This window comes from Bombus huntii, chromosome 5, assembly GCF_024542735.1.
Source record: "Bombus huntii isolate Logan2020A chromosome 5, iyBomHunt1.1, whole genome shotgun sequence".
Taxonomy (NCBI): Eukaryota; Metazoa; Arthropoda; class Insecta; order Hymenoptera; family Apidae; genus Bombus; species Bombus huntii.
The window spans coordinates 13,924,947-13,993,888 of record NC_066242.1 but is presented as its reverse complement, the minus strand read 5'-3'; the positions used below and the strand labels follow the sequence as shown (position 1 = coordinate 13,993,888).

The following is a 68,942-nucleotide window of genomic DNA, read 5'->3' as shown; positions in this document are numbered from 1 at the left end:
TTCTCGTTCGTTTTTGGTACGTTGTTGTGTCTATGATTTTGAGTTACACCTGGTTCACGCAGCTAGAATCAAGCTCACCGTTTTTCTTGTCACCTGAAATTGTCTTTGGAGAGGAAAAAAGAAAACCGCTCATTCCATATGATTTAGAACTACCAAGAAATTCAATTAGGGGAAATGTAAAGAGTAACGAGTCAGGGAAGATGGAAGAGCGGGTAGATTTATTACTCAGACGCGCGCGTACGTGTGTTTAAACGGAGAAATGTCAACACCATCGCCCATTGAAATCTGTATAGAATACGATTGTGGAGAGCGTGGAGTAAGAGTTAACGATTCTATGTAGCCTTCAACGTTTACCGGAATGTGTGATAAATTTTATTGCTTGGCGACGGCTGTATTCATCGTTTTGGAACGCTCACTAAAGTAGGCGAGTAATACTCCGTTGTAGTAAATACGCAATTTCGAGTGCTGGCTTGTTAGTAGCGAAACATAATATAGCTTTTCGATATATTTTCGCGCCGTGCTATCGGAAAACGCAAATTCCGATAAAAAGGAAACACGAAAAGTCAGTACAGTTTTCTAAAAGTTTAATAGGCTACCACGGTTACAAACTTATACCACACGGCAGACTCATCGATTATCGTACTGTGTAATTTTATTCCAACGGCAGGACTGCACGGATAACGTAACCAGCAGAAGGTACGGCTAAGCGCCTTCATGCATATGTACCTTTCGTCAGCTCTCCGAATTGCACCAGCCACGGCGATGCACTTTAAAGACGATACACGCGCGCCTCGAGAGACGAACATCCGCAGAATATGCAGAGAAGAGTTTACCATTCATTATTCGAGCATGGTTCCGTAATATCCGTGGAATCCTGACAGTGATTACGCTAGCGTGCAACTTCCTGTTGTACCGTGTACCGGATGCGCCGGTTTATCGTGTTTTCGGATCGGCCAGAAGAAACGTATTCCAGAGATTGCTTTTTACATGATACGATATTGTAAAATCCATACGATATCTTGCCACGAGATTGTTCTACTAAGCATTTCGGAAAATTACAATGCGTTCCTTTCTAGTTTTCTTCGAGGAAAACGCTTCGCCTTACGAAAGATAAATTCGAAGCAATTAAGTACTAACCGCGCAAACAGGGTAACGATGAAAGTAAGTACAAGCGCGAGTGTTTCTTCCAAAACGAAAACCGAACTCCTGGCTCCTTCTGCGGCGTATCGTGGCGAGACCACTGTTTACAACCCGCGATAATCCGAGCCGGGTATTCGTAACTTCAGCGTTGCCATGAAAACCAATTAACCCGGCGACACCAGTGTGACCCAAGCGCCAGCTATCAGCCTGTAATCGGAACGCTTGGAAAATTAGCAAGGACCCGGAAAATGCTTCGGCTCGTTAGCGAAACCGACGCCGTGAGAGGTGTAAACCGAAATGTCCGAACCATACTCACCGGCAAAGATTCGCGTGAGAACGGAACGCTGGAACGCATCCAATTTGTTCCATTACACCTAAAGTACTAGTGGAATCTTTCACGATTCTTTTTACTCTCTCGTATCAGCCAGTTTCTCTTCGTTCAATTTCCTAATCGTTTATTCGACAGAAAGAGATTTGTACTTCGATTTTCCAGAAGAATTAATAACATTGATAAAAGAGAAAAGTATTGCTATCATTTTCTGAAACTATGAATATTATATTGAGAAACAAGTTCCTTCGGATTTCCCTAAAATCATCCGAAATCAGATGCATTCGTGCAAACACGGTGTATCAAAGTATTCTATGATCGTTGCATCAGAAGTCAGGACCGGTTTATCGAACGTCGTCGAAGCAGTAGCAGGCAGCAGGAGAATGGGATGCACGGTATCTTCGTTGTTTTGGAATTTCAAAGCGCAGATGGAGGTCAAGGAGGAATTCTGGATACCGCGTCCGTCTCAAAGGTACGGAATAGATCGTGACCTATAAACGAATAGAGGTTGTCGACGCCTTGGCAAGCGAGATGACGGTGAGGGTGCCGCGTTCCTGATTTCCCGTGAAACCAAAAGAAACAGAGGCAAGAACGTCGACGGAACGAAGAAAGAAAAGGAACGACGAAGAGGTTAGTGCACCTTGAAATTCGCGAGCAAACAGAACTATTCGTCTTTCTCTACCTAGAACTATCTGCTTGGAATTTGTTCCGAGGATACTCGAAACGTAGTCATCATCTCGTGGAGGGTTCGTTACGATCAACTCTTATGTATGCGACTGGGGATGAAAGAGCGTATCCACCGCGTTATGTAGACAACAGCCACGACGTTAATCTCGGGATTTACCCCTCGGCTTTCAGCCTCCTTCACTACTATCTGTTCTCGTATCGCGATATTACCTGGTAATAATCATTGGTCTTGTATATAGAAGAGAACATCCGCTCGCATACAACACTGCTAGGCTTCTACTTTCGATTCTCCCTCGTTTCGTTTCCGTCTCTTTCTTCACGATGTGCACATTTTACCGTGCAACTGCATGGCATGGTGCGCTCACAAGACAAAGGGTTCGTGCATCTGGAAGATGGTTAGGAACTTGCGCTTTCCAGCGCAGTGCTGATCGCGTGACTTCACGTTGAGGCAGAGAATCACGGACTGCTTTACGACAGGAGCTTTTTACATTGTTTGGCGATCGATCGATTTCGAATATTAATTAATATTGACTTTCCCGTGGAAGATAGGGATCGAGAACCATCGATGAGTACACGCTTGAAGAAAATTGAGCCTTTAGATAGACCTCGTTTAATTAAAATAGATCGGCTATATATGAAAAGTTTTAAGTGGAGGGTCGGGAAAGTCATCGAGCCTTCTGATCTCGATAAATTCTTTAATAGAATTCTCCCCTGATAAATAAGTAAAGAAAACCTGCGCGCAATACGCATGAGCATCGTTGAAGCTGGAAATAAATAAGGCGGAAGTAAGGAGTATCTGGAAATATACCTATCGCTCATAGAACGCTGTGATTTATTGTGTTAGCTGTGCCAATTTCTCGTTTGAGAACATAGGCAGGGAGCTGTATTCCAAGAGCTCGTCTCGTGGGATTGAAATATGAATACGATTCTAGCATCACGTGTTTGCGCGTGTAGTAGGAATTCAGAGGCACGTATGCGTCGTATGTAGCATAAGACACGAACCAATGAAATTGACAGCTAAGCATCGTGTTTCGCCAATAAAAAAGATTCTACGAGTTGCAACATACCGGCGAAATAAACGAAAGTGGGTGATTAACCATCTTATGTAGCGTAGGTCGAGTCGAAACTTGTCATCAAAGTTACCTCAAAATTTAATATTTCCTCAATTATCGAAAATAGTCGAATATGGTCAAAGGGTATGATACCTTGTTAAACGTGATAGTTCTGTTAAATTGCAAACTGAAAAATAATAATCAAGGGAAAGAAAATTACCGTGTCGACGAAGCGATATCGAAGCAAAGTAAACCGTTGCTGCCTCTTGAGTCGATTCGTTCGTTTTATTTCGCTAGAGTGTCGTCGGCAAATCTTATTTAAGGCAGATTTATCGCTGGCCCAACCCTGAGATCGAGCTATGATATTACGCTGGACTCGGATGCGCTATTCACATCGCGACTCTTCGGCTCAAAAAGTGTCATAACTCAAAAGCCGAGCGCCTCTTCGAGCACTTCCGCCGCTCCAGCACATCGTGTGCCAAAATCCATCCTCTTCTCATCTCTCTGTCCCGTTTCTCCGTCGACGAGAATCGTCTCACTCCACGACAGACCAGATAGAATTCTGTAGTTTTTGTTAATAACGTAAGGATCGCTTACGGAAATAAAAAAATTCCCCTGCTTCCTGTGAACGTTATTTCTTCGAACTCTAATGCATTGACCGCGAGTTTTTTACATAACGATATAACCCGTCGAACGTGAGAATGGTAACTTTTTTGTTCGTGAATTTCGACGTTAGTCTTCGAGATTCGTAGAAGCTGTATCTTGGAACTTACTCCGCAGATAGTTCGCCATACGAAGAATCTTGATTAACTCGAAGCTTCTTTATCCTGGTATACATTAAGAATAGAGATTTACCTGTATCTTTGCTGTAGTAAACGGAACTTGATTTGTGGTTCTATGTTGACGATTACGTTGAAACGTGTCGCGAACAGAGCCATGCTAGTGCGCGTATTTAAGAGGATGCATAATACGAAAGCACACGGAACCGATGGAGAAGCAGTTTCCGCAGCGCGACGTTGAGTTACGATATAATCGCATTTCTATACAATCTCGATGTAAGATGGAGTTTCAGCCGAAATGGAGCATGCGATCGCGGCAGAGAGCTGTTTCCACGAAGAAAGTCGTAAGGCAAATTCGTAATGCAATCTGTAGGATCTATCGTGCATGACGAGAAGGCGATGCCATGATCGATACGCGTGTGTCGCCTGATTGAAGAAACAAATGCCTTTTGCCGGAGTTTCATTTTTTCGTACTCTTTCCCAACGAATTCCATTAGTACGACCGGATTGGCTAATGTGCGCTCGAGCGAGCATCGAGCGACGCTTTTTGCGGCCACGGCCCGCTTGAATAATTGTGTTTTGCAACGTCTGCAGCGACAAAGTTCCGGGCATGGATCCAAAGAAGAATTAAGCTGAGGGAAACTTTTAAAGTGGACCTATAAAAGGAACAATATCATCGGGCCGACCTATTCAGTTTTCGAACGATCGCGGAGGAATCGTATCGATCGTTCGATCTATTCTATCTGTTTACCGAAATATAGCACGACCATTCGACAGTGATATGGCTTTTAAAGTGAGTGTGCATCGCGTGATTGACCATTCTTCATTTTTTGTCTAATCGTGATAGGCAAACCCAGAATTGTGAAGTGGCGCGACCGATCAATCGTTTCGTACCATTTAATTATAGGTCGGGACGCTGGTACGCTAACAGAATTGTCCTGTCCTAGCCTACCGAAACTTCTATCGATTCCTCGTGACATTGGTTAATCACTTTGTAAATTGGAAATTCTTTCCAATATGGGAACGTTTCGTTCTTTCCGAGCATTTTCAAAATAATTCCTTTTCCAGGCTTTGTTGAAATAGAACATGAACAGTATAGTACCTTCACTCGATTTTCAATAAGAGAAAAAACAAATATTTTTGCATATAACTGATGCAAAATTAATTGTTTTCCAACAGATTTCTTTAACGGCAATTCTGCTGCTGTTGGTTTTATTTCACGAGAAAGCCGACGCTGGCGGTCACGCGCACTCTTTTCAACATTTCCACGGACCCGTGATAGGCGATGCTCGAGAGGTGACTTGGAAAGACAAGCACGGTCACCACGATCATGATTACGTGGCACATCCGCACTACGAGTTCTCATACGGCGTCGAGGACCATCATACTGGCGATTATCATGGCCAAAAGGAGCATAGAGACGGTACGTCAAGCATAATCTGGAAGAAAATTAATCTCTTTCGCTGTTGAAAGAACACTTGCGACTTGTACGCACGGTGAACGCAAAAAATAGTAATATAATCAAGTTATACCTGTTACGCAGCGATAAATTGCGATGCAACGGCGAGAGGCAAGTCGACGAACGTATAACAAGCGGTAGAACGAATAGAAAAGCAAAAATAAAAGTGGTAACGCGATCTTTGACCGCGCGAAGGAAATATCGAAAGAGACGTTTCGAAGCATCGCATTTTGTTTCCAAGCTGAAGTTTTCCCTCCGGTGTTCGTCCATGGAAAATTCTAGAATCCTTAGGTCGCGTATTTTAATTAGTTTACTGCGATTCGAAAAGCGTCCCGAGCTCATAGAACGCTTTGGAAAGTCGTCTTCGTTTGCACACTCTTTTGAACTCGAGAGTTTGTCAAGTTTTCTAACATCCACGACTTCTTCCACTTTCGTTTCTACGTAATCGGCCTAATTAAAGCCAGACGGTGGCCTACATTAATGACCCTCGAATGTCAAAAAGTCGAGGAGCTTGTTTCCAGCAGATAGTTTAATAGGTACCGAGCAGAGACACTGTCGAGTGACTTCGAGTGATTTTTAAATTCGGTGCGACGAGAAATTGATGAGAATATTTCCAACGTACATATATTCTGATACGTAGAAAATCGAAATATTTGTTTAACGATACGCACGCGATACGCATAAGAAAGCGACAAGTTTCCTCTTTCAGCGTATCTTCTTGGCACGACATGTCTTTAAAGTTCCTATAGTTTACGAATCTGTCATTAAGTAAACGCGGCCCTCTAATAGAGTTAACAAGATGGTAACATTATACGGGAGAAGTAATTACTTATCACGGATCTTGATTCTCAAGGCAACGTCTCTTAGTTTAATCATACTTGATTGCAGTACCACGTAAGGATTCATTCAGAGAGCTTTCAGAATCACTCGGCTGGAACGTTCAAAGAAGAATATCAATATCGCGAGTTTGACGCTCCCGACCTCATCGCGACGTGAAGCACACGTGGCTTCATTAATTATTTGCAGAGAAGGAAATTTACGTTGAAAATAATCCGCGATACGATGTTACTGCTAACGAACCTATTCCGTTTTCACTTTGCCATATTAATACGCTAACTAGCTATACCTCAACTACGAATGGTATCTCTGCGCGAGTTTGACATCTTTGTACTCTAGATATGCGCCTTAATGTTTCACAGGCAAATTTAAAGACAATACAACGAAACGAATGCGTCGAGGCGAAGTACTTCCAGCAACAGAAGATATTCGATAACTGTGATAACTGTTAAGTAAAACGATAATTCTCTCGTACTCAGCGTGTTACTTCTTGCCATGGTTCTCGAGGAGCATTAAAATATTCACATTCCCTCGAGAAAATCGATTTTTCTTCTCGCTGGTGTCTTGTGTTTACATAAATTGTAATTAACCTTCTTGAAAGAATTAATTCTTCAGCTACTTTTAGTCGAGAATAAATGAAAACTAATTTTCCATTTACTCGCTTTGGCAGTAGAGAGAACAGGCCGCCGGCGGTTGAGCGTAAAATTATTTATCGACTCTCACTACATGATATCTACTCGTTTGCATCCGATAATCATATTTTTTTGCTGGTGCTTTACAGGCAAAGAAGTAGTCGGCGAATACACAATAAAAGAGCCCGGCGGAAATATTAGAACGGTGAAATATCGCGCTGGAAAGGATGGATTTTTCGCTCACGTTCTTAACAGCAACGGTAACGACCATGACGTAGGACACCACCATTAAACGAAACGTTGTTTCATTCATTACCAAAGATTTCTTGTTACGTTGCGATTGTTGTTGTTATGCAACGTTGATTGTTTCGTTTTTTTTTTTTTGTTGCACTGATTAAAAAAGAGAGAGAGAAAAAAAAGGTAAATCGAAACAGTTGCTAGTTTAATTTGTTCCAAATCACTTCCCCAATTAGCACCGGGAGGGTCCGATCGCAGAAATTCGGAGGCCGAATCGAAAACCGATGTGTGTGGAAACCAGTGAACGGTACTGTGATTCCACGGCGACCGATGTTTTTAACGGAAGTGACGTTTACTGATTGACAATCCGATCGTCACGGACATATGGATCTCCCCTGTGATTACGTATCTAGGCTTACCAGAAACAACGATCTGTTGCGATGGTTTCGCGTGCAAATCGATCGGACGCTTTTGGAAATTAATGAGTCTCTTGACTTCAGACACCATTACATCGTTACGATATACGATCGTTTAACCAATTTAAAATTGAAAGAAAACGTTATTTTTTTTTCATATAAGCTTCGTGTAAAATATATTTTTGTAGAAATCTGAATGGTGTTTCTGAAAGGACAAAATAGCTAAAATAACATCTAATTGCGGTTAAAGTCGTAGAACGGATTGACTTAGTTTGAAATACCACACATTAGCGACACGCGAAGTTAAATGTAGCAAATCGATTCGCAAGCAGCTGAATGAAACGCACTTAATTGCGTTTAAACACAATGCCTTTCGACAACAATGTGTTTCGACTACATGCATATGTTTGCGTACACGATGTCACTGGCGGTGCACTAATTTCGTTCGTGAAAAACGATTGTGCCGTCCATCACGTTAGGATGAAATACGCGGCAAAAGAATTGCCGGAAGCTCTTACTATCGAACGAGTTCTCTCAATTTTTGTATTCAATGTTTTCCGACACAGAGGACGGCTATATATCCTCGTAAAAGAACCGGTTATGATGACTGCAACATGCGTTTTTCATAGTTTTCACGGCTGCTGTGTGTCGTGTGCGTTCTCGTACTTAACATTTCCCGTACAGCGTTAACTAGATTACGTTTTGTGTAAATCCATCAGGCGGAACAACAATGATCTAGAATACAGCAATAAAAATGTTTCTGTATAAATTGGCAATGGTCGATCGACGAAGGAACAATCTACGACGTAACTACACTGTGATATTCCTGATACATGAAAGGTATCGCTAAAAGGTTACTATTAAGCAGTGTAAGAATATTATCAACGTATTATTTTCTTGTTATTAACAAGTATTTTGCTCTATTTAGATCTTCTAATGATGAGAGACGATGATACAAATGTAATGGACGTTTCCGAAATAGTTAAACATTTTCTTCTAATTATAAAGAGGAGAAGAGATCATGCAAATTCAATGTCGTCCGTTCTTTGAAGAGACAAAGTTACGAACAACTACGACGCTCATTGTGCTTCTGACTTTAGTTCCCGACTCTTGTTCTTCGTTTCAAAGTAACAAACAACTTTGTTATAATCTTTAAGATTCCAATTGCAATTGCAGTGTACGTTGGCTTCCGGAATCCTTAAATTATATCTTCGTTAATGAAAGGGAAGATGGTAGAAATTGATATATACCTCCAAAACTGCTGTGCCATTGAACAATTTCTTTGGCGCAATTAACAGAAAGCTTACCGTTGCAATTAGTACGGGATTGGCGAAACGTTTGAGGAATACTCTGTATTTCTCGCAAACATACGCGTTTCGTTGATGCAACTCCCATCCTCTTTCGGTAGACAATGATATTATATCCCGCGAACGTGGTTATACTATAGAATACTAAAGGGGACGGATAATCTTACACCGGCATGGAGAAAGTCAGGAATTAACAAACTAAAAAATGTACGATTCGTGTTATTCAGCAAATTAAGAAACATGGATATAATAATCGTGGATGAAACCACTCGAGCTAATAAACGAATAATATTAATTTAATGATAAATCGCGTCGACAAAGTAACAATGAGATAATAGCGTTGTGACGATATTGTGGTGAAACAGTGATTCGTCGAATTAATTATTCATGCTGACTTAAACGTTATCCGATGTTATATTGTAATTACGTCAAATGTCTCGTTTTCTCGTCACAAAGAATCCACGTTATAAAAGCAAAGAATATAAATTATGATTAAAAGGACGGGAATATTTTTGTGGCAATTTTTAATTGAAATTTCTCTATTTGTTCGCTGGAATCGCGTCGAAATATTCCTATGATTTCAATAAACGTCCGACAAGATTAATGGACAATTGTTATCGGTAATTAATAGTGTTCATCCGTATTTGACGGTCTATTGAAATTAGTTATCATTGTTCCCCTGTTCTTTGTTTTATCGCTCCTTCGTGCACGGAATTTTCTTTGTTAAGGTATTCCGGAAAGCAAAGTTACCGAACAATTTTCAGTGTACTTTCTCGGACGAAGTAGAAAACCAATGAGATGGAAAACAGAAGAGAATGAATAGAATAAATATTCCTTGCATGTTGCGTTCTTACGAATCATTGTAATTGGTTATCAGAGAAATCAATTTCTTTTGCCTCGGCAGAAACGTAGCTGATATGAGCGTCAGTGTTTGTTCGAATTTTATTTAATTGTACATTTTAGCACTTTGCTTGTACAATTCAAATATCGTAGTGTAAAAACAGTTTTCTCAATTTAATTTTATCTTAAAACTTAGTTACACTAGTTTGTCGAAGCGAACTCAACATGTTCTCGGAAAAAAGGAGGAAAAGAACACTTGTTCTTTCGTCAAGATACCAGCCGCCTCGAGCTTCCCAAGAGGCAGTGAAACATTCGATATCAGAAAATGATGCAACCGATCAAGAATCTTTCACGACATGCCCTCGTATACTTCGCGTAACCTGTAAATCTTGCGTTTTACATACGGATGAGCATTCACTTGAGAAGCGGAATACAAATTACCATAAAAACGGATGTTAGGAATTCATTGCACACATTCGTAATTTATATTTTGCACCGGCTGATTCGAATCTTCGTTGAAAACTGGCTGATGACGGTAGCGCTTTACCCGTTGTTTCGTCTAACAAAAGGAAAAATTAAAATCAAAATATTCAGCTAGGCAAATTTATTCAGAAATACACCGTTCTCTCATTTAAATTACGAGATAATTCGTAGGGCAAGGTATTGTGTTCTTCTCTTTCATACGAGTCGCCGTAAAATTCGAACTTCATTCCAAGTTATTGTGTCGTGGTTTCTTCCAAGTTTAAAGCCCTCTTGATTTAGCGATTCTTTAGTTTTTCGAGCACGGCCGAGAAACAGCGGAATGAAGATTTGTTTGTAAAGGAATGAAACGCTTTACTGTTCTCGCTTCACGCGGTATGTTCGTACTATGAATCTTACACAAGTAAGCTGCCCCTTCGTTGTCCATAATTCCCCTTCATCTCACCCTAACTTCTTTACTAATTCCGTTTCTTCCATCTTAGATTTTCGATGTACGTCGCGTTTTATAAAGTGCAACGAAAGGAGATAAGGAAGAAAAAGATATAAGAACGTCATACAACAGTGCGAAACAGCGCGCCGTAAAGTTTAGATGCGCGTTTCTCTCGTCAAATACCAGCATAGCTTTGAATGATCCAAGGAAGTACGACTTCCCCTCCAGCTTCCGCTTTGTGAAGTTTTTTAAATTGTATCTTCTTCACTTTTCGCCACCAACAACCCACATACGAAAGTTTGATCTGAAATTTCTAAACGTCTTATTGTGAACGGTATCCTACACAAATGGCAAGAGTATAAACTTCTCGAAATAAAAATAATAATGGAACAACAGAGATAACGTACAGAAGGAGAAAGAAAAGGGAGGAGGATGGAAGAGTTAACAACTCGAAGAAAAAACGTCCGGTCTATTTCATTTTTTAGGTGGAAACAAAATAGGATTTTACCGAGCTAATTAACCGACAATCACAGGCTCAAGTCGGGCACCGTCCTTAAATCCGTGCTTGGCTACGTGAAACTGATTAATTTTAGCATTTCATTAAAAACTTCGCGTCGTGCGAAGAAACGAAACAAAAGCTTCGTTTGCGAACATAAATATCGTCCTTCTAAACCTACGTAGTTCCGTGTGAGCAGAACAAATTTTCATATTTCAAAAATGGCTTGAAACATCACCTGCGTGAAACAGACGGCATAGTTGCATATTCATTTCTGTTTCGTCTACGTTTTTTACACGTTTTACACGTTTTATGGATGTTCTTTCATTCGACGTTTCAACAGCACTGGTAGTTAAAATTCAAACACAAAGATCCGAAGCTTTTATGATCTAACAATGTTGACCAATGTTGGCTAAGGTATTACATTACACGAGATAAAAGTACGGACAAGGTAGCAAAATATTCCCTACCATTCGGCAACTCCATTATTCCTGTATCGTATTCATCTCCGTTTACATGATTTCTGTTACTTCTACGTCGTAAAAATAAAAACGATAGAACCATTATAATTGCCAAAATTCCATTATCTCCAATGAAATTATGAAAACGAATTTATAGTTAATCGACATACTGTAATTACGATACAGCTAATGTGTAAAGTCTAATTAAACGTTTCGATGTATGCAATGTGTGTACGTCGATACCTGCGAATCGTTCGTATTTCATTCTCATACGTCAGTCATAATTATAGAAATGATGAAAGAAGAAGTCATTAAGATAAGTGGCGAGCTTAATGAGCGCCGGGGAAAGTTGAATTGATCGAATTGCTCGTGACAGGACGGGGCCCGTGATAACGAGCGCCACTAGAGATATCGCGTGGGATCGAATTTCCTAGGAATTCTATATATATAGTATATCAAGATCCAGCGCGCGAACCTCGAAATATCGTTCCCGCTAATTGTCGGTTACTCTTTAGTACAGGAACGGGTCAGTTCTAAATAAATTATGGCGGAACAGACGGAAAATCGATTCGGCTGGAGCGAAAGCTCATCGTCCGAATCCGTGCGTCGGCTTCAACCCTGTAACTTGTCGTTTGCCGATTGATGGCTGCTTCTTCTGTAGCGTTTCGACAGCCACGAGAAACGAAGGCGTCGCGAATAGACGGAATTGGATTCCGGTGTAGTGATTGCAAATGCGACTACACCCGCATCCTTGTGATTCTGTCGTGCTCCCCTGGTATTCACAGGGCACCTCGATTTTCAACTTATCGATCCGATTCGCTGGCGGGTTTAATTTTCTTCCAGCGTCATGCTTCTTCCGTCGCCTTGGCGTGCACCGCTGTCCAAGTACCCCATAAATATGTTACAGCTACACGGTCAAACACGTTTTTTCCCTGCTGACAGCAGTCCATTGATATTTCGGCGAGAAAGTCTAGTCTCCACGAGTACATTCACCGCTCGCGATAATCTTCGTGCAACTGTGTTTCCACAAATAGAACGAGAAAGAATTTCACAGCATACGATTCATGTTATTGCACTCGATTAGGATTGCTTAATTATTATCTTTTTTTTTCTCTCTTTTTTATACGTGGGGAAATCCTCATGGACATCCCGCCGCTCTTCTGGGAAGCGACGGGGTAGTGTCGGACTTCACCGACTAAGACCTCACGGTGGTCCGCCTGACGCTCAACAGGGGTGCCCCGGGACTAAGAAAAGGCAAGAAGAATAAACCAAAAAGACGGAGTTGATTAATTACGCTTGATTGTTATCTAGTCGCAGTTTGTTTCGACGATAGCGCCCCAAGAATAACCAAGGAACGCACTTACCGAAAGAATAACTCGATACTCTTGGTTAAATCGGAGAACCAGGTCGACAGAAATACATGTGTTACTTTCGAAATTACGCTTTCACATAATTTTAAACCGGGTCAAGTTGGAACGGGGTATACGGTTCACATGCAGAGGTTCGTGCGTGGCTGTTTACTCAAGATTTTCGGGCCGGTCGGTTCGCCAGAAAGTTTGCCCGCGTTGCAATATTTCTGGTAACGTTTGCACGAGCCGGCCGCCAAGGAACCAAGAACGGAGTCCACTTTGGAAAATTACTCGTAGATCATAAGAATTGTTCGACCATAAACCACCTCTATACGGTCACGTCATAGGGCCGAATAAAATAAGAAATGTTCCATCTGTTTGTATAGTTTTTACCCGAAATTGGCATTGCAGCATAGATCGAAGTCGCTGTATCTCTCAGATATATCGAAAGCTGTGACAGAACTTTTGGCACCTCTTTATGATTAAAGAATGGATCCGATATTCTATGCTCTCGTCTTTAAGCACCAGTTATTCTTTCGATAATCGAAAATAACGCGTAAAATCTACTGGAAAAGTAAGCTTCAGAATTTTTGAAACGTTATTTCGGCTCCGTAGTCGGAAATGGAGTTGATCTCTGCTCTTGATGGTACTGAAAAAGAAGCCCGATGTAAGAAATTTCATCGCCTTCCGACGGATAACCGACAAAGTTGCACCTAAAGTCTGTAGCGATATAAAAGAAACGCAAAACGAAGGAACGGGTGTATGAAGGGACTACGCGGAACGAATGATAGGATCGAAGTTCGATCGCGAAGATTAAACGAGGATCGAAAGGAAGCCGGAAGCAAGCCAAGGGTGCAAGTCTGCCCGCAAAGTGAAACAAATTGCCGCGAACGAGCCCCGATTCGTCGACACAGTCGTTGATCCTTCCCCTAATTCCGTCATAGAAAATCCGGCAAGATTTTAAAGTCGATCTTCGATTCTCCTTCAACTTTCGGATAATCTTCTTGCGTTCTTTCGAGTATCCGTGAATTGTCGAATTTCGTCTTTGAGAACCGCAATTTTCTACTCGATATGCTTTACCGTAGAAATGGTCGAAGGGTATGATTTAAACGCTAAACGCTAAAACGGTCACGTCCCGCAATAACGGCCAGTATCAAAAATCTTGATCGCGAGAACAGCTTAATTCTCACTTTTTCGCTGCGTTTCCAGTAAAAACCTCCGGAAAGGCAATTAAAAGTTCCAAGCTGTTTACCGGCGGGCGAGCAAAAGCCGTGAACAGGTAAACAGAGAATTAAAGTTTCCGAAACGAAACGGGTTCGCCGGCTAGTGCTTAACGAGGACTCACGAAATGCGTCTTTTTAAAAATCCCGTAATTATGAAAACCTTCGTTATAAACTCCACCGACCAATCGTAAAATTTTAATGGTGCCACTTGGATCTTTACTCTTATTAATTTGATTTCACGCGTATAATTATCGCGGGAATAACGGCGCTGGCGGCGGCGCGTCGCTGTGTATAAATGAGAAGCTTTATGCACGACATCGATCGGGTTCCAAAAACAGAGAGATATAGTCGAACACAGTGAACAGATTCCGCGTTATAACGCTTTAAAAGTATTTCCTTAGTTTTCTCTTATCGCCGGATGCCAGACCGTCATTTACGTTCACGGACATCGAATTTTAAACATCGTTATCAAGTCTCTTCCTTTAGTTACTTCGTGTTATTATAGAGTCACAACGTTTAATTGCTTCTTCGCGTGTTCGTTTCTATTCGATGAAACGATGAAACTATCGACGAGTTCGTTCCTACAATATTGATAGGTCGTTTGGCAATCGTGCCGAACTTATTTGCAGCAAGACTTTTTGCACGGTGTCCAACCCCGATAACGATCGGATAATGCACCATCCGTGGCAGAGAATCGAATCTAGAATCGGAAGTTTGAGATCTTAATCTACTTTTAATATCCTGCGTCTGAGAGGTCTCCCGTAGCTCAATGATCGCGGATCAACGCCAAGGAATGGAAAAGTTTGCTCGTTCGACTGGTGAACCGAGAGATACCGGTCGTTCATTTTCTCACGGAGATTGCAATGGAAAAGAAAAGAATACCCATCGATGGAAACCGAAGCTAACTACCCCGAGATCCTGGCCATCCATAGGGTCAAAGAGAAATGTCACGGAGGTGAATCTTGTCGAAACTCCAGACATCGTACCATTCCGTTTTCAACTCTGTCAAGATCAGGGAAATTCATCAATCTTTGTACGGACAATCCTTGTCGCGGCTTAATCTGCAAACGTATGTATCTCTCGTCACGTCTGACACGTTCTACTTTCTAACGAATAAAGTTCTATTCAATTGCGTTCCGATCGATCTTCCACGAATCTTATTAAACGATTATTTGTCTTCCAACTTGATCGTTCTCGCGATATCGGCCGGATCATTTCTCCATCGTTAATAAAATGTCGAGCGTAACTAATACGCAATTAATACCCGGCACAGACCGAGCTATCGATGATTCAATGATTAGAAGTAGCTTCAACTAATTACACGCGTATCGCTCCGACCCTACGATTAATCATTAATTACCCTGGCTAATGAATTTCACGCAAATAAATACGATAACATAGCGAAAAGTTTGATCTATGGCCACAATATACGGAAATAGTCGTACCGATGCTTGCAGTCGAACGATAAATTCAGAACTCCGAGATTAAATATATATATCTTCTTCAACCAAGAAGCAAACACCTTTTTCAGAATAAAAATTCATTACTTTCATTAACTCTGTCGTCGTTTCGCTCGCGCTTACGATACATTTTTGTTACTTGGTCCGTCATTCGTGCGTGTATGTGGGTCGAATGAACGCTATTTCTCTTTCGCCGGGCTAAAAAAGCTTGGTGCATATTAAAGTACATCGCGGCCAACTGCAAATCATAAATCAAAGATTATGTCTAAACCGCGTGCATTTTAAATAGCAATTAAATGTTTTTCCGCCACGTAGAAAATTTAATACATCTTCGTTCTAATTACTTTCCCTTCAGAGTGCTACTTACGCGCTCTTGCGCGTGGTTGCAACAACGCTTCAACATTTTCCCAGCATTTTCTCTCTACATTTTTAATCTTTCCTTCCGCATAGATTTTTTTGTTCGTTTGAAATTTGGTTGACCGCTGTAATAATTTTCGTTAAGTCAGATCCTGTGCTGGTAAGAGATATAGAGTAGGATAGTGTAGAAAAGTTTTGATATACTTGATACAGCGTGTCATCCGCATGCACTCGTTAACTTATGAAACTGCGAACCATCGTTTCTTGAACGAAACCGACCTTCATCTACCTCTAAGATATTTCACGCTTCTCAGACGTGTATGACGAAAATTGTGAAATGGCAAGTTCGAATGGATTCAACTTACAGTCATGCCGGTGTGGAATAGCGTCGATTGAATTCTACTCGAGATCTGAAAAAAGTATTATCAAGACGATAATATTAATTTTCAAACGGCGTATAATATGTGCGAGACTGCGAGATCAATTACTCTTGGAATCGTGTTACAAATTGTTTAACAGCACACACAATATTGAATTTCGACAGACTACTCTGTGTTTCGATTACATTCGAGGGTAACGGAATACATACCTTGTCTGCTTACTACCTAATGTATATCTGCTTACCAGAGATCCTTCATCAGTTGAATTCTAGGGGCGTTTGACTCGCAATATGCACAACGATCTCCAGTTGCAAGTTTACTTGGGCTCCGTTCGTGATGGAATTGCAAGCGAAAACTGACTTTCGTCAATTCAAACGATCTTCTTTTTTCAATACACGCCTTCTTGCTCTCTTTACGTATCGTCTGGTATGAAACCGAATCGTCTGGTAAAAATCAAAGTTTGACGTGGGAAGGTAAAAGCTGAAAGCGAGGTTTGCAATCTGTCATGAAACACCGACTATGTGATAGGTAAACACATACTTTGTTAAACTTTCAGAACACAACACAGTGAATATAATCGCTGTAACGCATCGATTAAATTAACGAGACAAACGAGTGGAACTCGTCGCGTGACTATGACTTTTAGAAGCTGTCTCTCGGTTGTCTAGCGGGTATATCATCGATATGATCGAGTCTGCTATCGACTAACTTGTATCACCTTCGATTCACGGTAACGGCGAATTCCCTCGAGTCTCGGTACCGACGTCTTACTTTATCAAATTTTATGGAATGGAAAACCCGAGTATTTTCTCTGTTCGCTGGACAAGCGGCTTCTCGTGGGGATCAGTGAAACAATTTGTAATATATCGAAAGCAACAAACGGCAAGGAAACGTTGGATTAAATGAAATTGATAAGCGAAACGATCGCTGTCTTTCTCTCTCTCTCTCTCTCTCTCTCTCTCTCCTTTTTCTTCGTAGCTGATATTTCTTTTTTCTCTCTTGTCAGAGAAACAACGTATTTGCTTGTGATCGTAGAATCCTTCAGGAAACCACTGCATCTCCAGAGACATCGCAGGAAATCTTCATTACCGGTATAGATAGGAAGAGGAGAAAATCCGATGAAATAGTCGGACGACGGGGCAGATCGGGGCAGGTGTGGAAGTTTCGAATCCAACGGGAGAGAGACTGCGTACACGGGTCTTGCATCAGAGCGTAATAAAGGCGATGAGCGTTCTTTCATCAGGGAAAAAAGTTTTGTCCCGTTTTGCCGCGGGAACTTCCGCGGCGCCAAGAAAATCTAGTTTGTCCCTGAGTGAATATGCATGGAATAGGAAAGGGAGAAAATATAGATATCGTTCTTAATGCGACGCGCGAAGATACGTTCACCAATGTAAGAAGTAGAGGAGAGAAAGGAAAGAAACGAAAGGAAGAACCGCGTTATCCTTTGTCTTTTGAAATGGGAAACGCTATTTTTATTCGGCTAAATACAACGGAAACATCCCACGGCAAAGAAAGGTAATTTACAATATGGCAAGGGGAAGGTTTTAACGTTATATGCCAGCGAACCAAATGAAACGAACAGTCGATTGTATATCATCGGCGTGCGAACCCCTGAATGATCATTGAATGAGCAATTATATTTCGAAGAGATGGAGCTGGTTTCGATCGAAGGTACGATAATACTTTACTGAACGACCAAGTTAGAAAAGAGAGAAACCAAGGATAATGGAGGAGAAAGAAGAGATTAACGCGTTTTACGCACGACCCACCATTGTTTTAATTTAATTTTTACTCGCGCGTCTGTATAATCCGCAAGGGAATACTAGCAAACGTTTTCCTTATCGTGTTCGTTTTACCCTGTGTATGGCGTGTTCGTTTTATCGGTATTCTTCTAGTTTCATTACACGTATATACAAACAGTCACGTACCAGCGTAAATACAATCAGAGTTTTTGAAACCAGAAGTGTGGAAATATTGTGTTCCTAGCGTCTGTATTAGAACGCACAAGCTTTTTCAGTCTCTCCCACCTTTTATCTTCAAATTGGCGCGCTCGCGTCGCTGCAGCCGGAATATGAGCACTAGACTCGTACATTTTGCTTAACTTTACACGTTGTTCTCCTCCTGTATCCTTTCGCTAGGAAGCTCTGTAACTTTGTCGCGCTAAACGAAAGAGTTCAACGTTTTCTCTTATCCAATTTCTTAATTTTGTTTTTTTTTTCCGTTTCCAAGTTCTCCCACCTAATCTATACTTAGAGCTTTAACTTTATTTATAATTTGAGCGTATAACGTGGCAAGGTCTGATCAAATTTCTTGTATCAAATGTAAAGTTACTGCATACCGCGTTCAACCGAAACCGTGCACACGGTTATGCACGCTTGAACGAGGATAGGTAAGAAAAAAAAAAAAAATCGAGTTGACCGATTCGTCGGTTATTCCATTAACTTTGGTCAGTGAGCAGTAACGAAGCGGGGCTCGGCAGGGAGTGCAATGTAAATTGGCGGTAAAATAAAAAGAGAGGAAATTGACCAGGGGGTGGTGGCGATAGGCAACGCGCGTATGGAATTTCCGGTGGTGTCCTTTGAGCCTTCAGTGGCGGAATGAGAAGCAAAAAGTGCCGGAAACAGATGTATCCGTGCAGTTTTTGCTTTTTCCTCGCCTCCCTCCCTATCTCTCTCTCTCTCTCTCTCTCTCTCTTCTTCTGCCTCTCTTTCTCTCGATCGATTCACCATTTTTCTATTTTTTCCTTTTCCTTTTTTCGTTTCGAAACACGGTGGCTTCCTATGGTAATATCGAGGGGATGCACTTGATCGCTAAAACGCGTAACATTCTTTGCATATAGATGCGATATCTCGCTTTTTCTTTTATGGTGCACTCACCTTCAAACATTCACCTATAGATATACATGCAGAGTGATAAAAGCCGAATTTGAAAAATTTATGTTAAAGTAATACGATATATCTTATTTCTACTGTTTTTTCATAGAAAAATTATTGACTATTACTAATTATTGACTCGTGAATTATCATCACCGTGTTTCTGATAAATATCTCTTCAAAAGATATGTACGATCTATAACAACGAAATTGTTTCGTAGAGTCGTAAAGCTTCGGTGAAATCCCAGGCCACGAAAAACGATTGCCTTTCCAATTATACAACATAATCAACGATGATGCATTAGGCGATCCATCGTTCCCAGTAGGAACCAGTTGCGAACGAACTCTCTGTTTGATTTCAATCTCTGAAGAAGTAGAACTGAGAAGATATTTGCCCGGTAATCCACAGGGTAAGCGTATCCACAAATCTAATAACGTAATTGCATGATACGAAGAACGAGCTACTGATATCCGTTCTTCAAGACGAACAAAATAAGAGAAATAAATAACACGTCCACGCAAAACTAGCTTTTTGCTATATAAAACAAAAGGGGAATAACAACGTTCGTTCCCATTCATGATCACAAATATATCCGAATATTCGTCATTGATTCGTACAAAACTACACCTGTGTGCTACATATATCTATCTATATATATGCGTGTTCAGCATTCACATAAAATATGTTATCTACGCCAGATAAGATACTCTTTCCACGTCGGCGAGTATAGCAATAAAATCAAACGTAGTAAGCGTCGATCCGTCAATCGATCATTTTACCGCCGTCGTGAACTTTCCCACGTAGATAATACCGTAGAACAGGTAGAAACTTTCCGCATTTGGTCGTCGGTTATCGAGCGAAATGTTTTCACCAGCTACGCTCTTGTTTTTCCTCTCATCTGTTGTTCTTTGTCTCACAGCAAAATCCACGGTACGTATTTACACGTTTTTAACACGTTTAATTGTACGAACATTAATTACGCACTTTCGGCACGCTTGTACTCTATTTTCTGTGCCATCCACCATAGCATGGTTATAGGAATTCATTAATAGTCATGCAAACTCTGTTGCCTAATTTCAAACAAATTTTCGTTAGATTTCCAGAGAGTATAGTGAATACTTACAACGCACGAGGTAATTCATGACAGCGAGTGTTGCGAAATATTCGTCGGCACGTAAATACAGGCGAGTTAGCGAGGAAAGCAGAGACGTTCCGAGAGTTAAATGTCGTCGGCAGCCGTCTTCTTGCAATTGGTGTAAAATTGGAAAGGAAGGAAACCGTAGGTTCCAGTAGGCGTTGAACGCTCTCCTCGGGGAGCTTTAAAGCCGAAACTTCTCTGGTTTTCGTCGTCTGCATAACTGTTGGTTGGCGCGCGCACACGACCTCGTAAAGTTCTGCGCGTCGAAAGTCCGCTCCCGGTTATCGCGTGATTAAGCTGTTTATGCGGCCGATATTACGTTTCCGGGTCACATGATTTTAACAAGGCAAGTTAAATAATAAACGAAAGAACCGTCCTATCTGACAAACTTTTAACGAGAACAACGAGACAAGCGGCTGGCCAACAAATATTTTAACTTAATTTCGTGAGAGATCTCGAGATCGTGAGATTGTGCCTTATTTTCTCGCGATAACAATGGAATTCTTACAATTTTCCCTTTGTAGGGATCGCAAAATCGAAAAATATTCCCTCGATTCGATTTTCGAATCGGGACAGAGTTTCAATTTTAGTTATAATATAGTCGCGTTGAAAATGAGCCGCCGAAAATGTCGGTAAAATTATTATTGGGCCTTTTGCGAGCGTGTCACAGAAAAAATGTTGATCGGTATCGATATAGATGTTTACTTTATGGAAATGTGGCGTCATGGACTACGCTAGGAGATTCCAATTTCGATATTCGTACATTCAGCTTTTCTTGCTATTGACAAAAGAGCAAATATTTCGTTGGAGAAAGTTATTTCAGTTGTTTGCCTTTAAGAAAAATTCGTACGAATACCGGACTTTTATGATTCTTATAGAACATCTTTTTTTCCTAACAATCACAATCCCTGTAGCCTCTCCTATTTCCTTGAGCATTGTCTCTCTGTCGCGCTGTTAAGCTTCGTGTTTATATTCTAATGAATCGATGTCCAACTTTGATACGACAAACGTATTACGATATAACTCAAAGAAGTCGTGACTTACCATGGGATCAATACGATTTGCGGAACAAATCTTTGGTGTTTCAGCGGACGTAGCGAATAAGAAAGAGAATGGTCAAAGTTTTACTCGTTTAGTTAATTATAGACCGATTCGTCGGCAAGAATAGAAAAACGTTGAAATTTTGTTTGTTTCGGTTGCCCCCGCGTTCGGTTCAACGAAACAAAGGCCCGGCTATCTTCTGGTTCGAAAACGAGAGAAACGAAGGGACGAAGACCGCGCCCCGGAGAATATTTGCATCGAAAACTGGATTATAAAGTTTCGTTGTGTTATCACTACTTAAGAGATTAAGGTTTTCTTGCGCAGAGCCTCTTGGGAATTCTAATCGTGCTCGTTAACACTTTGAAACTCGATCGAGGGTCTTTGTCTTCTTCGTGACCAAGAAAAATTGCGCTCCATCGTTGATTAGAATTCTCATATGTCGCAGGAAATTACAATGAAGAACACTGTTGACACGTTATCAGACTCGGAGATTCTTCTAACGGTAACGGCTTGCACGACTGCGCTCGTATTAGTCGTTCTTCTTCCCACGCTCATTTACTAGTAGGTATCCTATAAAAAGAAAGGAGCGTTTTAGCCATCTTGTGAAATGTACGTTCTTTGTCCTAGTCGTTTGCTCGATATCGACGGTACGTCACGCTATAGACGGTATAGAACGTATTTTGCACTAATGAAAGAACGTATTCTCAGAGGGTGATAAGGTTAATCGAGCTGGCTAATGAAATCGCTTTGTTTCTGTCTTCTATTTTATCAGTTTAATTTTCGTCATGCATCACGTGGTAGCGTCTTGTGTCAAATAAAATAATTCGTATGTTTTTATTCGTTTAAGGATACGATACTTCGAGTACTAATTCATACCTTCTATTTTTTTTTAGCAAATTCTGTAAAAGAGACTTGCTAAATCAAGTCGTATAGAGCTGAGCGTTGACCAAAAGCACGGGGACAACACGACCATCGTAGTATAAAATGTTGTAAAATGTGTAAATGTGTAAATACGTAAATTGTTATGGAATATGTAAAATGATGTAAAATACAGATCTCAATTTTCATAAAACCAGTTCGTCTATCTTGTTGAATTGAATTGAACGAATGAGCGAATCCGAGTCAACCGCAATTATCAATTTCATAGGGAATTTCATATGGGAAATACGATGTCCACCGGTGTCCTCGTTATACAAATTTTCTATCCTCATTACGATGAAACGCTACTGTCCACTCGCTGTTAGTACCGTTAACGCAGAATTAAACGTAATATCATGTATAATACATGCACACTGATTTTGATTCGGGAGTAAAGTTTTACGATTAGCAAAGGATCAGCCAGTATAGATCGAATAGTCTTTTAAACTCGATAATAGTGTTTGAACGTCGTTATATGTTGTCGATAACGGTATGGCAACGAACACAACGGTGTGTGGACTATGTTCGCGTTGTAATTTTGGGGAATGAAATTTTGGAGAACGTCGGTTCGGATAATTACTAGGATGTATCGGCATGTGTTTGTTAAAGCCGGTTATTGAATAATAATTTCGGCCATGCAGTCGCGGCATCGAATAGTCGAGTGGTTTGGAATAAAAACGTGGACCCATCGTTACCGATCACGCTGTTCGCGTTTAGTTACGCAGGACGCGCGACCATTTCGTTTAATGGAATATCAGTACACGATTGAACAAATCGATCGGCAGAATTTATCATATTACTACGGGACGTTGAGAAACACGATGCTTTCCGATTCGTTTGGCCGGCTACGACATCATGGGAGCAATTGAAATTGCTGATAATATGTTTCATCGATTCAGTCAGTTTAACACGTACGATGTTTTAACTTCGATGGATATTCATTTTTCATTTTTTATCGTACATCGCGAATATTTTCTTGGTCCGGTAGTTGCTTCTTTTTTCCAGTTCACTACTTTCGTAAACGGAATATCATATGGCGGGAGAATAGGGAAATTGTTTTAAAATTAGATCGAAGGATTAACGTTTGACTCTTGTCGCCGCCATTTATACTGCCATGCTACGTCTTTCCTTGACGACTCTGTTAGTCCAACGTGTAATTGCACACAACGAAGTATAGAAATTCGTCACTGTAAATTCCGTATAAGCGCTCGAACTTGTGTCACAGATACATGTCATTCGCGTTCAGCAATCTAATTCGTAATGTATTACACTTGCATTGGCGTTTGTAATTACACAAACTCCAAACAAGCTTGAAACAAGAGAGTTTCTATATTCGTTTACAAAGGATAACGTCGAATATTCATTACATTTTGCAATTCAATCGAGTTGAATACAACTAATTTAAAGAGCAAAAATTTCCAAGAGCATAGGACAATGTAGTAAAATAAACCGTATACATAAAGCTGGCGCGAATAATAATATCAAATTTGATATAACCAGAAACTTTCGCGAGGTATGATCGGGTCGTTACCCGACTCGACAATGTTTTCTTTCATTGCATTGCAAATTCAAAACGTCTCGTTAACGCGTGAAAACGCCAACTTTTATAGAAACGTAGAAGCTTACTCAGGAATTTCAAAGCTACTCACCGTGAAAATTTTCTTTCTTGTCGGTCGTATATATGTAAAGTTACAACGCGTACTTTTATTCATTTCCAGTGAATAAATAGCAAACACCTTGCCCGAATCTTTTTATATCTGAAATCATTCAATAGATATTCCTGCTGCCAATTAACCACGCTTATTGATTTATCTTAATAAATCAGTTATTTGCTTGATAAATTTATCCACAGAATCGTATTGCACAATAATTTACTAACCAATAATATTAACGAATTGACAAGTGATGAATTATGAATTCGAAATGTTTGTTCCACGAACACTCCTTATCATTTCACCTTCCGTACGACAATTCGCTGACCTATAATCTGTAAAATTTACTTAAGCATTACTCGTTTTATTATTACACTTATTATTGTTACGTAAGAATATTTATTTATTAGTATTCCTATAATACTTGTAGAATTTCATTAATAATTTCCGTTTTATTTTATTCAATGTAACCCGAATGATAATATAGAGCGATATCGATCGTCTATACGTTTTCATTGTACGGTAAGTACGATTTTACCTACCGTCGACAATACAATATCACATAGAGGTAAACCTTACTATTGGCAGTGATAAGAAGTCGGAACACGTCTCGAATTGTAAAGCTTAGGAGGTGAATGAAAAGTCACGCGATAAGGTGAACAAATATTCGGATTTACCGTGCCGCATAGGGTAGCAGCATAAATGTGTGGTATAGATAAGTCGTATTCTACTACTGCAGGTTTCAATTGGATTACTATACTGGGATAAACTAAACCTCGATAACAGATTCGGTATCGCATGTATCTCAACCGCGGAGGTTTACGTGCATGTACTAAAGAGTATTTTATATCTCAAAAGCAAAAGAATTCGGTGGTGCTCCGAAGCTCTAAAGTAATAGAGTCTTTACACCTTCAAACATTGTAGCACTTTGAATTTCGTGGCGTTGTGCATCGTGTGAAGCAACTACTTGCGTATGGATGCAACATAGAATGAAATAATCGAATATGAAAGATATACGTATAGATGATAACATCTGTATCGTGCATAGACCAACCCCGTTCCCTATAATCTTCGTTACTATCCAGCAATTACGTTATAAAACACTACTTGGAACATCGAGGAAACTACAAAACGGACCCTTTACTGGGAAATAATAACTCGGGTTTTCCGGATACTCTGCGTGTGATATGTAATAGTCCTACACTGAATGATTAATGAGAATAATTTATTGATCTTCGTTGGCCGCTGTTTTACTAACATTTACATCAGGGTGAAAGTTATTTCGTTCGGTGTTCCATGTTTCTAAAGAACATTCAGTGAAATGAGCATGTTTAACGTGAACATTCGTCAAGTACTGTACATAGTGGAATTGGCTGGAATGTTCACGTGCACCTGGCCAATTGATCCGAATAGTAGTAAGAAACAAATCTTTTTTCGCAACATCCGATGGTCGTTTGCGATATTAAATGTTATTTTCCTAACGATATCCTTGGTGTTCGCTATCTTTCACTTTCGACACGATATACCTATTTTAATGAAAACTGTCTCCGAAGTAACAGCTCTACTGGAGGTGCTCTTCGATTTGATTCTTTGTAGAAGGAATAACGCTCAACTACAGGTTATTTGGGTTTGAAGCACGAGTTTAACGATGTTTCACAATAAAGATACGTTAAAAAAGTTCGTCGATTTTTTTAATCAATTCAGGTTCTGATAGGAAAAGTTAAAGCATTCCTGGAAGTGGCCAGTGAACATGAGACTAAGGCAATAGAAAGATACATGGATCGTTACAAGCAATTTCTCTCGGTAACTGCAATGGGATATATCACAACCGCGATCTCATTTAGTTTGGCGCCTTTCTTCTCGGCCCAAGAATTACCAGCAGATGGATGGCTTCCATTTTCCACCGAATCACTCGGAATATATTGCATGGTCTACGTTAACCAAGTTTACTGCATTTTTCAAACGGCATTCTGCATTGGCGTTGATTTCACGATCGCTGTTTTGTTCAGTTTCTCCGCAGCCAGACTAGACATACTAAGAATGAAACTACGGCACGTGAATAGCTCTGATATTCTGGTAAGCTGTATCAAGGAACACCAAGAAATAATAGGGTAAGATAAATTTCTTTTCTATTAAGATATACATACAAATATAGTCTTAGTGTAACCTTTGAGCAATAGAACAACGCACAATGAAATATTTGAAAAAATTAAGTTAATCAGATATTTAAGAAAATTGAAAAGCATAGTAAGGAAATAATGGTTTGAAAAACAGACTACTGACTATGAAGCGAATTTTTAAAATACTTACTGTCAATCACTCTGAAGATAACATCCGAGGTAGCATAGGGGTAAGAAATGCATTCCTCTCACACGCACATCGTTTCTTCCAAGTGTTCTCCTCAGGGCGACAACACCATTTGACTGATTTCTAATAAATATACATATACAGGGTGGTTGGTAACTGGTGGTACAAGCGGAAGGGGGTGATTCTACGCGAAAAAAGAAGTCGAAAATATAGAATAAAAATTTTGCGTTCGAGGCTTTGTTTTCGAGAAAATCGACTTTGAATTTTCGCTCGGTACGCGTGCACTTTATCACGTCTCGTTATAACGGATTTCACTGTAGATCGTTGTCTCGATGGAAAAATTAAAAAAAAAATTAAGAAAAAAATTTTTGTTTTATATTTTCGACTTCTTTTTTCGCGTAGAATCACCCCCTTTCCGCTTGTACCACCAGTTACCAACCACTCTGTATAAATGTCATATGCTCTATGATACAATCGCGATATTTTGCTAATTCATCGAACTAATAGATTGTATCGACATATTCAGTAGCTTCGTCTAAACATGAATTTCAATTTTTGTACTATTATCTCGTGTTATCACTTTGTTATTAAATACCTATCAAATAATCGTTTAAGAAAACAGCCGAACATGACGCTAATGTCATTTGTCATTTGAATTTTTCTTTTATATAATCAATATTTCATTGACTGCGTTGAATCAATGCATGATGCAGTGCATCGTACTGCATTTATCATTTAAAGGTATAGAATAAACAATGCCAGAGAGTTAAATCTTTACCGAGTTAAGTAAATTGAGACCGTGTCATGGTCAGATTTGTGGAGGATACTAAAACTACTGTTGAGACTTTATTATTCAAAACGAACGCCACGATGGGAAGCGCTGTGATATGCGGAGCTTTCCCTCTGATTTACGTGAGTCTGGCCTGCTCGACAGTTTTCCTTTCTGCACCATTCGTAGCGTAGCGTAATAAATAAGCAAGGAATGGGATCTTAATGTATCACAAATCGAGCTGTTTTAAATGAATATTTTTATAATAACATTCAGAATCAATCATTGGCCGTAATGAGTCAGTATCTTTCTTTTGTGGTGTCTGGTTGTACCCGCCTGTACGTCATCTCCTGGCCAGCGGACGATTTAAAAGAAAGTGTAAGCCAACCAAATAGTAACGTTGATAGAACATCATCTCATCTGGCATCGACATCGTTTTCATACATTTTCTTTGCAATTAAACGAGATTCTACTTTCCTCGATTCCAAAGCCCATAATTTTTAGCTTGATAATTGAAGCTAAACTTCTATTTGCAGAGTGTGCAGTTCGCAAAATCGATCACCGACGTTCAATGGTTAGGAAAGCCAAAAGACATGAAAAGCTCCATGCTTATTATGATGCAGAGAAGTCAAAAACCGCTACTCATTAGAATGAGTGGTTTACTACCGCCTCTTACCTTGGAATATTTCGCAAACGTAAGCATGTTACTTTCAGAAGTATTTCTCAAAAAATTGATATAATTATTTGGTAAAATGATTTATAGTTTATAACTACAGTATCGTCCTACTTCATGGCAATGAGATCAATGATCGAATCGTAATTTTCCTGATACACGTTATTTGAATATGTAAATTACTGAAACATGTAATAAATTTATTGCGTTCGAACAGAAAGTTGTACAATATTTGCTTAATATGTTTCTTTAGAATTAGATATATTAACACTAATTTTACCAGGCCATTATCAGGCCAACATAGATCAATTTCTCAATTTCTGTTAATATAACATGTTTTGTTAATATTACGTAACGAAATTAGACGAACAAAAAGAAAATAACAATGAATGTAGAATTTGAAATTAGATTTTGAAACCGGTCATTTGACCGGGCGTGGTAACGTTAGTGTTAGTAGAATGTCTTACCGATTAATCTAAAGTTTCGACGCGTTGAACTTCTTTAATACCAGTTTTAGCTAATTGTAAGATCTGTGTCCATCGACGTTCACATGTATTTTTCTGCTTGCGTCACTTACAGTATATTTCGCGACATTTCTATAGACGTTTGTAATAGCACTTTTGGTCCTTTCGAGCGGCAACGTAAGAAGATCGCTTCAGAAATAGGGACGTGCACTGCAACTTCGTGTAGATATATAAACAAGTATTTGTATAACTGAATATACACATGACTTTATGCACGTATACAATTCTTTTTCGAAGAACGTTTTCTTACTTTCCCTGTTGCGTGATTACTACCCTTTGCACCTGTCTAACACGGTACGTACTCTTAATGTATAATGCAACCAATAATGATTAGCGTTAAGTCAGTTAGCAGCGCGCTACTGTAAAGAAAATCGCAAACAGGTGGAACATATTCTTGGATGTAATAATTTATTGAATTTCTCGTACGTCTACAGTAATTATATTCAAGTAACATCTGTGAATACTCAGTTGCTTTCAAAGCACTTTAGTTACATATATTCTCGATAGTTTGCAATATATCACACCATTGTGTCGGTTCTATCTACTTCGTTGGATTCATAAGACAACCAATTTATATAGTTATGTTGAAACAAATAACAGCAGAGAAAGTTATACATATTACTTGGCTCAGCGTAGTGATAAGCCTTTGTTGGCCACTTCCTATCAATAGCAACAGAAATAAAATCTTTTGTTTCAAGATTCTACAAATCTGTAGCGGTATTAGTGGCTGTTTGCTATTTATGCCAATATTATATTCGATTTATTTGCACTTAAATGATATCGTCATTACTTCTTCCTGTATGTGCCTTTTATTAGGAGTGTCTCAAAATATTTTCCAGACTCTTATATGCTTCATCAAGCACGATTCTCTACAGGTAAGCTTTAATTTCAATCATCATTTGACGTAAAACTCGGTATGTAATTGTTTAGAATACGAGACATCTCACCGATTCCGATAAGCTTGGGATCTTTTTGAGTATGTGCTGCAGTATCAGAAGTGATAAGATTAATCTTAACAACATATTTCAAACTTATCTAAATCGGTGTGACACACACATTCTACACACTTGCCTAAAATTAAACCAATGTGTTTTAATTACGCGTTACAGCGTACAGTCGAGGAAATGATGACTTATGTTAAAGAAGCACAACAATACGAGAAAAAAATCTTCTACAAGTACATCAAGAAATGCTATGTTTTCTGCGGTGGTTCCATGGCATGTACGTATGTGACAGCGACTTGTTTTTCGTTACGACCTATAATCTTGCCAGTTTCTCTCCCATTTGATGCGGAGTATCCATTTGCTATCAATTATACATCAATGTATGTTATCATATATATGCACCATGCTTGCCTTTGTATTCAAACCGCTGCACACGTATGCGTAAGCTCATTTGGGGCGCTTTTACTTTGGTTTACGGTAGCGAGATTTGAGTGTTTAGCCGCGGAATTGGAAAGGAGCACAGACATCGATGCGTTGGTTGTTTGCGTAAAGAAACAATTACATTTAAAAAGGTAAAGATAGTATTTGAAAGCTAATGTGTGTATCAAACGATGCATTTATGTTTTAGTAATATTTTTCTAGATACGCGGAAGAAGTGTTTAATAGTTTTCGATTTTTGGTACTGTATGCCATTGGAGTAGCCACGTTTGGTATTACTCTGTGTTTTCTTATGGTGCTTGTAGTAAGTGAAATTTATAAATTTATCACATTTTACATATAGTGTAATGTAACGTAAAATTATGCTACTATTTAATTATTGACATAATTTATTTTATTAGAATGTACCTCTATTTGTGAAACTACAGTTTATAGGCGTATGTGTCACTGTACTTATGGAAATTTACTTATACGCGTGGCCAGCTGATTATTTAAAAGATATGGTAGTAACAAAAATGTGGTTTCTATGTCCTGGAGAAATACAAATGTTCACTTTTTTAAAATCAGTTAAATTTTCATAATTTCTAGAGTATGGACGCTCCACAAAGTATATATAACTCAACATGGTATGAACAGAAATTGGGAATGCAGAAAAGTCTACTGAATGTGTTAATATATCGACAACCGCTAACGCTTTCAATCGCATGCATAGTGCCAGAGCTCTCTTTGCGTTACTACTGTTCGGTAAGTTCGCGTGCCATAATTGTGATGAGAAAATTATTCAAAGATCTTGAATAAATGGCAAATTTATAATATTTCAGTACCTGTCCAATGCCTTCTCCATGTTCACTACTTTGCGCGTTATGATACACAATTAATCCAAGATGGATGTGTTCTGAATGTGGTTCTATTCGTATAAAGGAACATTTGTTGTAATAATCGTGATTAATGTCACTAAATTTTATAACTAATTGTGTAATAACATCGTATTTTATGGATATAACACACAAATATATGTACGAATAAAAACTATTATCAAAGTATAATTATGAAACCTATGAAATATGTCTAATTAAATGCGCACAGTTAACAGTGCTAAGTCGTTGATAAAATTTGTAACAGAGTATGGAATGGTTCTGTAATGAAAAAGCGATGAATAAACTTACATACCTTAAAAAACATATGACAACACAATAATGGCAGTAGTAAAATTTGTTGCTTCGAATGAAGTACCATAATTAAACATGCGTTTATTATCAAAGTGCAAGAACCACGCGAAAAATTTATGCAATAGATTTATTTCGTCTGAACTGCAAGTAGTAAGAACATTTTGTTGAATATATTTCTTTAATATCAAATATATAATATTAATAGAATTATTTACCGGGAAATCGAAACCTAAAATTTCTAAGCATCGAGCTTCTTCAATGTCAGTTATGGTTAAAGATTGTGTTCATAATCGTTCACATTTCTCTTCTCGTTGCATTACTTACAGTATATTTCGGAACATTTTCGGTGCTTTTTGGATTCGATGTAAGAAGATCGCTTCAAGAAAAAGGACGTGGCCCGTAGCTTCGAGCAGATATCGCAAACAAACTTTTGTGTGACTGAATGTGCATATAACATTGTACGTGTGCAACTTTATTTTAACGAACGCTTCTTGACTTTCGCGAATATTAACTCCGTTGCGTGATAACTACCCTTTGCACGTGTCTAATACGGTACATACTTTTAATGTATAATGCAAGCAATAATGATTAGCGTCAAGTCAGCTGGCAGCGGCCTACTGTGAAGAAAATCGCAAACCGATAAAACTTGTTCTTCAGTGTAATAATTTATTAAATTTCTCGTACGTACAAACCAATTATATGCCAATGACGATTGCGAATATACGCTTGGATTAAAAACGATTAAATTACATATGTTCTATCCCTCGATAGTCTGTATATATCGAACTCTGGCACCAGTTAAATCTATTGCGTTAGATTCACAGGGCAAACACTTTTTGAAGTCATGACGAAACAAATAACACCAGAGAAAGTTATTCACATTACGTGGCTCAGTGTAGTTATAACTCTTTGTTGGCCGCTTCCTATCAACAACGACAGAAATAAAATCTTTTGTTTCAAGATATTGCAGATCTGCAGTATTATAAACGCCTGTTTGCTATTTCTGCCAATGCTATATTTTTGTTATGTACACTTTGATGATTTGATCGCTACTTCCTCGTGTGTCTGCCTTACAATAGGTGTATCACAAAATATATTTCAGACTATTGTATGCAGCGTCAAACACGTGTCTTTACAGGTAAGTTTTAGTATCTGTCGTTACTTGATGTAACAATAGATAACTATTTGGAATAAAGGACGCTTCATCGATTTTGTTGAATTTGAGGTATTTTGTAAAGATTAATACTTTTTCTTAGTATGTGCTGCAGCGCCTGGATTAATGATATTCATCTCATTATTTACTATCATGATTTAGATGGCTGTAGGAATTTTGGCAATCTAACATTATTGCTATGTCTGATTTAGTTTACTTTTGAAGCATTAAAACAGATGGAAGGGTTAATAACGTAGGTCAAACCTAACTTAAATCTAACACAAACCTAATTCAGATAAATTCATAGTAAATAGTAACAATATTTTTACATATCACTGGAAAACTATGAGCGAGTTGGAATTATGTGTATTGGGAAAAATTATGCAGCATATAGATCTTGACATCATACATATTTCAGACCTATCAAAATCGGCGTGACGTCCCCTATACCACAGCCAAAATTATACCAATTCATCCTAACTATGAGTTACAGCGTATAGTCGAGGAAATGATAGTTTGTATCAAAGAAGCGGAACAATATGAACGAGAAATTTTCTACAAGTACATCAAGAAGTGCTATGTTTTCTGCGGTTGTTCCATAGCATGTACGTATGTGACTGCGGTTGGTTTTTCATTACGACCTGCAATTTTGCCAGTTCCTTTCCCATTTGATGTGGAATATCCGTTTCCTGTAAATTATACATCAGTATATATTATCATATATATGCAACATGTTTGCGTTTGTTTTCAATCCGCTGCGCAAATATGCATAAGCTCGTTTGGAGGGCTTCTACTTTGGTTCACGGCAGCGAGATTTGAGTGTTTGGCCGTGAATCTGGAGCGGAGCACAGACACTGATACGTTGATCGATTGCGTTAAGAAACAATTACATTTAAGAAGGTAAAAATGACATGTGGAAGATGAAGCGTGTATTAAACGATACATTTATGTACAGTATTAGCGATAATTTTTTATAGATACGGAGAAGAAGTGCTTAATAATTTTCGTTTTATGGTACTTTACGCTGTTGGAGTAGCCACATTTGCTTTGACTTTGTGTTGTATTATGATGATTGTAGTACGTATACTTTATAACGTTTTGCGTATAGTATAATGCATATGACAATGATTATTCTATTTAAGTATTGACACAAATTTGTTAAACAGGATGTACCTCTGTTCGTGAAGATACAGTATATAGGTGCATGTGTTACTGTACTTACGGAAATTTACTTATACACATGGCCAGCTGATTACTTGATAGATATGGTAAATCATATTCTATTTTCCGAAGAAGTAAATTTTTAATCTTTGTTAATGTGTCATAATTCTTAGAGCATGGGCATCCCGCAAAGTGCATATAATTCGACCTGGTATGACCGGAGGTTGGAAATGCAGAAAAATCTATTGAATATGTTAACATATCAAAAACCATTAGTACTTTCCATAAGATGTATAGTGCCAGAACTCTCATTGCGTTATTATTGTTCGGTAAGACAAATTGGTGTTGAAGTGTCATAGTTACGAAAGAATTAATCAAAGGTATTATATAAATAATAAATCTTTAACATTTCAGTACCTGTCCAATGCCTTCTCCATCTTCACTACTTTGCGCGTCATGATACAGAATTAATTCAAAGTGAATGTGCTCTGAACGTGGTTCTATTCGTATAAAAAACCATTCTTTGTGATAATCGCGATTAATGTCACTCTATTTCATAACTAATCGTGTATTAACATTGGCTTTTTACGGATTTTTATGAACACAAATATTTATTTGAGTAAAGACCATAAGAAGAATATAACTGGGATCATTGTAGCAGCTAAATTATTCGTAATTGGATACTTGTGTTCATGGAGCTTATACTAATGGAGGGGTCCCAGCACGTACGGATAGGATCAACGGAAAGAAATACACTTTTCTGTTCCTAGTCATTATCGTGGTTGCCGGCCTTGTGGTCATATACCCGTAAGTGTGTGGTCTGATGACCGTATTCTACTTTATCTCTCAAATAACTAAAAGTTTCTTTGACCATTCACTTCAAATCTTTTTGTACAATTAAAAAAATATACGATAATATTGTTGAATTAATAAACTAGGTCAGGCATGATATTTGCATCATTGATATGGTGCAAAATATAAATTACTTATTAGAGATAATTAAAGAAATATAAATGCACAAACAGTTAAACAAAATAGATACATACATATAGTATATATATATATACAAAATGAAAAAATCACTCTCCTTCGCCCCTCACCGCGATCCGTCGTTGTTTGAATAGCGCCCCGCAAGAGAAAAACTCAGAGTGAAGGAATTACTATAGAGAGATAAGTAATACCTCTCTCATAATTACACCTGATACGCATTTTCTTATTCCTGGTATATGGCCAAGACCCCTCCATAGGTATAACCTCTCTTCTTCTGCTATAGTAACTTACAAACAATACCTTTCATTTAATTCATAGTACCTCCACATGTAACATAGCGATAACACTTCGAGAATAACTTAACATCAATTATTTGTTTACTTGGACAGGCAATTTTATTACCTAAGCTATTATCGTTCAAACATTTTGTATACAATTATTATTTCTAATACTCGTAGGTAGTGAACTTATGTTACACACTGTACTACGAAATGTATCCATTAATTTGCTGGCTGTTCCATATGGGATGTCTCCCACAGCAGTAACCACACATGGGAGAATTACGTAATAAAGCGGAATTCAAAAGAAAACTCTCAGGCTGTTATTAGTGCTGCAATAGGGATTCTTTCATATTTTATTTCAATCGTACTAAGAATACTCACGTAACTCTATACAACCGAACCATTACCTCTATATGATTTCATTATTTGTTTCATTACAATTCTTAAGAATTATTTCAAACCGAAGCGTTCTGCTTGAAGACAGAACGGTGTGATATCTTGACACGGTAGTTGGCTTTAACTTCGCGGCGGTATGTTTCGAAATGCGACGCCTGAAACGGCGATAGCTTTTACTGAATTTATCCTGGGATTGTCCTGTTGTTGGCCGCTTCCATCGACAGCTACCAAGTCTCAGATACTTTGTTTCAAAATTTTGAGATCCGTGTTATTTCTCAACTCACTTTTACTCTTTTGTCCCTTGCTATATGCAATATATGTGAACCGTGAGGATACAGCAAGGTTTTGTAAATCAGTTTCTTTGACACTTGCTGTTGTACACGTACCTCTGCATTCCACCTACTGCTTCAGTCAACACGATCGATATCAGGTAAAATTCATCTTTAATGGTCATCTCAAAATTTAGTGATCCAAATAACGTACTGCAGCGATTAATCGAAGAGATGAAATCTTGTTGCGAGAAAGGAAATTCGTACGAAAGACAAATCTTCCAACGATACGTGGACAAGTACGCCATATACTACGCAGCATCTGCAGTTTGGTTTTATTGGAGCCCATCTATTATTCTCATCGGAACGTTCTTCATATCTGATCCCTTTCCAACGAATGCAGAATATCCGTTCCCAGTTGATTTTGAACCCGTGAGGAGCATTATTTTCTTGCAACAATCGCTCGTCGGTATGCAATGCGCGTCACTTCTGTGCACCAATATACTTTGCGCGTTACTGTTGCTCTTCGCTGCAGCGCGCTTCGAGATTTTAATGACCGAAATACGTGCCGTTAACGGTGTTAAATCATTGATAAAATGCGTAAAAAAGTATTACACTCTGAAAAGGTATGCAACGATTCTACGGTGAAAAAGAACTCGATTAAACTGTATATCTTAGAGAATATAAGGTATTAGAAAATATCATGGATATTTTTCAAACGTGTGGTTTTAGATACGCAGAAGAAGTGGCGAACACAGCTCGATATACGACTCTGATTACGCTATGTATCTGTGGCATAGAAAGCGTATTTGCTGGTATCATTTTTATCGGAGTGAGTAACGAATAAGACAAATTAATATGCTATTACAATTAAAATTATTAAAATCTGCTCGAACAAATAGCGACAACCATTTACTGTGAAACTTCAATTCGTTACCGTATCTATAACTGTGCTATTGGCGGTATTCATGTGCGCGTGGCCAGCTGACAACTTAATAGATGTAGTAAGTTTCAAATTTTAGTATTGTAGCTTCAGATTAAGAATTACAGTTAAGTGTATTTTTCTACCAGAGTGAAAGTACCATGAGAACGGTTTACCAATCTAAATGGTATGAACAGCCTTTGAGGATACAAAAATTTATATTGTTCATGATGATTCCACAATCTCCGGTGATCTTAAGAATCAGGTGTATCATTCCAGCTTTCTCTCTCAGCTATTATTGCTCGGTAATGGAATGATTTTTCTTAATCGATTTCACTGCCATCTTTATCATTGTAATAATTTAGGTACCAACTATTTGATATTTCAGTTCATCACAAACGTGCTTTCTATGTTTACGGCTCTACGAGTTGTCATGTTTCAAGATGAAGATGGAATACCTGACGATATTTAGCAGTCGTTTGAATTTTGTAAATTATGTAATGGTTTAATTGTTATGCAGTAAATTGTTTCCCGTGATTTGCTGATTTTATTGATTAAATTTCACTAGTTCAACTGTTAGGAAAGTTGCATAAGGGGAAGAACGCGTTTCGAATCCGTGGTGCACTGAACATTAAGCTCTAAGTCTTACGGAAAAAATTTGAAGCAATGAACAAAAATTGAGTAAGCTGTCTGATTTAAAAATCTAGTGAAAGAAAATTTATCTAACTGTAAGGTACCTACCGCTTGCTCGTATAATACCACATAGGAATTTTGTTCTTGAAGGGGTGCATGTTAGAGCAGTGTAAGTTGATGATTGAGCTAAATTTGAGAAATAGAGTAGCAGATGCAATTTACTATTACAAATAGGAAACATACGAGTCTGTTATTTCACAGAAATAATGACATGCATTGAACAGTTGCTACTTTTGAGAAATAGAAGTTTTGTGCTTCGACCACCTGTGTGGTAGCGCTGAAATGGCACGTGAGTAATTTAGCGGATGTACTATACCCTTTTAACTTGTTCACACCACTTTTCCGGTGCTTAATAACTGAGATTCTGTCATAAACCTTGAAGTTTTCAAACGGTCGTGCGACGGTCAATCTAATGGTTTCCGTACTATAAGCCGAACCCTTTCGAATATTCCTCAAGGTTGTATGTTCCACTTCCTGGATACTCGCACGTAACACTGGCCCTCGATGACCCTTCCAACGGGCACAACGTGCAATGGAAGGGAGGATACAAGGTATTAAGAATACTGAAACAGCACATTTTCGTCAGAATTCTAATCATATCTGAGAAAAGGCAAGTCAAATTGCTATCTCTCATTAAATCGCTTCACACATCGCGAAACGTTTTAAATATCGTAACAGCATTGCGAACTCTGCACAGCTATATATACATATATAAAAATCACAATCAATCAATAGTAATTAATCTATTTCTTGCAACTACACATGACAACAGCCACTGTTGCCACATTACACTGTTGGTTATACCCCTTAATCAAATGGGAATCCCTTCGCTCGATTCCACATGGTTCTTCGAACCGTATATCGGTACCAAGGAGGAAGCATCAGTCCGGAAGAAATTGAAGATCACATCACTGAAGTCAGTAACATCAGGAGTGTCATCCTCGGAGGAAGAACTCTATCGAACCTGTGTTTAGAAGAACTCATCGTCTCCAAAGGAGTCGGTTACTCGGAAAAAGTGATATCCAACAACGACAGAATCGAATGAAGCAAATGAAGTCAACCGTTCAAGAAAATTGACATCCGCTCTCAGGACAGGAGCCATTGCTTAGAGTCAATTGCGTCAGAAGCGTTAGGAGCGTCACATCCACGCAACACTCCTTCAACGACAAGTGAACACCATGTAAGGTTGTAGTATTCGTAAGCTTGACCAGAAGCAGCACATATCTCTTCATCGTGTCAGTCGTATCTCTTCTTCGAACAGTCAGTCGTACTTTTGCTCCCGAATCACTTATTTATATCACTTAGATTCCGTGTTTTCTTACCCTATCTCCACATAAAAATACACATAATGTGGCTCATAGTCACGAAGATCGCATGAAGTTTTTGAAATCGAAACGTGACCCATTTAAAGTAGAATTCGCATGCTTACTCGATAACTATGACGAAGAGACGCCCGTAACGAATATTGACGTATGGTTAGAAGATTCAGAAGACGAATTTATCTCCTTCATTAAATCACAGGTCGAATTAGATCAGATGGACGTCGTACACTCAGCTCCAATGATCTTAACATTGAGAGATGTTATAGAGAAGAATGTCTTGACTCACATTCACTTTGTCCGAGGCATCGGACGATCGTGGCTCAAAAGATCTAACCTATCCATACCTTATCACTGTTACGATCGCAATCCTATGCAGATGCTTAAGCAATTTCACTTTTAACCACCTGCATTGGAGTAAATGTAATGTGATAAGTACCATTTCTTTTTTTTTTTTTTTTTTTTGTCATATATTTTGAACCACGATCGGTTCACACCACGAACGAATAACTTATGTATATAACTTATGACTCTCCGCTCTACAGCATATCCAAAATTCAGCGCATAATATAAAACACATGACATGAATTCAACACACAACAATTGGAGTTGAGACCCTCTTTTGTGCATAATTATCAATTGCTCTACTCAATCACAAAATTCGACAGAAAATACGCGGAACTTTCAAAACACATTTCAGTCTCATACCGACTTCTTATAAAATGAAATCACATTTTCTAAAATAAATTTGCCAATATGGATTCTTACGAGGAATGGCACTGTTCACGACAATATAGGAATCGATGAAGAAAATTCATGTATATACTTGCGATCCTGCCTACGACACGAAATCAGTTAAAGCGATCGAATCTTTCGGTAACAACGCGATAAACTATTCACCTGTTTGGGGAATTCTAGAAAAACGATATAATCAGCCAGCAATAATCGTTACATCGCTTGAAGGTTCTGCTTGAACTACCGTGAACTTATCGCGCTCCGAACCAAGAACTTCGATGATTCTTAAATCACAGGAAATCTCACAATCGCGTCTTAGAAGCTCTCACGCAACCGACTGTAGATACCCTCCTTTAATACTTATTTAAGTCAAAAATAGACCGCGAGATAACACTGAAATGGAAAGAACTCATACAACACACAACATTCCCAAAGCTAAAGAAATGGTTCATACTCTTATACGATCGCTGCAAGATTTCAGAACCAGTCGGATCTAGTTCGTGCGTTTCATCAATATTAAATATTGAAAAAGTCACCCATTGACGTAATCAGCAATCTTTCAATCTTAATGCACCAGACACAACACGACAAACGTGTCGCGAATTATGGCCAACCGTTCAGTGTTCCTTCGTCATCACCAACATTGCGTGTATCATTTCCCAAGAATCACATCTTTTGCAGAACTGCAAATTTACGCATTTACATTGATACTTTCCCTCGGACGTATAGCACTAGAATTCTCTTTGTGTCATTTCTCTTCGTTAACGTAAGTTAGCGTTCGAGCGTTATAATTATGAAAGAATTAATCAGAGATACTGTATGAACCATTTAATAAGAACGTAAAGAACCATTTCTTGTGATAATCGCGACTAATGTCGCACTATTTCATAACTAATCGTGTATTAACATCGGCTTTTTACGAATTTCTATGCACACAGATATTTATTTCAATGAAAATCACTTTCGAAATATAACAACGGACATTGTAGAAACTGCGTTATTCGTAATTGGATACTACAGTAACTGAACAAACGATACCTTTCGTTTCATTGCTTGTACTTACACATCTAATAAATGCCTGAATCATTTAACATCAATTATTTGTTTACTTGGAAAGGGATCTTTTTTACCTAAGCTATCATCGTTCAAACATTTTGTATACAATTATTATTTCTAATACTCGTAGATAGTGAACTTATGATAGACGTCGTACTGCGAAATGTGTCGACTAATTTGCAGCCTGTTCCATATGCGATATCTCCCACAGTAGTAAGCACATAAAGAGAATTACGTATTCAAGCGGAATTCGAGAGAAAACTCTCAGGCTGTTATTAGTATTGCAACAGAGATTATTTCATATTTTATTTCTTTCGTACTAAGAATAGGCAAGTAACTGCATACAACTGAACTATTACCTCTACACGATTTCTTTATTAGTTTCATTAAAATTCTCGCGAATTATTCCACAGTAAAGCGTTCTGCTTGAAGACAGAACGGTGTGATATCTTGACACGGTAGTTGGCTTTAAGTTCGCGTCGGTATGTTTCGAAATGTAGCGCCAAAAACAGCGATAGCTTTTACTCAATTTATCCTGGGATTGTCCTGTTGTTGGCCGCTTTCATCGACAGCTACAAAGTTTCAGACACTTTGCTTCAAGATCTTGAGATCCGTGTTATTTCTCAATGCACTTTTACTCTTTTGTCCTTTGTTGTATGCAATATATGTGCACCGCTATGATACAGTAATGTTTTGTAAAGCAATTTCTTTGGCACTTGCTGTTTTACAAGTACTTCTGCATTCCTTCTACTGTTTCAATCAGTATGATCGATATCAGGTAAGATTCATCTGTAATAGCACTCTCAAAAGATAGTGATTCCAGGAACGTATTGCAGCGATTAATCGAAGAGATGAAATCTTGTTGTAAGAAAGCAAATTCATACGAGAGACAGGTCTTCCAACGATACGTGGACAAGTATGCCATATACTACGCGGCATCTGCAGCTTGGTTTTATTGGTGCGGTGCAATTGTTCCCATCGGAACGTTCTTCTTACCCGATCCCTTTCCAACGAATGCAGAATATCCGTTCCCAGTTGATTTTGAACCCGTGCGGAGCATAATTTTCTTGCAACAATCGCTCGTGGGTATGCAGTGCTCGTCACTTCTGTGCACTAATATACTTTGCGCGTTACTGTTGCTCTTCGCTGCAGCGCGCTTCGAGATTTTAATGACCGAAATACGTACCGCTAACAGTGTTAACTCATTGATAAAATGCGTAAAAAAATATTATTCTTTGAAAAGGTATGCAACGATTCTACGATGAAAAAAAACTCGATTAAACTGTATATCTTAGAGAATATAAGGTATTAGAAAATATCATAGATATTTTTCAAACGTGTGGTTTTAGATACGCAGAAGAAGTGGCGGACACAGCTCGATATACGACTCTGATTACGCTATGCATCTGTGGCGTAGAAAGCGTATTTGCTGGTATCATTTTTATCGGAGTGAGTAACGAATAAGACAAATTAATATGCTATTACAATTAAGATTATTAAAATCTGCTCGAACAAATAGCGACAACCATTTACTCTAAAACTTCAATTTGTTACCGTATCTGTAACTGTGCTAATGGCGGTATTCATGTGCGCGTGGCCAGCTGACAATTTAATAGATGTAGTAAGTATTAAATTTTAGTATTGTAGCTTCAGATTAAGAATTACAGTTAAGTGTATTTTTCTACTAGAGTGAAAATACTATGCGTGCGGTTTACCAATCTAAATGGTATGAACAGTCTCTAAGGATGCAAAAATTTATATTATTCATGATGATTCCACAATCTCCGGTCATCTTACGAATCAAGTGTATCATTCCAGCTTTCTCACTGAACTATTATTGCTCGGTAATGGAATGATTTTTCTTAATCGATTTTACTGCCATCTTTGTCATTGTAATAATTTAGGTACCAATTATTTGATATTTCAGTTCATCACAAACGTGCTTTCTATGTTTACGGCTCTACGAGTTGTTATGTATCAAGATGAAGATTGAGAAGTTGACGATATTTAGCAATCATTTATGAATTGTGTAATGACTTAATTGTTACACAGTAAATTGTTTCCCGTGATCTGTTTATTTCATTGATTAAATTCCATTAGTTTCAACCGTTAGGAAAGATGACGCGCTTCCAATCTGCACTGAACATTAAGCTCTACGATAAGTTTTACGGAAAAATTTTTAAGTGTAAAATTGAGTAAGCTGCCTTATCTAGAGATTTAGTGGAAGAAAGTTTATCTAATTGTAAGGTACCTACCGTTTATTCATATAATGCCAGCTAATACTTTTATTCTTGATTGGCTGCGCAGTAAAGCAGTGTGGGTTGATGATAGAGCTAAATTGGAAAAATAAAGTAGCAGGTGCTATTTGTTATTACAGATAGAAGATATACAGGTCTGCTATTCTATAGAAATCATGTTATGCATCGGTATAAATTTTCGTATAATTTTTTTATTATTTTCTTCGGGAATTTATTTTCCGTAGTTGTCCCGTTTACGGGATAATTTTTTGAGCAAAATGTGCATATTTTTATATTTGACGTTACATCTAAATAATTTTTTATATTTCATTCTCAGAGCACTACGATCAAAAGGATAAACTTGGGATGCTGGCAAAATTATAGAAACGATTTTATAGGTTAATTCGTAAGGATTACCTGTACATCTAAAATAGGCACGTAACGTTGCCTACAATGTTCATGGTGTCCCATGGATGGAGGTAATGACAAACGTGCGTAAAGATGTACGGACTTCAAAGTGCCTGTCTTTCAAATTCTATGTGAAGGTAATCTGGATCTTATAATTTAGAAATATTGTTAAAAGATTTCTTGTTATATCCATTTTACAGGTTCTGTACGCCTTTAAGTTTTTAACTTTTTCTCAACATCCAATGTCGGATTACGCGTCTAAACAGTCTCGAATAGATAATAAATTAAACCAAAATCCTTTCTAACAATATTTTATTTCATTTTTTCTATTGACGTAATGAATGTCCAATAAAAATGTACGATAAATCACAACTACTGTTATTTAGTCTAAATTATGCCTCGCTGTATTCCAAGTGTTGATTTAATAACAAGAAACATAATATATTCCTATCTATGCGTTTCTTTGCAGTAACTAGTACTTGATTATTATCGTATAGACTAATATCTATTCACGAAACGGAAACGAAGTGGCTTATTGGGTACATTCACCATCATAAAATTGCTTTTGATGTCAGCATAATCATATTCAACTCTGAATTGTCGTACAAGCTGAAATATGAATAACGCGATCAATTAATAACGATTACAATAATATGATTAAACCTAACAGTAAATACCTTTGCTGTCAGTAGCATCATTTTTATTTCAGCCATACTTTTCCCTAAACATGATCTCACACCATATCCAAAAGGTAAATAGCTGAAGTCTGTATCTTCTTTTGCACAACTAGACAACCATCTTTCTGGCCGGAATTTTAACGGATCCTCGAAGTTCTCCTCGCGTTGTGAAGTAATTTGATTTGCCATTATGACAAATGTCTATAAGAATTTATTTCTTAACGAAGCAATAATCTTATTTAACTACATTTTGCTATTACGCTTACCCCTTTAGGTATCGTATATCCATGAAGATGTATGGTTTTTGGTAACAGTCTAGTGATGTAGGGGATAGCAGGGTGTAGTCTTTGAATCAAATAAATCATTATCGTAATAATATAATAGTGATATCTACTCGATGTGTACTCTTATGAAAATTACTACCTTAAAGTTTCTTGAAGGCAAGCTTTCAGATATGGCATATTTCTCAATGTTCTTTCCGTGAAAGGAGCATCGTTATTTGGCAAAACAGAAGTAATTTCATCGTAGAGTCTTCTTTGCGTCCGTGGATTCTTTGCCAAATTATATAATATAAACGCCTCGGAGTTTGCCGTCTAGAAATCGAATAAACGTTAAATTTCATTATACATAATTGTCACTGCTGTTATGCTGTCAATAATTACCGCTTGAACACCTAAAATGATCATATCCATCAGCAACGTACAAATGTCATCTGGATGAATACCTTCGTTCACGAGAAGCTTTTCCAAAACAGGTGAACTATCCTCAGCCATTAAACTTTTCTCTGCATGGGATTTGCGAATTCGAAGTTTACCTTGAGCTTGGCGGACATATTTTCCTATGACACTGAAGAAGACGTTCACGAAATTTCCTGGAAATAATTCCATGTACGAAATTTTCGTCATCAACTTACTTATCGAGCACGTCACAAGCTTCGAAGAGCTTCTTAGCGAATGGAGTCAAGAAAAATCGCCACACTTGAAAGCCAGTTTCACAGCGGCTCATGTACTTGTGAGCTGTTAACAAGGCGTTAATAATTCTTGATGTTTCGGACGTCGGATTGTAGCCTGGTGACTCCAAAAAGCCGAGCCGCTTGTTGAATGTTACGTCGTAAAAACACTCCATGGCCCAGCGAATCATATCTTCGTGGAAACTAGCAGGCACCTATTCGCGTCATTAATTTATCGTGTTGTATCGTAAGGTTAACATTATCAAATTGTATAAACTGTAATATATATACTTCATTTTGTCTGTTACGTATTTTGTATATCCTAGTAATAACTTCGTCGCAAATCGTATCGATCTTCCCAAAAAAGCTTGGAGCAATTTGACCGAATATTTGCTCCACCTTTTCTCTCACTTCTAACCATTCTGTACCTTGCCTGAATAATTTTTTGATCAATAGATTTCAATTTTACGTGTATACAAATTATCTGTGATAGGTGCAGGTATTTACTTACATAGAAAACGGCCCTGCAAGACGATATTTACGATAGTTCAGTCGATAATGTTGTAGAATATCGATTCCGCTTCTTATAGGCGTATCGCCTTCCTGCTTAAGGACCTCTGCTATGTGTTCGGGTCTACATTAATGAACAAGGGTAATGAGCAAAAGCGTAATAAGACAGAGCTATCGAAAATTATTACCTTGGAAAAGGTTACCTGTGAATCATGACAATGTCTCCTGAAAGAGGTCCATTAATTCTTACGATACAACCGTATTCGTTGAATAAATATTTTAAAGGTGTTACATTGCGATTCCACGTCAGTCGTCCTGAAAATTTGTTCGTCATTTGAAATTTAACAATCATCTATCTTCGCAGAGACAGGATTGACACTGAGCTATTTCAAACTTTTATGAGATTTACGTGATATCGTCTGAATTCTTTTATTTTCTGTAACTATTCTTTCATCGAGATACCAAAGGGAACGCTCATTTGGAAATTCGAAGAGCAAATCGAATTTTCCTTTTAAAAGTTTTCTGTCCACTATTTCTTACGATCACATTATAATTGTACAGATAACGATAATTGTACAGATAGAAACAATACTGGTCTCTTCGAATTTCAACCTATTGGTACTTCAACAGATCGTACCCTGGGTGAATCTGTTGATTAGCAGACTGGAAAGCACTTGCGTACCGAGGAGCGGCACGTATTTCCAATATTTCTCCCAAATCTTCAAAATCGCCGGTCCAGGGATCTCTTCGAATGGCAATGGCGTCTTATCACCGGTAATCTGCGACTCGATCTTCGATGTAGTCACCTCGAACGTAGTAGTTGAAACTTCTGCAGCCGTTTGATCCAGCAGAGGAATCGCATCTGCGCGTAAAGACTCGTTGACGACAGAAGCTGCTTGTGACTGAGTCATGGATGCAGCTAAAATGCAGAGAAATATTGATAACCTAACGAGGACAGTATTTTCAAAAATACTTACAGAGAAGATCGGAAGTGTCGATATTTAGACATTTCTGACTCTCGCTTGCTGCCAGAGGTTTCGACATCTTCATCACCGAATATTGTCGAGAAATCGACATTAAACGTGGTAATAATCGTTGCATTTTAAACCGCAGTTTGTTAGCCCCCGATTAATATTTTCTTTTAGGAAAGAAATAACAGCTTAGTTGTCCTGGTAACCGGCAAAAAAAATGTTAATATCGTTTTTGCAAATGGCGTCACAACAGGGTGAAGTACGTGTCGAATCCAAACAAACGGAATAAAGCTATTTACGTATAAACTTTATTTAACATAAAAATTTATCATTACAGATTACAAACTAGACGATATGAAACATCGTAAATGTACATTGTAAAATTCACACATCAACTTCGATCTCCACATCCTCTTCGTCTTCCGAAACAGTCTTTTCAGTCGTTGCACTCTTTGTATCATCCTTCGCTAATTTTCTAGACGATTCCTTCTGGGAATCGGAGTTCGATAAAGCAGTGTTTTCGCTCTCTTTCGTATGCCGCCATTTCATTCGTCGATTTTGAAACCAGACTTTTACCTGCGAAGAACAGATCATCGTTCGAATTCGACTTTTCCAATTGCTTTACTTTCGCAGCTAATTTAATGTTATACTTGTGCGTCTGTCAAGCCTAAAGTAGCAGCAAGTTGCCGCCTGTCCGGTTTCGTGATGTACTTTTGCAGAGAAAATCTTCTTTCCAAACCTTTTCGTTGCAAAGAACTGAACACAGCCCTCGACCACGATCTTTTTCTTCTGGTATTGGTCTCTGATTGATTGGTCGGTGTCGAGGCAGACGATATCGGTACTGTAAAAGTTCGTAAAAAGCTAAAAGGTTTTAATCGCTCTCGAAATATTTCTAGATCCTATACAAACACGGTAAGGGGAAGTGCTTGGTTGGATAAAACAGAGGCTTGAAGATTCGTCGCGGTGGACGCTAGTGCAAGATTACAAATTAGAGGGAAACGTGACATGATGTAAACATTGTAAACGGTAGTCTTAGCTGGATGGGTGTCTGTTTCAACAGATCCTATGCCGAACAAGAGGCCTCCAAGATTGGGTACTTCTGGCTGATTTACAGCCCTACAGAAGTATACAACATGTGTACGAGTTTAAACAGTGTGGTTCTCTCTCCGGTTGGTACGGTCCTCCGCATGAATTGGATGGCTAACAGTTAGTAAGGTCATACTTATTTCGGGAACTTTGTGCTATCGTTTGAAAGTGCAACTTCTATTGATAAATTCTTACTTATTCTATTGTTAGTCGTCGATTATAAGCGGTTGAATCATTTGGAAACATCCGTTTCTGCTTAGTTTTCGGTGATCTTTTATTATATCAATATTTTTATCACATGTAAACAATATACGAACGAAAAGCAAAGGGGAGTCCAGGTTTTCGACTTTTTAGCTAACCAAGAAGGAGTACGACGAAACCGCTGTTTACATCGACTATAAACGAATGGTGGCACTTAAGATGTCGTTTAAACACGAACAGGAAACACGGGAATACACTGACGCGTAAATATTTTGCTCTACTTGCTGTCGAGTATTCGGAGACAAGACAGTAGTCCATATGGTCACATTTGTTAATGACGCAACTTTCGTTTCATGAGCTAGGGTTTTTAGACGATTTCCGCTAAAGGCATCGAAACGATCACGAATAACGTTAAATCGATTAATTCGCGTAATATAGTTGTATTAATTTTAGAAATACGTCTATACATAGAACAAAGAATAGATTACGAGCAAAGATTACACTTTTTAATTTCTCACCTCTGGGAACAGGTCGAAGTGGTGCCGGTCGATAAATACTCGTATAATTTTCGACTACTCCGTTTCCATGGTTGGTACTTGCGTAGTTTCCGGAAATCGCAGTTTGAACGTAAGAAAATGGAGGGCAAATTCGTAGGGCTTCGCACCTGACGCAACCTCCAGGACAAGGACACCGCACCGTGGAAAATTGTACCGGAAGCGGCCTTAGTACATCTTTCGAAACATATATATTTATTCAGAAGTTGACCATGCAGGTCAAACAGGCAGTACGATGTCCATTTCATAACGATTACTTTTTTTGAAAATCGAGTCAACTAATGGAAATAAAGAAAATAATTTGAAGAACACGATAGATAGCCGTTTTTCGTTCCATTACCTGTTTTCTTCGATGAAATTTCATCCGACAATATACGTTCTACTCCAAACTTCAATTGCTTCGAACAATTCGTATCCACAACGCGAGTTTTCACTTCGTTCATCTTTATCTTTTCCCTTTAACTCACTTACACGAGATTCCGATTATCCTAATATTTCCGACGCACACTTTTAACGACTACGACATTTTCCAACAATGCTCCACTTGAAATCGTAATCCAAATAAATCACGCACAAGTACACTCCACCGAACTACAAAGTTTATGTCATGATTAAAAGTGGATACAGTGTTTTTGACAATGATCCGATTCTTCGCCGATTACAAATAGAAGATGATCGAATTATCAGTCACTGGTGTCAACGAAAATAGTTACAGGTTAAACAATGACTTTCACGGAAGTGCATCAGAATGAACGAGTGAACGAGTTCCTGCCATGTTCAGAACGGAATTTGGTTTAAAAAAAAAATGATCCGAGCTCGCTGCAATTTCGTACGTGGGATTGGTCCACATGGACGGTGTAGGCGTGGCTCTCAGAAGATTGGTCCCTGAAGGACGATGAGTCTGATGTCAGACTCGATGGAGCATTGCTCGGAAGAATTCCCGATTTGATGCGTTTCACCAAATAAATATTATAAAATACGCTTAACGCATAAAACGGGATAAATTACCGGGAAATTTAAAAATAAATTTAAGAGAAAAAAAAATATAAAATATAATTAAGAAAACACTTTGATATTGCAACTAGATTATAGTTCCATTTTATTCGAATATAATTTATTATACAGATTACAATTCTTTAAGGTCATCTTTTTATAGAAATTATAGTTTTCACATGTACTACTGTAAATCGTTACCTACCGCTATCATTAAATAAATTCGATTACATTGAGGAATCACGAGAACGAAAATTTTGAACGTAATCGGTAATCTTTTTAGAAATGAAGTTCCAAAAAACAGAAATAGACGCTATTCGGGTTATACATGTCTGAGGAATAATAGCATAGAGACGTATGGCTGATGATATCTCTGGAAGCCATATGGTTATCTTTGCATGCAGACTTTCGGAGTATACAGTCACTTAGGTGTTTATTTGAAGAGCCATGTTTGAAGCAGCCTCTACCCACATGCTAAGAATATTCTTCGGGATATGTACACACCGTGATCCTCTATTCGATTTTATTAGGTTTTAGGATTTTCAAGAGTCCGGCGAATCATGATAAGCGAACCCCTAATTGAGTCCGTCAATCACGATCAGAAATTTTTACCACGAATCTCTTATATTCTCGTGTGAATCGATCAGATCGATCCTCGAATACGAAACTTACGTTTTCAACTATCCGAGATTCTACTATCCGTGATTTTCTAGCAAAAGTCTAGCGATATCCATCGATAGTGGCGAACGTAAGTCTTGTATTTCTACTTTTAGATCCATTCAAAGCATCATCAGTTAATATTGTACATTGTATAAGATTTTGACAGCAGGATCATTCCTTGGTACAGCTTCTCGATTTCGGAATCGTTCTCTGCCGCATCGTGCATAAGGGAGTTTCTTTTTGGACGATTATAGTTTTGCAAACCCTGCAGGTTCTGAAATGCGAATGTCATTTTTGTATGTAGAATATGTCAGCTTCGATTCTCAATTTTGTAACTCGATCGCCTAAAACAAAAGATCAACTCACTGAGAGCACTATAACGTTTCCATTGCCCGTGTTTCCCATTGCGTTTTGACGAATTGCTGTTATTATAAGAGTAAGCAAATAGCCACCGAAAGCAAGAAACGAAAGCGCTGTGACTGACAATTGGAATATCTTTGAAATTTTCGTATCTTTCCCCTTATCTTCGTGATAATCTTCGTAACGTCTCATTGGCTTTTTGTTCATTCTTTTCAAGGGCTGTGCAACGGGCAATGATGACGAAAATGTTCTACTCGATATCTCTTCGGCTTGTACATCTTCCTCGACAACATCTACGCTCGTAAATTTATTCAATCGATTTCATTTTTTCAATTACCTTCTTAAGTTGAATGTGTTTCTAAGGTTTCGAAAAAGTTTACCTTCTTCATCCGCGAGTGAGGACTTTATTTGAATTAATTCACTCATTGGTAGTTCGCTCAAACAATAAACTTCCTGCGTATAAAACGATGTCCGATTTGCCAATGTAACTTTCAAGCAGAGACATATCAATAGAAACGGTATCACGCCGGTATTCATGTTAAACTGTATTTTACGATTTAAACTGAGTTGTGAATCTCGCGAACGATGCTTCACCGACAACGATGTTTCATCGACAAGGTTCGTTTCGTACTAGTTCGAAAAGGTAATGAGGTTCTCCGAATCTGGAGATCTCGTCTCTCGTGCTTGGTTGACAAAGCGAAAAGAGTTTCAATCGTGGTCATCACGCGACCAACTAGGAACAGGAACGTTACGAATCAACAAGGTGGAAACAAGTAATTAACATCCGTTAGAACCAGGTCGAATGTAACTCTTAGTGTAGGAAAAGCTCCAGTCGCGATACAATGCAGAAGTTTTTGTGTACCGCTTTCTGCATTTCCACTATAGCGTTTTGTGCCTCCGGTTTACCTCAAGAGGATGATGGTTAGTCGCAAAACTTAAGCTTCACGATAAATCAACAGCTCGTTAATTGATTCGACTCGTAGGTGTACTCGACAAGATAAAGACAGGCTTGGAATATGCGACCGATTATCTGGAGACTGCAAAGGATATCGCAGATCTGGTTGCAAAAAGTTTAGGCTCTAAGCAGAAGGAAAGACGAGGAGAGGATGATAAAACAAAGGAGAAAGGAAGTTTCGGTCCTTCTAACGTTATGTCCGCGTTCTTCCGTCTTTTTGGACTGGATTCGCAGAAAGTTACAGCCATTGCTGTGAACAGCGTTATATTTCTTGCGCAAATGGTACGTGTCTATTGCTCGATATTTTACTATCAAATAATGGCGAGTCTCCGATCTGCAGATAAGTTCGTTGTTTAACTTGAAACCTCCGAAAGAAAATGCCGCCAGGAGTTTGGAAGACGAGACTGATGCTTCATCTTGGAATCCAGCTAAACTTATCACGGAGAGCAAGAGCGAGAGAGTGAGTCACACTGAATACAAAAATGAAACAGAAATTGTAAGTTACGAGATAACAGATGCGAATAATTTTCTTTTTAGATACAAAACTTAATCGAGCAAGCTCATGACGAGAATCTACCGGTTCGACTGATCGAGAAACTAGATGGTGCTGATTCCGCGTGTATCAGATTGCTGGTATGCAAAATTTCACCGGTGATAAGGGCGACGCAGAATTTCCTAAAAAACAAAGCCCAATGTAAATCACATCAAATGACTTCGTGGTTGCCCAAAAGAGACGAATTCGAGGAAAACAGCGATGAATGCGAAAACACGCATACCGATTGCAATTTATTTTCCTAGCGGTAGTTATTGAATCGACCTGTAGTTTATTTAACTTTATTTGCTGCGAACTTGGTCGGAAAAAAATGACGGTGGGCCTGCAGGAATTTTTCAGAAACGCTGTAAAACCGAACACTTCGAATGTCGTATAACATTCACGTATTAATTTGAAAGGAAAATAGTCGAGACCTCTTTACTTGTAATAGCTGCGTATGATGGAATTTGCCAGGGATGAAGGTGTTGGTTTGCATAGCATATATATTTGCGTCCATACAAATATATACTATAATACAGAATATACAAGGTATTCCAAAATTAATTTACTGAACATTGCACATTGTAATATCTCTGGCGTACCGCGAGTATTCGTCGATGAACGAAAAGAAGAAAGCAGCGAAGTCAGAACTATCTTCTTTTCTTCAAATATGCACCATTTATTTTGAAATAAACACCGGTGAATTAAGTTTGGCAATACCCTTTATATTTCGAGCCATCTCCGGGATGGCTGCGGCCGCATTCGATTATCCAAATAAAATTATATTGCTTGAAGTCGTTTAATCTTTACAAACAACATTTGTCTCTTGTATGTTACATAAGAAAATGCTTGTGATCATGGAGTATGGAATCGAAGCGTTTTCATGGAAAAATTATCCCGACCGCGTTGCGAGGACGCTTATCGTCCGCTTACCGATTTTTAGCGACGATTAACGAAATAATCATCGATAATATCTGTAAACGCATTGTGCGAGAGACGTAATATTCAGTTACGTAACAAAACTACTCAATCGAGTTATAAAATGAACTACTCGCAAATTATTGCACTGTAGACGAAGCACCTTTTGACCGATTAAATAAACATAGAACCATCGGACGTAATATATTAACGATTTATCAACTTCCGAAGCAATAAACGATGACGATACATATTTTTCACCGAGGGAAGATACTTGTATGATTTATAAGGACGGTGCTAATGAATGATCTCTACTCTTTGAAATCTTCGTGTCAGACGAAAGTGTCAAACATCTTAAAGTGACCCTACGATTCCAAATATCGACTCAATGTCCTATTGGCATTAACTTTAATCGATACAAAATCAACTATATAGTTTGTTCGATCGCTGTTCTTACGATACACGAACATCGATTAATATCAGGGCCGATTGCTAAGTAAAAGAATATCGAATGAAATATCAATGATAAGATTATAACAAGAAAGAAGGAACCATTCGAGCAATAACTACTTTGAAACAAGGTTCCTTGCGAAATTACCGGAAAGTTTTCTACGGTATAGTTACGTGTCAGACATTTCAGTGTAAGCTGTCACGTTCCACAGTGTAGAAACTTTAATCGTTCTACGCTATACATCTAATGAGATCAAAATTATTGCGATCCATATGCTGTCGAAGGTTAAATGTCGATCGAACGTTTCTAAAATTAATAAATCGATACGATAGCGTTAATTAGTGGCTTCTGATGATCGATCGATCGAGAAACCTTACGGTATATACCGTACTTACGCGCGAATCGGTTTAGAAAGTCGATAATTATGAAACTTTGGCGTTTGATAGACATCATGATAAACGCAGCAGAGAACATCGTACGCGCTGCAAGTTCGAAGCTCGAAGAAGTTGTCGATAAACTAACTCGAGTCGTCTACGAATCCCTGTTTACTATGGTATGCGACTTACAACATACACGATAATTAAGTAACTCGATACAAAAGCTAAGTCTTTCCGTTGACAATTTTGATTCAGATATCACATACGATCTGATAAAAGGAAAACCGAATCGACACTTCTCGTACGACGAAGATCACGCATCGGTTTCATCGCATATCCGTCTCAAACGCGATGAACGTTACCTGAAATCATTCGAAATATCCGATACATGTATATTATAGTAACCGTATATGATATAGGAGGTACGCATATTATACATTCTCGTTACATTTACGGAAAAATCGATCTCGAAAATATATAAAGGTTCAACAGACTGTTCGGGGAAAAAGAAACCAGCGGGTCGTATCGAGCGATACGGCCATCGAGAAATTCTTATTTACAACAGAACTCCGTCGCGCCTGTATTGATCTTTGGGCTTCGCGCAAATTCACGCATTTGGCTCGTTCCCTCAACGACTCACGAGCTTTGCACGCTGAACGGCGCGATGATTCGTTTCCCTTTATGAAAGTCTTCCGTTTTTACATGGTCATCCACTGTAACGTTAAAGTTACTATTAAACGAACAGTGTCGGTTAAAATTTTTGGATAAAATAATAATTACATCGTCCTATAGGCTGCTGTTCCGGATAAAATTTTAAGGAACGCCGATGCGACCGACCGTATTAGAAATGTAGCGCGATCACGTGCATGACAGTAGTCTCGTCTCGAAGCTCGTATCCGTTTCGTTTGATGTTAGAAGCTCGAGACGACAACCCTGCGTGCATTCGGTGAACGTCCGCGCTTCATTGCAGTCTTTGTGGTAGATTCAGCGATGAAACGAACTGAACTCGATAGGAACAAGCAAAAAGGAGGTTCTCGAATCAGCATAATAGGCTTGGTCAAGATGGGTACACGATCCAAAACGTGTTAACGACGAATATCGATCGAAACTCTCGCTTCCAAACGACTTCTAACGACTAACGAAAACACGTTTTCTTGAATTGGTTTAGAAACACGTGTAAGTACATAGAATCTACATCAACGAAACGGGTACTCGAATCTCCTAGCGTATGTCGTTTGGAACCAAACTTTTCGATGGACTGTGGATTGTTTTTTAGAGTGTCGTTCGACCTGGGCTGATCTGTGCTCTCGACGCAAGTTTGTCGCAGCCAATCCCGTAGATTCCACGTTCTCTCCATCAGGTTCGAAGAGTTCTTCTCAACGGTACAAACGCTGGTAGTAAAACCGCTATTAGGACCATATTGGGCGATGATGTTTTGCGTGTTGGGTGTCGGTGGTTGCGTTACAGTTAACTGAGACAAGATGTTTGACTGAATATTCGGCGTACCGAATGTTCCTGAAAGAATTTCGCAACTTGAAGAGAAAGTATTCGTGATATCATGCAAACGAAGATTTATACTCACCTTGTATATTGTTCGATTCGGCTGTAAGGTGGTGGAAACGTAGCCATCGCAAATAAGAATACATCAAAGTCGGCGGCGGTGGTATATTAGTATCCTGGCGTTTATTCAGCACGCCCCAGATCTCACGTATTTCCGAGTTTAGGTTTTCCAGGCTTGCGATGATTTCCGTCGACTCCTGGTAGTGATCCGGTTTGTCTGAGTACGAAGGATCAAGACCACAAGATCGAAAACAAATTCTTGAGTGGAAAGAAATAAACGAAAACAGCGCTTTGATAGACTCGAGGAAAATCATTTAAATCATTTGTGAAAATAACTAATAAAGTGACAAAGAAAAGGAAGGCGATGAAACAATAACTGGTAGCGGAATAGTGAGAAAAAGAGAGAAAGAGAGAGAGAGAGAGAGAGAGAGGGTCCGTTACAGAAACTTACCTATAAACGTGTCCGTTCCCAAATCAGTTGAACTGATACCACTGCTCACGCTAGACATATCGCTCAACGTCAGTTCTTCGTTTTTCGTCGTAGTCGCGTCATTTTCGTTGGTTTTAGCATTAACCACTCTCTCCAGAGATTGCTCCAAGTGCCTTAATTGGATCACTTTCTCACCCAGAAGGCTCTTAGTTCGATGCAAGTTCACTTCCATGTCCGAGAGTTCGCGTTCCTCCTAAAATCCATCGTGCGGATTTAACGCGCAGCTTTTAGAAAATACAGATTGAGAAGCAGGTGTATAAAAATAATACCTGAACTAATTGCTCGAGGGTTGCTCGGACGCTACGTTGTTTCCAAGCCCTCTGCCGTCCCTGGAATACGTTCTCCTGGTGTCGAAGCGCCTCCCGTGCCCTCTTCACTGAATCCCTTTCGACGTGAATTCGGTGTCGAAAGAACTCCAGCTCCGAAGAGGCATTCGCCGGCGCTAAAAAATCGAGCAAAATCCTTTTCGATGTCATCTGACTAGCTCGCACACGCGCGATGTTGGTGAAAGCAGCGTGCAAAGAAAGATGTAACGAAAAAAGAACCAACGAGGACAGACTCGACTCGTGGCGATAGAAAGAAAATAAAAAATCTGGTGGCGCACTTACGAGCAGGTGAAAGAGTACAAGCCGCTAGTTAAAGTAGAGAGTGTACAGATGCCTGGGAAAAAACAAATAACAACCGATTCTCAAATATCAGAAATAAACATGGGAGTATTGGGAGTAATCGAGAGAAACAAACGACTAATAAAAAGAAATTCTCATCTACGTTTCGCGCGCGTCAGAAATGGAAGCAAATAAGCGGTGAATTTTTAATTATCCGTTTCTGAAACATTCAGATTGCTAAAAAATGAATATTGTACTAATAACTAGGTGGAAATCTTCTGAAGAAAGTTACCTTTGTCTTGGAAAGGATAACGCAATGTATAGGCCGTTTCGTTGCTTGGCAATTGATCACCGAGATCCTCGAGCTTTTCCAATTGTTTCCTAATGTTCTCGACCGGGTTCTCGAGGTTATTATTATTGTTATTATTGTTGTTTCCGGTGGTAGCGGTAGGTTTCGCGGTGCTGGTTACTTTCTTGCTGATGTTCTTCTTCGTGGTGGTCGTGTTCGCGTTCGTCTCGCTGGCGATGCTAGTGTCATCAGGTTGGAATCTCACGTTCTTCGCGTTCGACGTAGCTGTGCTCTTCTGAAACCCCGAGTTCGCCTTCTGAACGTTCGGTTCGTTCGGATCGTGTAATTCTTCCGACTGCTCGTTCATGGTCGTCTGAGTCTCGTGCGCTTTAGCGTTCGTCGTCGCCGAGCTCGAGTGCGTGTTTCGTAGTGGAGTACTGCGAGCACGATTTAAGGCCTATAGCCAGACATTAGGACGAATCGTATGAACGTGAGGGAGTACCTTCACAGTTTCTATCTCGCTACGTGAATAATTGAACGAACACCGATGGGTTTAGTTATTTACAAAGAGCGTCGAATTTCATCATCGAGATACGGAAGATATACAACATACAGAAGATATACAACAGATGTGCTTGGTCAAGGTATAGTAAGTGGTATTAACTATGAAGGTACTGGAACTGGTGACAAGGAGAATGGATGTGCAAGAACTTAATACTAATATAGTGAACACTTGATCCAAATATATGAGTAAATATCGTAACACGTAGATAAAAACTGTGCTTCCGACTGATTTGTTAAAGTCATGGCACGTACAAGTAGTTCAGAGCGCGATCCAACGTGTCAACCCTTCGCGATTCAATTCGTTTTTCTGATTTCACGCGCCCTCCTCTTGTATAACGCCGCTACAATGGCGCGACATCCTAAAATATTGCAATGAAATACCGAATATTGCACCAAGTATGTATCTAATTATGTATGTATTACGGGAAAAACACACGGTTGATCGGAAGAAAAACTAGCGAAGCGACAAATCTAAACTCGACTCACTTTTGTTCCGATGACTCGGTTCTGTCGGTTCTCGTTCTCGTTGACGTTGACCTTTCGGTTTCCGAAGCCGTGGTGTATCCCTCCTTCCTTCTGTTCCTCTTGTCGATAACCGAACGAACCTCCTTCTTTAATTTCATATATTTCTCCTTCAACGCCATGTATTTGTCTTGCAGCAGTCGCTTTTCGCAACGCATTTTCTCGAATTCGATGCTCTCTTGGTGAATAGCTCTTCCTGTCTGTTTTCTCGCTTCTTTTTCTACTTCGCGTGAAAAATCGGCACGAATCTCCTCCAAATGTTGCTTATACATCTTGCGAGTGCGATCCTCCTGAAACCGCAACAGCGAATTTTTTCCAGTCACGTGTAATCGCAAATACGTAATGTAACCTTTCTTTCAGCTCTTCGTCTTCCATCGTGTCAAGAATAAGTTGAAGTAGTTCTTTTTTTTTTTAACATACATGTATTACAGGTAATCAGCATGTCGTGTGTGTCTAGGTTAAAGTATAAATGTAAGAGTGCAATTTTGTAATAGTATGCTCTGCAGCTTTATTGCTCTTCGAGTATAATTTTTCAAAATACAACAAGAATTTAGAAGAATCTGTCTTAAAGCTATCTTATAAGGCGTGTTCGAAGCTGGACGGTGTTATACAATCGTGGGTAAAACTGGGAAATTGAATGACATATTTATTTATACCAAAGTAGCTGGTAAGTGGATCGCCTTAATGCCTTCGCAGAAAAAAATTGCGCCTAATGGGTTAACTAATCATTGCATAACATTCATAGTTCGCATCATATACACAATCTAATATCCTTAAGAAACAATGGACATTGGACTAATAACACATTCAATAAGGAAAATAAAAATCTTCGGAAACAAGAAAAAAATGTTGCATACCACGCAACAACAAAGAGTTAAGTTTTTTATTAGAATAACAGACATCGTCAGGTACTCACGTTGATTCTAAAATCGCGTACAATTTCAACCAGACGTTGCTCGTGCTCCTCCGTGATTTTCGAAATATTCTCCCTTTGCTGCTCCCGTACCTGAGAGCGTAATTCGTCAAACTTCTTGTCCAATTCGTTCTGCAAAGCTTTAATTCTCGCAGAGTGTTGTTTAGTCAGTTTGATCTCGTTAAGTTTCGCGAGTTTCTCCTCGTCTAGATCACGTTCGTGTTCGTTCTCCAACTTTCCTATTTCTTGGTTCCGTAGTTCCAGCAGCTCACCCTTTCTCTCGTCGAGTTCCGTCTTCAGATTCGCCAAAATTTCCTGTCTCTCCTTTTCGTAGCAGACTTCCAATTCGGCCTTTACCTTCCTCAAGTTCTCCAGTTTAGCCTCGTCCATTTCGGCAATTAATTTTTGAATCTCCCGCTCCTCCTTAAAAGGTTATAAAAGATAACAAGATGAGATCTAAAATAATAACAGAAGCAGTTTAATATTACAAAATACCTTTTCAACCATCTTCCGCCTCGATTCTTCTAGCTTGTCGTTCATGTTTTTCTCCAGCTGCTTTTTCTGCGCCATGAAATTTTCCTCCAACTCTTTCTTCGTTTGCTCTAATTTATCTTTGTACTCTTTTTGCAAGGCTTCGATGTCCTTTTCGTGTTCTTGACTCAATCTTATTTTCGTTTCCTCCAGATTCTTGTCCTGCTCCTGTTTTCCGCCAGCATCACGATAAAGCTTAGGAAAGTCAGAGGTATCATCGTCATCGGTCTGCTCGTTTCGCGAGAAATCTACTTTTGATTTATTCTTCCGGCGCGCGTCGATGTCACTGTAATCGGTTTCGCTTTTCGAGTTCCTGCCTTGTTCCTGTTTCCCAGCAACCTCGTTGCGTTGCTTCTCTACGAGATCGAGTTCGCGATAGATTCTAGGAACGTCTGAGGTATCATCGTCGTCGGTCTGTTCGTTTCGTAAGAAATCCACCTTCGATTTGTACTTTCGACGCGCTTCGGAGTCGCTGTAATCGGTGGTCTCGCTTTTCGAGACCAGATCGATGTTTTTGATTTTGTTAAATTTATTGGTGTACGTGTAGTCCAGGCTGCTCTCCCTCGACAAACTTTCTCCAGATAAACTATCCCTTGTCATCTGCATACGGTGCTCCTTGTCAGAAACGTTCTGCGGAACAAATCTTTTGCGATGCTCGTTCTCGGAAACGTTCCGAACGACGAACCTCTTGCCCACGACTTTCCCATTTTTCTTCGATCCTTCGATTTTCTCTAACGATGAACTCTTCCTGATACCCTCATCGATTTTGTCTTCGGAATCCTCTTTGGTTTCCTCGTTGAATCTTTGACAATTTGTCTTTTGCGACGAAGGAATCCAATCGGTATCTCGATTAGAAAACATCGCGAGCATCTGAGCCTCCTGCTCTTCAGACTCGGATTCCGAATCGTCTTCGGATCTGGAATAGGTGAACCTGATGTCCAATTCCTTTTCTATGTCGAAACGTACGCTTTTCCGCTCTTCGTCCACTGGTCTGTCGTCTATTGATAACCGGTTAAAATTTAATAATCTGTACTAAAACGATAATAATACTATATATAAGTTTCTTACCATCCTCGGATTGTTTTTCTCTGAGAATCGACTTTAACTTGTCTCCACCGACGTTGCTGCTCTCGTCCGGGATCAGCATGGTCCTGAAATCATCGAGTTTAGCGCCTTCGTGACTAGGTGTAGTGTCCCTGCTTCTGTTGCTCTTCAGAAACATGGTCCCTCCGCCACTTAGAGTGAGTTCCTTTTGTTGACCAAACTGACTCGGGTGCTTCTCCTTATCAAACTTTTCAGACTTCTCTGATCTGGCTAACGTGGTGATGCTGAGTTTATCGATATCTATAATGTTCTCTTCGGAACTAAATCTGCTGGACAACTGTTCCCAGTCTTTTTCGTGCCTCGGACTAAGAGATTCCGATCTCTTTAGCACTTCTTTTAAATCTATCTCTTGCTTTGGAGTACTAACTGCGGTCGTATTGGTGGTTGCGGTTGATGCGATTGTTTCTAGAAGCTTAGGGCACTCGTAGAACCTTGGATCTTGAAATTTGAGGTTGGTGTAATCCCTGGCGGCTCTGTTAGTTGCCAGAGGATTATCTATTTTCGAGTCTTCTCGTTTATACAGCTGTTTGTCTTGGCCCATAGCATCCTTCTTCCTTGCACCATCAATTTTATCCAATTTTTTCAGAGGTGTCAACTTCGTAGGGATCCTAGTAGGTGGGGGAATGGTTTTGACAGATTGTTTTACAGATTCCTTCGACGGAGAGGATTCCTTGGGCAGAGTTGCTTCCTCGTGAGACTCGAAATCCTTCGCTGTTGTTTTCGAGTCCTCTTCTATCGATCAGAAAACACACTTTATATAGCTTCCTAACGCTGTTTCGCTATGTTGTTGGGAGAGAAAAAGCTCAAAAGAGGCAAGAATCGATACTCGTTCCACAGATCAGAGAAAACGCGCGTAAACTTTTCCACGCTTACGATGACCCTCTCGAGTGAAAAGAGGCGACAGTGTCAACGTTCTCTCGCGAGCGAGTCAACGTCTGTTTTCTCTTTTCCTTTCACTCTTTTTTTTTACACTCGTCAAAAGAGCAGAGAGGGATGAGCGATGAAATGGATAAGAAAATATGTTTAAAAGCTCAAAAGTGCGCGAAAGCGACTATTATGTGACAATGAAAAATACAGTTGTCCCGTTTAAAACGACCTGCATATTTTTCAAGCGCGATTTTTTTTTCTTTTTAACGATTTCGTGCCTCCTTTTATTCATCACAAAAGAAAATAAATCTTTTCCAACCGAACTATATACAGTGTCGGATTTGTTACATCGATTCATGAGACTTTTGTAGAGGCAAAACATGTCATATCGCCTTTGACACTTGCAAAACAGATGTACATGGAAATGAATATCGTATCAGTCGCAGCGAGGCAAAGTAGATAAGAAATAGATCCATGCATATACATTACAGCATCGATATACGATGACCTGTGTAACAGGTGATACGATCAAGAGCTAAGTACATACTTAGGTACATAAAGAGTCTGTTTTACAATCTCGAATTACATTTTCTAGAACAATGACATTTATCTCATTAGGGTATATACCCTCTATCTAAATAAACATTAAAATTTCTCCATCACACAATCGTAATTTTTTACTTTTGTGTATCACTAAGTGTGATATTTGTAGAATATTGATAAAATTGATTTTCAAAGAATTTTATTGTAAAATCATATTTGAAAATAATCCATCGCGAATCTTGTTTCCTGTTGAATTCATTGTGGCGTAGGGAGGATGTTACTTCGTAAACAACCACCGAGAATACACGATGGGGGAAAATTTTAAAAACTTCACCCTTTATACTAGCATGCCTTTAATCTTCCACTGTTTCCGGTGTAAAAAAAAAAAAGAAGAATATCAAAGGGAAAGGACTACCAACAAATATTGACTTTTCGCGCCCGTGCAGCTCTCTCCAGGCCACAAAAGCCACAGCGTGTTGAACTTGAGACAATGCTTTCTATTTCTGACTAAGTATGGGCGATACACTGTAATTGAATGATAATCTTTCGAGTAAAGGGACACGTTGCACGGTATTGCATCAAATGTTTATCGCGTGCGCCGTAAAACAGTAGTTCAAAGCTCATATCGAATCGTTGCTGTTTCATTGCCAAAGAGAAGTTTCGTAAAATTAGAGTTCGTCCTAAGGAAGCTGAACGAACAAGGAGAACGACGATAATTTCACGTGAACGCTAATTGGCTTGCATCCCTTTGGACCGTGACTGTGTCAGCAGCTGTGGAGCAACAGCCGGTAAGAAGTGTCCGCAATACCAGCCGAACAATTCGCGTTCGATGGACGGGGACGCGATAATTGGACGGATCGACGTTCAAGCAACTATTACGTACTTGCACGAGCAAGTGCACCAACGCGCGAGTGCCTTGATGAATATGTCGTACACTAAGGACCGGCACGTAAGAGTTTCAAGGGTCCTTTATGCAGCTAGCAGCGCGTCCACGCGCACAGCAGTTCCATCCAGTTGGAGAAATCGCGCGACAAATTCAATCGTGTATAACTTTATTGTACCCGAACCGATTACAACAAATAGCTTTTAACCTCGGTTCACTGACTGTGTCTCGTTTTATACGAAAACAATCGTTAGATTTTAGTTACACGCTAGAGATAGCCTTTCGGCGATGAACCTTGACATAGAAGTAATGTTGTAATTAATTTACACTGTACAAATGATAATCTTGTTTCTTATATAAAAGCAACGGAAGAGTCGGATAAGATAAGATTAACGTTACCGCAATCAATACCGTGTTCGTCAATAATTAATAAACGAAGCGAGTCAATCTCTCGATTCTATCGCATGACACGCACGCGAATCGAAAGGTTACATAAAACTTGAATGCCGTACTGACTTACATACATACTTAGCAGTAAACTACTCGGCGTTACGTAAAAAACTCGAGTCAATAAGTAGAGACTATTTCGTTGTCGGAGATCTGCGGTCATTGAAAAAGAAAACAAAGTGGTCTGTAATTGTACGAACTCGATGCTTCAAGGTCGAACGCAAGAAAATATCTTCACTTTACGTAATTGATATGAATCGCCTGAGTGTCGCGTATCCGAATACGATCGACTATCAAGCTTCAATCCGAGATTAAAAAAATCCAGATGCGTGATCGCTGATGAATATTAAAAGATAAAGCCAAAGCTGAAAAGCCTAAAAATACAAGTTTACTAGTTGAAGAAAAGCCAGCTTGGGTTTCGATTGACAAACGAGTCCTTGTCGTTTGGATATAGGAGTTTGGCAATGCGAGTTGACAACACGATGTAGAGTACTATAGTGGGAGACGCGTAGAGCGATAATTACCGAGATTTTGGCAATCGAATCGTAGAAAACACATGTCTTTGAAACATATGCCGTCTAGTAATTGTATTAGAGACAACTGTTACTTTTCCAATGATTTAAAGATTTAACGACACAAAAATCACGTCCAATCACGGGCATACGTCCAATTTCGATGATTAAAAATAAGGAAACAACGATTATGCGATATTCGAGCAAGTACGATTATCTTATCTTGTTTACTGGTATTCCCGTCGATAAGTTGTTCGAATACGAAAGATATCAAACTGATGAATGCAAATTCTATTATCAAAATGTTATGTTATCTATTGAAAGTCAGATTTGAAAAGTCTCGATAAACTATAGAGTCGTCGATTTCGATACTCAGAAACGAATATTGAACAAAATAATAAGAGAACGATTAGTAACTTTTATCCCTTCGGGTGCCAGGTTTAACCCTTTGCACGACTACTTCTTACTGCATTGTCTGGCATAAGATGCAAAGAAAAATGATCATGCCATTAAGATTCAATGATACGTATATTATACTTTATTTATATACCATCATCTACATACATGTACAAAACGCGAAGATACGTGGTTCGATAAATAATCTACCCTCGTTTGGAGTAGCAGCGGTCGGTGAATAAAAAAATATTACATCGTGTGTCATTTGTAATCAGTCTTCTCATCAATTATATACGTTCTACAAATCTATATGTATCGATCGCAGAATAGGACAAATACAAACGTGCGATTGGACTATATCATTCACGATCTACCTTCTATCGACTATATGTGTACCAATAAAAAGGTGGATGATGCATCGGTTAATCAGTCTTTGACTCTGTTAAACGCTAAGTGCAGCCAAGTGATAACAGTCCAAGTGCAAAGGGTTAATCCTATATTTTCCATTCAGCCGTAATGACGAGGCAATCCGTACCAACGCTGATTTGCCTGGTGTTATCAGGTTTAGCGTTGCCAGCCCTGGCCTGCTCGACCATCTCCTTGTAGACTGCGTCCAGAGGATGTTGCCAGGTGGTAATTCCAGTGGAAGCCTGATAGTAGTACCAAGCGCCGCTGGTTTCGTGGAAGCATGGTAACCATCCCTTCGGGAGGGCCGCCATCAGGCCCTCCCGAGCCAAATTCAGGAGGTGTGGTTCTGTTTCCGGATCGATTCCCAAGCGCCTCGCATATTCGAGCACCTCTGAAAAAGCATACGTGCACCATTAGCTGATTACAAACAGGGCGGTGGACCGTTAGCTTCTTTCGGTATGCATGGGCATTAATTTGCCTGGAAACGCGTGTGTCGAGCAAAACATCGAACAAGGTCAAGGATTTGCGAGGGAATAAAGATGAGCGAAAAATAAAGAAATTCTTCGCTCGTTGTTTCCATGAGAACGTCGTTACATTTTTCCGAGTATCTTTAACGCAACAAAACTCTATGAGAATAAAGCTTTTTATACCTTGACAGAGGACAGAATTTAAAAACTATCGGATACTGTAAATATTCTCGTCGATAAGTAACGAAGAAAGTATTAATAAGCTTAGTTAAAACAAGCAATTTCAAGGTTCTCTGGGTCAGCGTATGTAAAGCGTAACGGCGTTCATCGATTGTAAGCCAGGTGGAAGTACACGTGGTAATATGGAACTATTCCACTAGAAAAAAGGGATCCCAAAAATGTTTACGCGTCGTATGTACATTCTATTAACATTTATCTACGATATTAAAATTAATACGTTTCGATGTAACTACATATAAATTAAAAGCTTATTATCAGGGCAGTAATTGGCATATCAAAGTGCAAACAAATTAACGATAACGCTAAAAATTCGTCGATCCGAGTTCTCACTGTCTGAGTAAATTTTGACATTGAGTCAGTCACTTGTGTATACAGGTGAAACACTTCAAATGAAATGCGTACAACATGGCCCGATATAGACACGAAAGCACGTTTATGAAAGAATAAATCCATTATTGTTAGCGTTAAATCTACCACTCTATTAAACAGCTCATTAGTTACGTCATAGACAGATACGGTTATTTGCTTCTCGTTAAAAATAATCTATGTTTGCAATCTATCAAAAGCAAGAACTCGCATCAGCAAACATCGATTTCGATTATTGGTTTCCATCGACGATGGGAAGAGTTACCTATTCCTATTAATTTCTCCATCTTTATTTGCATCGAGCATCCGCTCGCGATTCTTTCACGCGAAAATGTATTCTAGTAATTGTGAAATCACGATCAGAAGCCGTATGCATCGGCGGAAGTACCGATAACGTCTAATATCGAATACGCAATTAATGGCAAAGTCGCCGAATAAAGAAAAAAATGTATCTTCAATTATACAACCTGAGTGCTTTGCATCTTCTTAGAAAATTCAAATCGACAGACAGCGTTACAAAAAGGGCCGATTAAAAATTCCATCATGGAAGTCTTTGACAGGTGGCTCCGGGTACAGGGGAAACCGCCACATCTGTCTTTCTTGCGGTGGCGAAAATTTCGTAGCCATAACAGTAACAACTCACGAGAATTTCATGGAACTTCGGTAGATAATCGACAGAAATAAGGTCGTAGGATGAATTCTACTTATGAATTTCGTCCATTTGGAGGATTTTGCCCTGCGTAAACTAACCAGAAGTATAGATAGCAAGAGGGGAGGTCCTCGAGGCTTATGACAAAACTTTCGCCGCACTGCGGATTCTATTGATTTTCCTCGCCATGCTAGGGTACGAGCTCAGTGTTCCCGTCCTACCAGGGTGTAAATAAACAAGGAAACTCACCGCCGAAACTATTCGACCTTCTCTCACTTTATCCGTGATCTTTTACATTTTAATCTCGTCGTGATGATTTTTTACCTCCTTTATCCACTTATTATTTCTCGAATGGATTTGACCTTTTTTCTTTTAGGTGTAATCCAGTTTTAAGTAACTATTGCTTTTCTTTTTTTTTTGCACTTTCTTCGATCGAAAAATGAACGCGAAGAAATCGTAAATTTGGCATAGAAGGATCGTATATCTAAGTGCGTATTTTGAAATTTATGTTTGCGGAATGGACGTAAAAATCAAACGAAGCACATCAAAATGACATCGCCTCTTGACATTTTAATGAAAAACAAAGTTGTTGTCGGTTGGTTTAAACTGCGAACTATTATAAGATTATTTCTCAACGTTTCTTGTTCTACAACGTATCATTGAATATGAATAATCAAATATTTAATGCAGGTTATTCAATCTTTGGTTAGGCTAATTAACTATTTCATGGTCTGATTCGCCGATAGTCCCGGGAAACTAGATAAAGGATGAAATAAATATTCCATCGAGTCAGTGATTACCGAATCACCGTCGTTTCCAAGGATTAACGAGAGAGAAAAAGCGAGAGAGAGAGAGAGGGGGGGGGGGGAGAGAGAGAGAGAGAGAGAGAGAGTGAAAGGGAGTCAGAAGTGTGAATAACAGCCGATGGCGAGCGAAGAAAACCACCCCGTGCTACATCGATCGAGAGCGTCAAGGAGGAAGAACGGAAAAGTAAAAACTAGCATACAGTCATCGAGTAAATTCGCGGATTTACACGTACCTTCGTCTGACGGATGCGAGGTGCCGTCGAAGATCTCCTTGCACACGATTGTGGCTGCGCTTTCCTGAGAAATACTCATGCTAGCACGAACAGCCGTGTCCCAAGTGCAGGAGATTCACATAACACGTCAAACGCGGACGTGCTTGGACCGCGGACAATACACCGAGTAGTCGCGTGGGCCGATGAACGTCATTTTCCGTAACGACGACGCGTGCACGCCAGGCTTTCGCTCCGTTGACGAGGCCTGTCCGACGACAGTCAACGTTCAATTCGACTTGAACGTAGGCGGTGGAAGGAGGAGCGAACACGAAGCGTACAGCGCCCCCGGTAGTCTGACCTCGAACTAGGCCAATGATAAGGAAACGAGTTACAGCCGGCGGCAACTGTCTTATCGATTAACCGAAACCCAGCGGCGATATTGTTCTTGTTGGCACCACCGCGCGGGAAACACCTCGAGCCAGCTGTCCAACTTGCACTCTGACTTTTTTTCCTTTTCGCTTCTTTTTCTCATTCTAGGTTGATTCGCGTCATGGAGAATTGGAGTGGAACGCGTCACTTTTGTGCAACCTATAGAATGGACCGTTGTGATGGAAATGACCTCGCCGTTGCGGACGCCACTTCGACCGTACTTACATACCTTCGTGCTTCAACTTCTTAAAGAAAATGAATCTGAATGAAGCTTGCTCTTATAATACCTTGATGGACTGTTCTAAATAAGTTTACGGATGCGAGTTTAAATCTCTCGCGTGTTTCGCGATGCTATATCTTCGGAGCTGGATGAATTTGATGAATTTGATGAATTCGTAAGTAGAAGAATACCTGAACGTCTTTCTCTAACTAAAGAACCATGGTCATTCTCCTCCATTTTGAAATATGTTAATGTAGTGACACATATACTGCGCAATATTTCAATATTTGATGAATAGAATACGGATATAAACATGTATGTACTTATTTATGAGGGAATGAATAACACATTACGATCCTGACATCTTAAACGCAGTCGATTGTTCTTGGAAATGGTATATGTATTTATAGAAAATATATGACCCGTGATTTATTCCTTCAGTCCTTTTTATAAAGAATTTTTAATCATTATACTGGTATACGACGAGAGCTTAGTTTAAAAATGGTATTATGAGTGTAATAATAAAAGATATAGCTCAACAAACGTAAATAGAGTCTGTTTTTTTACAAAGTAAAAAATGTATTTGTAAACAACTATTTTTAGACATCTATTTTTCATATATCTGCATTAATTTTAAAATATGCGATCTTTTATATTTTATCGATCATCGTGCAAAGTCTAAAATCTAGTGAGAACGATCGTGGCGCTAATGTAGCAGGCGTCGAATCTCATGGTGAATTTCTAGAAGATAACAGTTTTCTTCTTTGCCGATAATTTCTAGTGCCTTTGGTTATCAAAGGATGAAGAAGTTTCCCCTAGATTATTCGTACATTTTTAAACAAAGAAAAAAGTTCGATTAGATTGTCAAAACATAATCAGGTTGATTATTTTTTATATGTCGTATCGATATCGTGGTTGCATAACTTGTATAAGTTGCAAAATATTAAGCAAGAAAATCACTACATTTGGCTGTCCTCAGTAGAGATGGCGCCAATATATGCTTAACTTCCTCAAAAATTAATTTCTGCAATAAACTACTAACGGGTTTTTGACAAATTAATTTATTGCTAAATGAACAAATTCTGTAAATGACGTCGAACCTCAATCACTTTCGTCGAATGAGTATTTAATTTTTATACATTTTGGACCATTAACTGTTTCGATTTACATATTCATTATGCGATACTATACTTCAATTTTGCTATATGAAGTGCTAAAATATTTTTTACAATTCCAAATTATTCTAAAAGTATTAAAATTTTGGAAAAATGAATGTACTTTGACTTAAAACTTTACAATGCAAATTGCAGCTTGTTATCAAGTATTACCTATTAGTCCTTTCGGATTTGAATCTTTAAACTAGTTCCAAAAGTAGAAAGTGTAATACACTTAGATTTGAAACACTATATTGAAATACTATTATTTTAAATCAAACAGTACATCAACGTTCTACAATTCAACAGTTTGAGACTTCGAAAAGAATAAAATTTACGAAAATTAGCGATTCTAAATATCAGTAATAAATTCGTCGTGACTAAAAATAGATAGTTTTGCCATTGAAAGTGTAAGCTTTGCGTTTCGTTGATTAATCTAATAAATCGAGAATATGCAATTACAACCAAAATCAACTCGCAATACAGCGAAAAATTCTTTCACCTAGTGAAATAGAATCAACATATATAAATTACGATCACTAAAGTTACTTTTTCGAAAGCGAACAACAACTTCACTTTTTAGAAGTGGAAATATTTCTTTTAACAGAAACAATATTGTATTTAGCTTGCAATCAAACTTGAGTACCTCGAACAATATTTGTTGCAGCACAATCAAAGATACTACGATTACGAGTGAATCTTACTTTGCACGTAGCGAAATAAGAAACAGTGAAATAAAATAAGATGGTGTAAGGAGTGGAACGGTGAATTTGTTGAGACGCGGATCATTTTGGACAAAATCGACATTTCTTGACTCGAAGAAATGCTTCAAGGATGCATTTGTTCGCTGGAAGACTGGTATTTTCAATATCTTCTCCCATTTCGCCGTGGTACCAGTTACACGAGAAACCTGTCGCGTTTCCAGCAACAGCGAAAATAATGATCGGCCATCGATTGGGACATTTAAATTTCACGCTCTATAGAAAACAACGAGGACCGCCGAATCATGGTGTTAACGTTAACGACACCAGGTTTCGGGCGCCGTTTCGTCAAACGCGAAAATTAAATGATAATGATATCCTACAACGACGCTGAGCGAAATACTTGCGGCCTCGAGTCGAGAACATTTATTTTTTTCCTCTCTCTTTGGCCAT

General features: G+C 38.9%; 11 protein-coding genes across 12 annotated transcripts; 7 read left to right on the top strand and 4 right to left on the bottom strand.

Moving 5' to 3' along the window:
* Positions 1–4,767: 4,767 nt before the first annotated feature.
* LOC126865844 (adult-specific cuticular protein ACP-22-like) lies at positions 4,768–7,423 on the top strand. The gene is made up of 3 exons (XM_050618738.1): positions 4,768–4,779; positions 5,112–5,409; positions 7,064–7,423. Exons 1-3 carry the CDS (start codon positions 4,768–4,770, stop codon positions 7,204–7,206), a joined length of 453 nt encoding a protein of 150 aa, XP_050474695.1. The 3' UTR covers positions 7,207–7,423.
* Positions 7,424–9,928: 2,505 nt separating this feature from the next.
* LOC126865944 (uncharacterized) lies at positions 9,929–27,869 on the top strand. Of its 2 annotated transcripts, XM_050618913.1 has the most exons (7): positions 9,929–21,964; positions 22,297–25,591; positions 25,678–26,084; positions 27,093–27,192; positions 27,326–27,427; positions 27,586–27,744; positions 27,813–27,869. In XM_050618913.1, the coding sequence occupies exons 2-7, from the start codon at positions 25,295–25,297 to the stop codon at positions 27,867–27,869; spliced, it is 1,122 nt and encodes a 373-aa protein (XP_050474870.1). In that variant the 5' UTR covers positions 9,929–21,964; positions 22,297–25,294. The 2 variants fall into 2 exon arrangements, 1 of the variants encoding a protein (XP_050474870.1); XR_007689735.1 differs by lacking the exons at positions 25,678–26,084; positions 27,093–27,192; positions 27,326–27,427; positions 27,586–27,744; positions 27,813–27,869 and having other exon boundaries at positions 9,929–20,154; positions 21,849–21,964; positions 22,297–22,475.
* Positions 27,870–29,331: 1,462 nt separating this feature from the next.
* On the top strand, positions 29,332–31,009 carry LOC126865843 (uncharacterized). Its single transcript, XM_050618737.1, has 4 exons — positions 29,332–29,762; positions 29,833–29,932; positions 30,030–30,372; positions 30,450–31,009. The coding sequence occupies exons 1-3, from the start codon at positions 29,332–29,334 to the stop codon at positions 30,207–30,209; spliced, it is 711 nt and encodes a 236-aa protein (XP_050474694.1). The 3' UTR covers positions 30,210–30,372; positions 30,450–31,009.
* A 1,261-nt stretch (positions 31,010–32,270) lies between these two features.
* LOC126865841 (odorant receptor 56a-like) lies at positions 32,271–33,582 on the top strand. Its single transcript, XM_050618736.1, has 5 exons — positions 32,271–32,850; positions 32,928–33,027; positions 33,099–33,218; positions 33,285–33,440; positions 33,526–33,582. Exons 1-5 carry the CDS (start codon positions 32,459–32,461, stop codon positions 33,580–33,582), a joined length of 825 nt encoding a protein of 274 aa, XP_050474693.1. The 5' UTR covers positions 32,271–32,458.
* A 1,332-nt stretch (positions 33,583–34,914) lies between these two features.
* On the top strand, positions 34,915–37,828 carry LOC126865945 (odorant receptor 49b-like). The gene is made up of 6 exons (XM_050618914.1): positions 34,915–35,208; positions 35,267–35,673; positions 35,780–35,879; positions 35,950–36,051; positions 36,119–36,274; positions 36,358–37,828. Exons 1-6 carry the CDS (start codon positions 34,915–34,917, stop codon positions 36,439–36,441), a joined length of 1,143 nt encoding a protein of 380 aa, XP_050474871.1. The 3' UTR covers positions 36,442–37,828.
* Positions 37,829–40,126: 2,298 nt separating this feature from the next.
* LOC126865840 (uncharacterized) lies at positions 40,127–42,047 on the top strand. Its single transcript, XM_050618735.1, has 3 exons — positions 40,127–41,015; positions 41,122–41,221; positions 41,292–42,047. Exons 1-3 carry the CDS (start codon positions 40,624–40,626, stop codon positions 41,409–41,411), a joined length of 612 nt encoding a protein of 203 aa, XP_050474692.1. The 5' UTR covers positions 40,127–40,623; the 3' UTR covers positions 41,412–42,047.
* A 168-nt stretch (positions 42,048–42,215) lies between these two features.
* On the bottom strand, positions 42,216–45,654 carry LOC126865943 (probable cytochrome P450 12a5, mitochondrial). Its single transcript, XM_050618912.1, is given in 11 exon segments — positions 42,216–43,026; positions 43,095–43,295; positions 43,361–43,439; positions 43,518–43,687; positions 43,757–43,940; positions 44,008–44,258; positions 44,335–44,476; positions 44,555–44,677; positions 44,757–44,868; positions 45,191–45,519; positions 45,521–45,654. Coding segments are annotated over 11 exon segments (1,836 nt in total). The 3' UTR covers positions 42,216–42,915.
* Positions 45,655–45,908: 254 nt separating this feature from the next.
* LOC126865946 (H2.0-like homeobox protein) lies at positions 45,909–48,299 on the bottom strand. Its single transcript, XM_050618915.1, has 4 exons — positions 47,706–48,299; positions 47,330–47,542; positions 46,175–46,365; positions 45,909–46,100 (listed from the first exon to the last, which is right to left on the bottom strand). Exons 1-4 carry the CDS (start codon positions 47,806–47,808, stop codon positions 45,909–45,911), a joined length of 699 nt encoding a protein of 232 aa, XP_050474872.1. The 5' UTR covers positions 47,809–48,299.
* A 179-nt stretch (positions 48,300–48,478) lies between these two features.
* Positions 48,479–50,346, bottom strand: LOC126865948 (uncharacterized). The gene is made up of 3 exons (XM_050618918.1): positions 49,759–50,346; positions 49,385–49,671; positions 48,479–49,292 (listed from the first exon to the last, which is right to left on the bottom strand). Exons 1-3 carry the CDS (start codon positions 49,913–49,915, stop codon positions 49,149–49,151), a joined length of 588 nt encoding a protein of 195 aa, XP_050474875.1. The 5' UTR covers positions 49,916–50,346; the 3' UTR covers positions 48,479–49,148.
* Positions 50,346–52,814, top strand: LOC126865947 (uncharacterized; the record flags this gene model as incomplete). Its single annotated transcript, XM_050618916.1, has 3 exons — positions 50,346–50,615; positions 50,674–50,793; positions 50,871–52,814. Coding segments are annotated over 3 exons (651 nt in total), but the record flags the coding sequence as incomplete, so codon positions are not given.
* Positions 52,815–53,748: 934 nt separating this feature from the next.
* LOC126865933 (uncharacterized protein PF3D7_1120000) lies at positions 53,749–66,266 on the bottom strand. Its single transcript, XM_050618900.1, is given in 12 exon segments — positions 53,749–53,908; positions 53,910–54,126; positions 54,194–54,388; positions 54,623–54,854; positions 54,931–55,103; positions 55,559–55,992; positions 56,606–56,931; positions 57,558–57,977; positions 58,050–59,083; positions 59,154–59,921; positions 63,373–63,636; positions 66,007–66,266. Coding segments are annotated over 12 exon segments (4,167 nt in total). The 5' UTR covers positions 66,086–66,266; the 3' UTR covers positions 53,749–53,883.
* Between the last annotated feature and the right edge of the window lie 2,676 nt (positions 66,267–68,942).

What these genes read in the sequence shown, in the direction of transcription:
- LOC126865948 (XM_050618918.1), bottom strand. Translation starts at nt 49,915, where the DNA reads ATGAATACCGGCGTGATACCGTTTCTATTGATATGTCTCTGCTTGAAA. An exon ending in CTCACTCGCGGATGAAGAAG is followed by an intron (nt 49,672 to 49,758) that starts GTAAACTTTTTC and finishes TTACGAGCGTAG; the next exon opens with ATGTTGTCGAGGAAGATGTA. An exon ending in GAAACGTTATAGTGCTCTCA is followed by an intron (nt 49,293 to 49,384) that starts GTGAGTTGATCT and finishes TTCGCATTTCAG; the next exon opens with AACCTGCAGGGTTTGCAAAA.
- LOC126865946 (XM_050618915.1), bottom strand. Translation starts at nt 47,808, where the DNA reads ATGAACGAAGTGAAAACTCGCGTTGTGGATACGAATTGTTCGAAGCAA. An exon ending in ACTTCGACCTGTTCCCAGAG is followed by an intron (nt 46,366 to 47,329) that starts GTGAGAAATTAA and finishes GAACTTTTACAG; the next exon opens with TACCGATATCGTCTGCCTCG. An exon ending in TAGGCTTGACAGACGCACAA is followed by an intron (nt 46,101 to 46,174) that starts GTATAACATTAA and finishes TGTTCTTCGCAG; the next exon opens with GTAAAAGTCTGGTTTCAAAA.
- LOC126865944 (XM_050618913.1), top strand. Translation starts at nt 25,295, where the DNA reads ATGAGCATGTTTAACGTGAACATTCGTCAAGTACTGTACATAGTGGAA. An exon ending in GGAATAACGCTCAACTACAG is followed by an intron (nt 25,592 to 25,677) that starts GTTATTTGGGTT and finishes TAATCAATTCAG; the next exon opens with GTTCTGATAGGAAAAGTTAA. An exon ending in GAGCTTTCCCTCTGATTTAC is followed by an intron (nt 27,193 to 27,325) that starts GTGAGTCTGGCC and finishes AATAACATTCAG; the next exon opens with AATCAATCATTGGCCGTAAT.
- LOC126865844 (XM_050618738.1), top strand. An exon ending in CCAAAAGGAGCATAGAGACG is followed by an intron (nt 5,410 to 7,063) that starts GTACGTCAAGCA and finishes GGTGCTTTACAG; the next exon opens with GCAAAGAAGTAGTCGGCGAA.
- LOC126865841 (XM_050618736.1), top strand. Translation starts at nt 32,459, where the DNA reads ATGATAGTTTGTATCAAAGAAGCGGAACAATATGAACGAGAAATTTTC. An exon ending in GTTGTATTATGATGATTGTA is followed by an intron (nt 33,028 to 33,098) that starts GTACGTATACTT and finishes TTTAAGTATTGA; the next exon opens with CACAAATTTGTTAAACAGGA. An exon ending in CTGATTACTTGATAGATATG is followed by an intron (nt 33,219 to 33,284) that starts GTAAATCATATT and finishes CATAATTCTTAG; the next exon opens with AGCATGGGCATCCCGCAAAG.
- LOC126865945 (XM_050618914.1), top strand. Translation starts at nt 34,915, where the DNA reads ATGTTTCGAAATGCGACGCCTGAAACGGCGATAGCTTTTACTGAATTT. An exon ending in AAGTATTACACTCTGAAAAG is followed by an intron (nt 35,674 to 35,779) that starts GTATGCAACGAT and finishes GTGTGGTTTTAG; the next exon opens with ATACGCAGAAGAAGTGGCGA. An exon ending in CTGGTATCATTTTTATCGGA is followed by an intron (nt 35,880 to 35,949) that starts GTGAGTAACGAA and finishes TCGAACAAATAG; the next exon opens with CGACAACCATTTACTGTGAA.
- LOC126865843 (XM_050618737.1), top strand. Translation starts at nt 29,332, where the DNA reads ATGTGTTTTAATTACGCGTTACAGCGTACAGTCGAGGAAATGATGACT. An exon ending in AAACAATTACATTTAAAAAG is followed by an intron (nt 29,763 to 29,832) that starts GTAAAGATAGTA and finishes ATATTTTTCTAG; the next exon opens with ATACGCGGAAGAAGTGTTTA. An exon ending in GTTTTCTTATGGTGCTTGTA is followed by an intron (nt 29,933 to 30,029) that starts GTAAGTGAAATT and finishes TTATTTTATTAG; the next exon opens with AATGTACCTCTATTTGTGAA.
- LOC126865840 (XM_050618735.1), top strand. Translation starts at nt 40,624, where the DNA reads ATGAAATCTTGTTGTAAGAAAGCAAATTCATACGAGAGACAGGTCTTC. An exon ending in AAATATTATTCTTTGAAAAG is followed by an intron (nt 41,016 to 41,121) that starts GTATGCAACGAT and finishes GTGTGGTTTTAG; the next exon opens with ATACGCAGAAGAAGTGGCGG. An exon ending in CTGGTATCATTTTTATCGGA is followed by an intron (nt 41,222 to 41,291) that starts GTGAGTAACGAA and finishes TCGAACAAATAG; the next exon opens with CGACAACCATTTACTCTAAA.